A 72,089-nucleotide genomic window follows, 5' to 3' on the forward strand; every position below is an offset into this window, starting at 1 on the left:
TTCTAAGTTCATGACTCTGGTTGTGGAAAAGCAGAACGAACTGGGAGGTCCTGGTGATGGAGCACAGAGCCCAAGGTATCTGAAGGAGATACAGCAGGATGGAAGGTTCTGTTTATCATCAAACAGTGTACAGTGCAGGCTTTCATTCTAGAACTTGTAACAAGATAGGGTTCTTATTAAAAGAAAATATAAACCATTTTCCTCAAGTTTATGCTCTGACACCTTTAAGGACAACATTTCTTGGCCACCAGAGGACAAGTCTATGTCAGCACAGAGTAGGAATGTTGTCAAGTGTAGACTTCTCCCCTCATTGTGACTCCTTCTATGGAGTCTTTGAGGTAGGATGTGAGGTCCTAACAGTATCATTTTTTGGGGGAAAAAATGATGACACTCCATGTTTTTGCCCTGCTTCTAGAACCCTGAAGATAGTCCTGAGGAGATCGAACAAGTCCTCCAATGGAAGCCCTAGATCTGAAAGGCACAGTAGAACTCTTCAATCCTCTCATGAGAGATGGTATTTCTGGAAGATGCACAGAAGACTTCTCCTATGGCATCAAGGAGACTATTAAATGCAGAAAGACTACAAAAGAAAGGGTGTAATTTCTAAGCACTCAAACTTTTAGGACAGTGTTTTTTCATCTGTTTATTGTGTGCATTTACAGGAAAGAAGGCCAAACCCTTCCCGGGATGCCCTCTTGGTCATTTTTGCCAATAGTGGAGGTGGTATTAGGGGAAGGAGACCAGAGCTTCTGTTCCTTTGGTTATATGTGATGTTTGCCCAGGAAATATGAGCAAACATCCTGGAATCCTTATCCTTCTGTATAAACTGGCTTATGGGTTGATTCTACAGAGGCTATCATATTTACAGATATACAATGATACCCCTGTGGAGAGTCTTTCATCATAGGATTTCTTGGCTTAGTCATCTCACCCCTTATTTGCAGAGATGAGTATAAAAACCAAGAGAGGTCACTAGTTGCAGAACAAGCAAAACACGTTGGGAGCCCAGCCTTCTTCAAGCTGGCCATGTAGCCAGACCCTGGGTCCGGCCTGTGGGTCTCCTCTGTACTCCCAGCCCTGGACATGTACCCTTCCTGCAGTAGGCACATGTGGTTAGTGGGCTGGATTCAGCCCAGCTGCTGTTGAGTCAGCTGCAAATTCAAGCTCAGTTAGGTTCCTTCATTAATGCCAATCCTCCAACAACAATATTGTATATCTATGGGTCACACACTGCATTGGACACCAAGGAGAGGAAGCGGGGGCTGCGACATGGCAACATTTCACTGGCACAGAAGAAAGGGCAGACACAGTCTTGTCCCTGTCCTTAGAGAGGGCGTTGCTGAAGCCATTAGAATGAAGCCATTAGAGCACAACTGGCGTATTTGATCAAAACGGCAAAGAAAAGAGCATGAAGGACGCATCCAAGGAATGAGCATCTGTCTCCTAGCGGTGGAGCCAGGCCAAGGCTTGAAGGAAGGAGGGACACAGACTGGTTCAGAGAGAAGGGGAAACCGTATGGGAATGTTACTGTAAAGGCAAAGAGTGAGACTCTTGTCGGTGAATGGGGGACTGGATAAGCTACGAAGTACACTAGAGCCAAAGGTCCACGTTGTACAGTAGCAGGGGTGAGGGGACCGAGGCGGGGGCAGGGGTGGGGAGGTAAGGAGCCATCTACAGGTCTTGAATTAGATATGAAATGGTCTTTGAAGCTGGTGATTCTGAGGAGCTTAGGTGGTATCAATTAACATAAAAAAACACAGAAACCAAAGCAATCCCTAGGAAGACAGACCTAACAGTCTAGCCCTGAGAAGCTTAAAAGATGAACTAGTGTTGATACCTTTGGAATGGAGAAAAAAACCCGGCAAAACAGGAAGTAAGGCAGAGGAATCATTAGCAGGATTCAGCAAAAAAAGGAAAAAAAAGGCTTTGGGATTGGAAGAGTGCTATTGAATGTATTTATTTTTTAACTTTTCATCTAAATTCAATTTAGGTAACATATAGTGTGTGACTAGTTTCAGGGGTAGAATTTAGTGATTCAGCACCCAATACTCCTTCCAGCAAGTGCCCTCCTTAATGCCCATCACCCAACTACCACATTCCCCAACCCCTTCCCCTCGAGCAACCCTCAGTTTGTTTCCTAGAGTTAAGAGTCTCTTATGGTTTGGTTCCCTCTCTGTTTTCATCTTATTTTATTTTGGCTTCCCTTCCATTGGATCTTGAAATTTTTGAGTTGGCAGAGCCCTGAGTTCAATATTCTTACTTTGCAAATGAAGCCAAAGGCCTACTCGGGTCAGTAAAGAAGTTGTTCATGCAGAGAAAACCGTGAACCTGTGAAGTTCCATTAGGCCCGGACATAATTTAGAAAATAACATAAATATATGTCAGGCTTCAGACCCGGAAACTCCTGTAATATAGTTGGGAGCCCAGAGGAAACGGAGTATTGAAGTTTGGGCTCATGACATCTGCATTCTGATTCCAGAAAACTTGACCCCTGGGAAGCCTGGATCCTCAGAGACCTTGGGGGGACAGAGACTTACTTTGCCTTGGGGCTAATATGGGTGGAGAGAATCTGGTTTGGAAAGCAGGCTAGGCAGAGGCCTGGTGGGATCTGGCAGTGATACCCTGCTTCTGGGGCTCCAGGGTCTGGGAGCTCTTCCGGGGTGGACCGTCCCAGTCTGGGTCGCCCGGCTCCCACCCAGACTCTTGTCAGCTTCGCACACTGTGATTACCCGTGACACTTCGGCCAGCACCATCTCGCCACACTATACCACATCCAAAAAAACAAACAAAAAGAATTTTAAGAACTTTCCCAGGGACTAGAGATATGTTTCAGCTTCATTTAAAATCCATCGTTAGAGCTGGGTTCCACAAATCTGTCAAATACTATAAATATGTATGAAGTCGCAGTGGCCTCCCACACCCACGGAGAGGCCGGTTGGTGGATGCATAACAGACAGGGAGAATTTTAAGTACATCCTGTTCCACCGAAGCTGACTTTCCCCCCCATTCTGCTCTCCCTCTTTTCTTTTGCTCTCTCTTGCTCCTCAACACTCTCCTTCCCCAGCAGAAAAAAATAATTGCTATGAAGGCTCAGCCTGGGCAGAGGCAAAGATTTCTTATTTCTCTTCCTTAAAATGTTGCAAAATCTTAAAAACTGCAAGGGAACAATCTTCCCTCCCTTCCCCGCCGCAACACACACACACACACACACAGACACACACACAGAGCTCTCCTCCAGCAAACAGGAAACTATCCCTGGGCTGTGGGACTCCTAAGCCAGGAAACTGGTCTTTGCTGCTCTGGCTACCTTCCCCTCAGGTTCTTCCTGGCCATTCAACGCAGTTCCAAAAATAGTAACCACGAAAACCAGAAGAAAAGATGATTTCATTGTCTAACCACTGCAACTTGTGGCCTGATTTGGGTGGTGGCTGATGGAGCCAATCCTCTGACTGGGCACCTTGAGAATTCTCTCAGGGTCAAAGCTGGTCCCTCCCATGGGAGGATTTCAACACCAGGTGCTCCCCGAGGAGCCGCCCATCTCTGGAGGGCAGAGAATCAGGCAGAGCTGGCTGGGCACACACGTGCCAGGGCACGTGCACATGCGTACACACTGCGAGTGAGACGGCCATGGAAGTCCGTGATCTCCCCCCTCCCCCGGGCACAACCTGGGCATGGGGCAGGCCGCGTACGCCCATCCTGGCTTGTGACAAACCTCTCCACGCTCTGAGACAGTCACTCCTGCGGGGATCTGGGGAATGTGCCTGTAGACCCGGCAGGCACAAAGAATTTGTACAACATGCTGAATTCCGTTCCCAGCACAACGAGCTGTCAGAGTGACAGGTACAGAGAGAACCCAGTTGTCTTCCAGGGCTAGGAGAAGAGGAAACTCGTTGGGGAAGTTGCAAAGGGCTGCCAGCACTTAATCCTGAGTAATAAAGGAGAAATCAAATCTTACCATGAAGTACCTCACCTCCATCCCTGCCGTGTAGATTAAACATCTCCGCACAGAGGTAAATACACAATGACTAAAAAGATCCATGTCCCTCAGTGTTGGGCTTACAGCCCTCAGGTCTGTATAAATTTGCTACCCCATCGGGCAAGTGGATTTTAAAAGAACTTCCATGCTCCTGGAACTTCCCAAAGTGTGTGGGGTTACAGGAGATATACAGGATCTGTGGAGCATCTTTGAGGACTTAATAGTTAATGAAGGAGAATGAACTAATTCAGCCGAAGTAACTGGAAACAAAATGCTCCAAAACGTGCCACTAAGCCCTGAGCACCTACCAGACCCTGCTCGGGGAAAGCAGCCATAAAAGAAAAGTGTGAGCAAATGCCTGCTCTCGGGGGGCTTATGCCCTGATGGGGAAATGAGTAGGATATGAAGAATTTTGGGATAGTAAGGAGATCGCTTAGAAAAACAGCGAAGCGGGGTAGGAAGTGTTGGGGAGGGCTTGCGATTTCAGAGCACGCGACCAGAAGATTCCTTACTAAGAAGGAGACATTTGAGTGAAAATGTGAAAGACTCAAATACGGAATTGCACGGTGCAAGCTGAGTTAAGTACTTAGTAGAGGGAAAAGCCAGTGAGTAAGTAGCCAGAGGGAATTCACTCAAGGAGGTGAGGTCAAGTCGAAACCTTGGAGAGCTGAAAAAGCTTTATCTAATCAGAAGAAAGAATGAAAGGGACCAGACTGGTATCCATATACTGAGATTTGGTACATTGCAATGAACGTTTTCTCTTATCTGTGTCCTGTATGTGACACACTTTAAAGAAAAACAGGCATATTGCTTAAATATCCCCTTTAGGCAGATACATCAACATCCAAAAATTTACCAGGATGTCCGCATGTCCCCATCGCTGCGTCTGGAACTTGGAGGAAGCAAGGTGTGGCACGGGTGTGGGAGCGTCCCTCGCTCTAGCAAGTGTTGGCAGGGGGGAGGTGGCACGGTGTGGGGGGAGGAGCAGGGAGGGCTGGGGTTCAAGTGCTGCTTGGCTACGTCCTAATCTTGTGACTGGGTATGCTACTTCATTCTCTTAGCCTCAGTTTCCTCATCTCCAAATTGGGGATGCTACTTTTTTTTTTTTAAACAAGGCTGTTGGAAGGTTCAGAAGGTACATATAAAGCATTCAGCAGGTCACACCTATTATTGTCATTATCAGGATATCACATAATGCTGCGAAATAAAATGATGGGCACCCTGTTATGGGTCTGAGGGGTACTAATAGCAGTGAAGCCTGGGTTTCACTGTGGAGCTCCCCACCCACTATAGATGACTAAACGGGGGACACGGAGAGGTTAAGTGACATATCCCTGTCACCAGAGGTGGGGGGTGTGCTTGGGTCGCGTCCTTGGACCTGGGGCTGCCAGAGCACGTTGTGGGAGTGGGGGCTGCAGCTGGGACAAGGGAGATGGGAAGAGGCAGGGAGGGTGTCAACAGGGGTGACCCAGGAGTAGGACTAAAGCAGACATCAGCCAAGAGGCCTCTTGTAAGCCGCCCTACAGAAGGGACATGCTCTCTGGCATCATGAAGCTGTGGACTGCCTCCCTGTCCTTCCCTGGGAGTGTCACTCAGAACAGGACCTTCGGAGAGTCAGCTCTGGGACTTCTGCTCTCCCCAGGCACTACCTCTTCCTTTTCTTTTGTTGATCTTGACTGCTCACCCCTGTGAGTGCTCAAAACCTTATGATAAAAACCTCATAAAGCTGACTATGACCCTATGAGAGTTTCAGGCATTTAATACTGGCTTGGATAAGACCTGAGGGAATTAAAAATTAAGTGAGTCAAGAAGGCCAGAAGGTACTTGACGGTTGGGGAAAAAAGCATGGGGTCAAGGGAGCTGAGTGTTTCAGAGCAAATGAAAAGTCCATGGTGGGTGATGGAGGCTGGCTGTCTGGGGGATAGAAGAGCAGGGCCTGCGGCAAATACCACATTCAGCTTCTGGAGTGTTTAAGTTACTTTGCAAGTGGGCATACTCACCCCTGAGCTCAGGCCCATCTCTCAGCATAGAGGGCAAGCTTTTCTGTGACTTTCTATACGTCCTCCCACGTACCATCCAGAGTCTCTTTCATGGGTGACCAGGGCCTCTCTTTGCTTCCCAGGGTCCAATAGGTAGGCATTCAAATCGTTGCTGATTCATTGATCAAAAGGCAGTTACTAGATTTAATTTATTTTAATTTATTTTTAACATTTATTGAACACTTATTATAAGCTAGGCACTCTGTTTTACCTGCATTATCTTGTCTTATTGCCATAAAAACTTTACGAAGCATGTATTCTAATTATATTTGTTTTGTAGGGAAGGAAACAGTGTAAGATAGGTTGCACGGTATGCCTAGGCCTCACAATAAGTAATATGGCCACAGCTGAAACTTGGCCACTGTCTAACACAAATGTCTGTGTGCTTGAACACAATGCTAGAGGCCTCAAATCCACCATCACTTAGGTTCTGACTTCTTTATATCTGTAAAAGTAAGTTCCTAAAGGTAGGAGGTGAGGGATCCAGGGGGGCTCAGTCAGTTGAGTGTCTGACTTCAGGTAGGATCATGATTTCAGGGTTGTGAGACTGAGCCTTGAGTTGGGCTCTGTGCTCAGCAGAGTTTGCTTGGGATTCTTTCCCTCTCTCTGCCCTTCCCCCCAACTTGCAAGCATACATGCTCTCTCTCAGATAAATAAACTAATTCTTTTTTTTTTTTTTTTAAGGAGATGCGTGATTTTGGTAGGGGGGGAGTCAAGAGACTAATGTACTTGGATGACATGAATGTTACAACCAAGACATTTCCACAGTCTTCTGTTCCCTCACAAATATGCTTTGTTCAATAAAAATAACAGAGCGCCAACTATGCTTAGACATGGTTGATAATTGGTGAGGATTCAAACCCCAAAGACCATTCTTGCCTTCCGGGATCTTATCATCTGACAGAAAGGGAGAGCCAGAAAAGTAAATGAATATTGTGTTTCCTTGTGATGAATGTCAAAGACAGGTGCACTCAGAGCCTATGGGAGCTCCCAGGATGGGCACCAACTCCATACTGGGGCAGACAATGTCTTCCTGGAGAAGTTGATGCCCACACTGAGTCCTGGAGGACAGGTCAGTGGGGAAAGGTATTTCATTAAGGCAGGATATTGAAGGCTTGGAGGTATCTAGAACTGTGTGGCTGCGATATGAGGCATGAGGGGTGGTTGATGGGTTGGTGACAGGAGGGACTGGGGAGAGAGGTACAAGCAGACCGTATGATCATCAAGTAGAGGAGTCCATGTCCTGACAACAGTGGGTTGCTATTGAATAGCTTGCCATAGTAGGGAGACATGGTAGTTTGGGAAATGTGCTCTGAGAAGAGGGAGGAAGAACCAGAAATGGAGCCTGGAGTTGGGGGACATACAGGAAGTGGCTGCAGAGATCCAAGTGAGTGATCAAGGAACAAGGCTGTAAGGATCTGAGCAGAGGATTTTAAACACTCGGTTGCCCCATCCCAAATTAGAAAATACATGTTGTGCTTTCATTCTAACGTTATTAGCACCATACTGAAATTCAAATGGGTATTTCTAACTCTCTTATATCTAATGCTGATTGATGATCACTAACAGTCTATGGACATTACTGAGAGCCTCTGTGGCAGGTACTGTTCAAAGTTTCTACAGGCATCATGTCGTTCCTTCTTCTTCTCAACCTTCGGGGATGGATTTTATTTTTTTTTTGTTATAGAGTGAAGATGTTGAGGCTCAAAAAAGTTAGGAACTTGCCCAGAGTCCTTCAAAGTGAAAAGCTGGTTTGCAAATTAAGCCCAGTGTTCTTGGTGAAGTCCCATCATGGATTTTTGGTGTTTTTGCAGGGTGTATGTGTGTGTGTCTAATTCTTCCCTTTCCCACCCACATGCACATTTCATAACTGTGTGTTAGTAATCCAGGTCCTTTAGAAAGTTCATTATTGTACCCTCCAATTCTTGTAATTAAATAAGGGTTGTAGGTTGTACCAGACACTGGAATGAAGATTTGGTAGTATGCAAAACGTTTGCTCCTATGTTATCCTCATTAGGTCCTTGTATATTCCAGCGAGGTAGGAAAGGCAGTATTATCTCCACCATACAGGTAAGAAAACCGAGGGTCAGAGAAGCAAAGTAGCACAATTAAGTGTTGTAGCTTGCCCTTAGTGTTCTGAGTTTATCCCTTTCCTTTTCATTATCCTTCACTGACTGCTTTCTGGTGACAGATGAGTACCCTCTGGGTACTTCTTTTTTTCTTTTTTTTAAGATTTTATTTATTTATTTGAGAGAGAGAGAGAGAGAGAGATAGCAAGAGATAGCAGTAGCAAGGAGTGGGAAGAGGAAGAAGCAAGCTCCCCACTGAGCAGCGAGACCGAAGCAGGTCTTGATCCAAGGACCTTGGGACCATGACCTGAGCTGAAGGCAGACGCTCAACAGACTGAGCCACCCAGGCGTCCCTGTCTGCGGACCTTCTTAAAGGGTAGCTACACCCTACTTGAAGTTATAGACAAGGGTATATTAGCAGTTTTCTTTCTTTCTTTTAAAATTTAATTTATCTATTTATTTATTTGAGAGTGAGGGAGGGAGGGAGAGAGCAGAAAGAGTGAGAGAGAACACAAATGTGGGGGGTGGTGTTCAGAGGGAGAAGGAGAAGCAGAATCCCCACTGAGCAAGAAGCCTGATTGGGGGTCCATGCCAGGACCCTGGGATCATGACCCGACCCGAAGGCAGATGCTTAACCAGCTGAGTCACCCAGGCGCCCCAGCCCTCTGGCTATTTCTATCCTCACATACACCCCAGTTCATTCAAGAAACACTGAGCACCTAGGATCTGGGCATGGGGTGCTAGAAAAAGTCCAACTCGGCCCTTAGGGAGTGAGTACTGCACGTAGGGGATGGACACAGTAGAGCTAAAGGTGAGAGGATGTGGTTAGCACCATCCTAGAGGTCTGTGCAAAATCCTCATTACTCATTGTGTTTAGGGCAGGGTGGGAGGATGAGGAAGGCTTCACCGAGAAGGTGACATTTGAACTGGCTATGGAGGTGGAACAGCATTGCTTCAGGGACAAAAGGGCAGGGCAACAGCAACAACAAGATGGGGATCACCTGTTAAGCCCTTGCTATGTGCCAGGCCCTGTATTAAGAATTTTACTAATATTAATTATTTGCTCCTCCTTATAACCCCATGAAGTATCAGCCAGTATCAACCTCATTTTACAGACAAGGAAGGCTTAGAGAGGATTTGCACCTAAGCAGTCTGATTCCAGCATGTTCTCTCGACCACAATAGCACAGGGCCAGGCACTCAGTCTAGAGAACAGAGCTTGAGCAAAGTCTCAGAGATGGGAAAATGCCCAGCACGTTCAAGGCGTAGGCTGAGAAAAAGGAAGGCATGGGCTTGAAAGGTGGACAGAGCCAGTGGGTGACTCGTGTGGAAGGCATACCATGATTTTATTTTGCCGGCAATGTTAGGTTGCAGTCACGTGATCTGATTTGATGAGATCTGTGTTTCATAGATAACTCTGGTGATAGGACAGAGGGGGCACCACAAGCTTCCATGCCTCCATCCATGCCTACAGGCCAAGGGAAGCAGGCCAAGGGGGAGGGAGGGGACGTCCCTGCCGAAGGTGACAGGCTCCATGCCTCCAGCTCCTTTCAGCTCTTTGTGGCCATGTGGGAATCAAGTGCTTTGTTTCCAGTCCCTCTGACTGTTAAAGAAACTTTGGAAAACCAAAATTGTGTGTGTAATGTCCTGATTTTAAAAAGTAGGAAACCAATTCATGTTATCTTGATAACATTTTCAGGGTTAAACAAGTTATTTAACTTAATGTGTGGGCGGCAAGTTTGCCGACAAAGCTACAGAGGATGGCTTGGGATAGGGAGCGCTCAGAGGACAGTAGACTGATGTCAGGAGGACTCTGTGAGAGTCTAGACAAAAGAAGACCTGAGCAAAGAGGAAGGGTCAGGCCTGACACACATTTTTAGTGGGTTAACTAGGACTCGGTGACTTTGGACATGGAGGGTAAGAGAGGGAGAAGTCTAGGTTGAGAGGGTAGATGATGGAACCATTAATTCATTTAATTTCTGTTCAGTTACTTATTGGTTACTTACTATACATGCAAGATACTGTGTTAGGAGCTGAGATACAGCAAGGAAGGAAGAAGACGCAGTGCCTTGGTGTGAAGGAACTCAGAACTTAGTGAGGAGATCTATTGGAGGGTAAGCCCAGAGAGGTTTAGGGGCACAGAGGGGCACCTCTCCTAATCTTATGAAGCAGAGGGTCAGGGAAGGCTCTGCTGAAAAGGAATACAGGAGGAGAATGTGTGTGAGAGAGAAGATCGTGGATCTGATTTTCGATTTGTTGGGCTGAGCCTTTATCTTCAACTCAGCTATTTTGGTGAACGGATATCCTCTGTGATGCTTTTCATTTTGTGACAGTTTAAAGTCCAGATGGCTTGCTCACTCATATGTCACATTCCTTTCTTGCAGTCATGTTTTCCCTTTGTCCTCTATTAAAATAGTCAGTACAAGCAGGTACATGGTTGGGTGTCTTCCTCAGTTCCCCTCCCATTAGCTGCTCACCTTAGGGTTTGCAATGTTTGTGAAATTAACGTGGGCTTGTGTGTGTGTGTGTGTGTGTGTGTGTTGTTTTTAGCTTACTCATTGCTATTGTGGTGAATGATTTGCTTTCTTTCAGGTATTATTATTTTATTATTATGGTCTGGTGAGTTAATTAAGAGGGCAACACTACATATCGTTAATCACTCTTCCTTCTTCCTGAGAGTAGCCCATATATTTTTTTCAAGCTCAGGCAAGGTTTTGCTTCATTCATTCAACAAAACGTTATTACTATTTTTTAAAGGTTTTATTTATTTATTTGACAGAGACACAGTGAGAGAGGGTACAGAAGCAGGAACAGAGGGAGAGGGAGAAGCAGGCTTCCCGCTGAACAGGGAGCCCGATGTAGGGCTCGATCCCAGGACCCTGGGACCATGACCCAAGCTGAAGGCAGACGCTTAATGACTGAACCACCCAGGCACCCCTCAACAAAAAGTTATTCAACCAGGAACTGTTCTAGCTGCTTGGGATGGCATTTGTGAATAATAAAGGACTCCTACTCTCAGGCAGCCTTACCTTCTGGTAGCCTCAATGGTTTAGCACTTAACTGACTTCTGTGTTGCTCTTCTGGGATAGTCACAGATGGGTGGCTGCCTCCCAGCCAGGAATATGTTCCCTACAGCCTTCTCTCAAGTGGGCCATATTCTCCATCACATGAGCCTCTTCATCCCCCTAGTCTGGATTGACCAGTAGTTGGGACCACCAGTAGTTGGGACCAACCAGTCGGGTCCAACCAGTAGTTGGACCAGACCAGTAGTCTGGATTGACTAGTAGTTGGGACAATGGTGCTCCAATTGCCAGGAGAAGGAGCTGCTGTGCTCAGCTCCTTTCCCTGACAGTTGGAGTGCCACTGTCCCAACTACAAACTTAAGTACTTTGCCCAAGTTCTAGATGGCCTTTTCTCTGACCATAACTTCTTTTTAAATCCCATAGATGGAAGCTCCTCTCTACACTCTGAAAACAATTTTTGTCCTCTTTTTAGAAGGTAATTTAACTGTGTCCTTAAATCCTCCCAATGATCTATTCACCAGATGTATACCTTCTGTCATAAAGTCCTTATAACTTTTAGTACTTTGTCCTCAACTAGGGTCCTTTCTGGGGGAAAGTCTCTGGATATGATCAAAGGGTGCCTGGAGCCCAAGCTTGTGATGGTTCGCTGAATTCTGTGGGGCAAGATCCTTAGGTAAGCTTCCCCAGGGTGGCTGATTCTCACCAGATCTTGGGAGTTGTAAGACTACCCTGGGATGAGGAGCCTGGAGGTCTCTCCACTCAGAGAACATGGATGAAGGGATCTCTTGAGGTCACAAGACTGCTCCATGAAGGACTAGGAAGCTCCAATTTGGATAGCACACAACTAGAATTGTTCAAAACCACCTCACATAGCTGGAAATCCTTGACCTTTTTGGACCATCCTGGATCTTCAGCAGACCCTTAAAGTTTCCATGAGCTAAGGAAAGGTAAGCAACATAGAGGAAAGCGAAAACCTACAGGAAACAAATAATTAAAACAAACAAACAAACAAACAAACAAACAAAAGCTAAGAAAACTAGGTGCTGTTCCTTAATAGTTCTGTGGCCCTGACCAATTAGGCATCTCTGAGCCTCAATTTTACCCTTCCAATAATGTAAAAAAAGAAAAAAAGAGGTTAAAACACAAGGAATGTATGCTCATAAGGTGGCATGCAAATAGGAGGCTTTGCTGTTGTTATTATTTTTTGTTATTGTTATTATTTTAAGATTTTATTTATCTTAGAGAGAGAGAGAGAGCATGCACGAGTGGGGGGGGGTACAAGCAGAGGGAGAGGGAGGTAATCTCAAGTAGATTCCATCCTGAGCATGGAGCCCGATGCAGGGTTCTATCTCACGACCCTGAGATCATGACCTGAGCTAAAATCAAGAGTTGGACACTTCACCAACTGACCCACCCAAGTGGCCCTCTGTTATTATTTTTAGCAAACCTCCCTTCTGGAGTCCATACTACGATGGACCCTAATCCTCAGAATTAGGGTGTGCCAAGAGCTCTTCCTCTCAAGAAGGAGACATCCCAAGAGTCATCCAACAGCCAGTCCTAATGAGCCAGCCCCTGCCCCAACTATCAGGCAGCCAGCACTGGGCTGAGGAATTTGTGCAGCTGTTACTTTCCACCAGCTAGCACGGACCCTGCATTTTATTGTTTCTGAGCTAAGACTGGAAATTCCTGGGCAAAGGAATCACCACAGGCTTGTTTGTTTCACTGTACCTAGTTTGCTGGGGGCACCCCATGGGACCAGGAGCTCATTAGGGACGGGTCACAGGCACACCTCCTACGGCCCCTCTAAGTGCTTTGTGACTCTAGCCTGTGCAGCTGACGAGGGTCACATCCTGAGCCATGAGATGAAGGCATAAAATGAGGGTGAAATGATGCCATGAGCCTGGAATTTTGGGAAATGGGTGTGTTCGAGTTGAGAACACTAAGGGGGCAGTCCATGGAGATTTAGCTAGAACTAAAGAATCTTTTGAATCTCAAATTCCTGGCAATCACCCAGCCCTATATCTGTAGGGTTGGGCCGTCCGAGTTGGCTCCATGTTCTCAGATGAAAGATCAAGGACAACAATTGTCAATTACTGTTCATGAGATAAAAAGAGAAGGAAGAGATCAGAGACGGCTGGTTGGCATCCATTTATACATGCTCTGCATGAGTTTTTAGAACTGAGGAAGTGACCAAAAATATATTATTACTAGATGGGACCCTCAAGATCATGAGGAATAGGATCCAGAGTGCTTAAGTAAGCTTTCTAAGACTGTACACGATTGAGAGATGAAATCAGTACTACGTGCCAGTGTGGTAAATGAGGGTGACAATATTTAAAAAGATGACAAATATAGTATTATGTGTACAGATGTGTTATATATCAAGAGTTACACCATAGTATTATTTATGGTGACAAAAAAGTCAAAGCAACAGAAATATCCATTATGATAGATGTACATGATGGGATAGTTTGTAGCCATTACAAGTAATAGAGTATCTTCATTATTGACATGGGAAGCTATGGGATGGAGCTACAGGGACCCTGGAGACTTTCTTTTGTGTGATAATAGCACACATCAATGCTGAGCCATCTGGGGTAAAATTTTATATATGTATAAATATACATATATATGTATTATGTGTGTATATATATATATATATATATATATAAATTAAAGAATGTTTACAATAATGATCTCAGAGGTGAGGTTTTGGGTTATTTTAATGTTCTTACTCACATTTTCAGGCACTGTTGGAGTTTCGTTCAAAGATCACATATCATTTTTTTAATGATCTGAACTCAAACAGTAAAAGGACATCCTCTTTTTTGGTCATGGATATCTGTGTGCTGTGGGAGTGAATTTCCCTACATCTGGTTCACTCATAGTGGCTTTCCCTTCACTGACTGGCAAGTGTTGCCCAGCCCACGATCTAGAAGGAAGAGCATTCTGGAGCGCGTGATGTCTTGGATCTTCAAATAGAAGTTGTTAGGACAATGGTGGATTAAGATAGCTGCCAAACATCAAGGAGAAGTCTTTGTTCAAGAGTAAGAATTAGGAAGAACAGAGTGGTTGATTATGAGCCTCTGTGGATGTGACTGTCTTGAACAAATGGATGGTCGTGGTTAGGGAGCCCCAACTCTAATTAAGGTGCTTGGGTGTAGTCACAGGTAAGGATAACTAAAGCAAAAATATAACAAGCAAGAGGAAGCTGAATTAGTGGCATTGGATAGAGATATCATTTGGCTGAAGGCACAGTGTGCTAACCAAGGAGGAAAAACCAGTAAAGGGTCTGAAAAAGGACCCTCTTTTTTATGTATTTTATATAAAATACCCTTTGCGTATTTGTCAGCATTTACCCAGCCCTGCTAGGGAAGAACGGTCGGGAATCCTGTGGCCACAGTCTCTGCCAAGTTCCAGAGCCTTGAGAGAACTTCCTACATACCACCCACAAAGAGTGGAGTGGACCTGGCATCCGTGTGTTTGGAATGGCAAAGGCCATCTTGTGTGCGCGCACACACATGGTGCGAGTCTTAGGGATTTGAAAGACGTCTATTTAGTCCTGCAAGACTTAGAAAATATTCAATCAATTAACCTAAAATTTAACTGGAAAGAATACTCCATTTTCCAATGAGGCTGAATAATGGAGGCACTTTACTAGTGTTTGCTTGTTTGTTTCCACCAGGAAACTATTCATGTCCTTGAAAGTGTTAACTTGGTATCAAGATCATCTCTAGAGTGTCACTGTGTCTCGTATGCTCTGCTGACCACACGGTCCCAGTGGAGTCCTGGGCTGGGCTGCCTAGCTTTGTGCCTTCTTTCCTGGCAATTTTCCCCGGGCAAATGTCAACCTATGTGCTAACTGCTTTCTCATATCTCTGGAAGCCTAGCCATAGGGGTGCTCAGTTCAGTCTCTGAGTTGGACGGGAAAATTTTGGAGGAATGAGATTTCTTTATCTGGGATTGGACACTTTGTTAATTAAATGTACTAGGTTTTAATTGAGTAATTGCTCTGTACCCAGCATCTACTTACTGAACCTGCTGCCCACTACTGTAGGGAAAGGGAGGGAGAGTCATTCTTTAATTATAAATATTCAGTGCTTTCCCTGAAATGGTCAGTGAAGCAGGAGGAATAATGCATTCAGTAACATGAGGGGCAACGCGAAGAAGGCAATATACCTTTAATAACCCCCCCCGCCTCCCCAGTATTGCCATTGACATTAGCTGGAGAAGGAGCTTTTCACTTTTTATTTTGATCATCATTTATTTGTTTTCTGGCTTCTCTGGCTTTGAAGATGTCGCCTTGTGGACACGGCTCGGGCGTTCCGTTCCTTCAGCCATTTCCAGCATCCATACACATCCCAGCTACCTAAGAACTTAAAGACGGTCATTAGTTATCAATCTGGTAACTGTCCAAGGTGGCAGGGTTGGCTCCTTTCCCCTGCCAAGTTCAGATGCCTTCGACAGCCCTTCCTCTTCGACGCCATCACACCGCTGGGTCGGTGAGACTTTCCACTCAGCTGCAAGTGCCAGGCCGAGGGCCCGCATTCTTGGAACGCTCTCAGAGTTTCATGAATTTTATCTTTCAAAAGCAGTTTCGGGACAAGCTCGCTGAGACAAGAAAGGGGGAGACTGAGAGGGCTTGAGAGCCTTCCCATTTTGTGGAATTCTATTCAGAGGACGTGTCACTGAGAGGGATTTAGAGAAAGGAAACGATGCAGGCAGGAAGAAAACAGTCTGAGGGAGAAATAAGGACAGGAGCACGGCAGGAGGGAAAAGAGGGAAGAATATGAAATTTCTGGTAAATTCTCAAGTTTCAAAGAGGAGTGGCAAGGAACACTCATTTGGTTTTGGAAGATGCTAGGTAACTTCCTTTCAACTTAGCTACCTCTCAAGCAGTGTTTGCTAATACTAGCATTGACATCCTCTGCACGTATAATGGCTTTGGGGAACATGTCTGAGATTCCTGTTGGCTAACCGAGTTTGTGCAAGAACAAATTGAAGCTATATTAGTTCTCTTTTCTGGGAGCCATCAGGGGTCAGACCTACCTTCGCAGATTTCTCCTGGTATCTCGTCATGAGAAGCCCTTGATTTGTACATTCATTAAAAGTGTGTACGCCAGTTCAAACTTGAAAATCAGCCCCACATGGCATCGTGCCAAATGCCGATGCTCATTGCTTCAGAAGGAGGGAAAAATATTCTCGTACTTGAGGGTAACACTGTGGCACTGGGCAAGAGGGGACATTCCTTCCTGAGAATATGTGACTTTATGGAGGTCACATGAAACTTTGCCTGGTTCTTTATCCATGTGGAAAATGAAAGTGTCTAACCTACCCTCCCGATGAGGGGCACGGGAGCATAGAGCAGAAAGGCAGATGACCCCGTAGAGTTGGCAAAGACCCATGCAGAGGGCAGAGAGAGTTTCGTTCTCCGGCCCCATGTGGTGTTAGACCCCTGAATTCTTTCCTATCCACAGTCTGAAGCTCGTGGCCATGGAACGAATAGGACTTCACATTCGAATCACAACCAGAGGCACGGTAAGCTGGAGCTGCAGCCCGAACAGACCTGATTTCCTTCCCAGACTGGATGACTTTGTTGTATAAAATAAGTTCAGTGACATTTCAAGGGTTAATCATGAGCCTTAGAGCTCCTGGACTGGCCTTTATTTTTAAAAAATACTTAGCTTTATATGACACCACTATGTGTATGTGTGTGTGTGTTTTAAGAGCTCAAAGCATTTGAGATTTTCTCTCCAAACCCTCAACATCAGCAAAGGGCCCAGGCAGGTGAGATTTTATTAGGTCCATTTGGAAGGAGAGGACATGGACTCACTTTGAAGTGGAAATGCAGGAGACCAGCTCATTTGCCAGCCCACTGCCAGGCAGAGGGAGAAGAAAAATGGATGATGCCCCCCCCCCCACCGCCTGTTAATGCACTGCCTCTTCCTTTCAAACCCAGTGCAGGAATCCAGCCGGACCAAATGTCTCCTCTGTTTCAGTACCTGAAGAGAAGTTTCTGCCTTTCTCCTTTGTTAGCTTGAGAAGGGAGCAAGGGAGAAAGCGTTTCCCCTCCAGTGTTTCTTGGCTCCAGATTTCTTTTCTTTTTTTTAAGATTTTATTTATTTATTTGACAGACTGAGATCACATGTAGACAGAGAGGCAGGCAGAGAGAGAGGAGGAAGCAGGCTCCCCGCTGAGCAGAGAGCCTGATGCAGGACTAGATCCCAGGACCCTGGAATTACAACCTGAGCCGAAGGCAGAGGCTTTAACCCACTGAGCCACCCAGGACCCCTGCATCAGATTTCTTAATAAAAAAATGCAACCAGACCACATACTTCTCAGCATCCCAGGACTTTACCCCCTCAGAGCCCAGTCTCCTTCACGTGCTGCAGGGGTGGGGTGGTGGGGAGAGGGAGTTTGAAGCTGGCAGAAGACCTTGGAGGGGAAGGCTGGAGGCTGTAGCTGGGAGAGGATGTGCTTGTCATTCTGTCCTTCTGTTGTTCTGCCCCGAAAGCCAGCGAGGGTTCCTGGGCCTCACTGTCCTCCCCTCCCTGAGGGTTAGGCTACTCAGAGATCACAGGGCCTCCTAACCCACTCCTGGGAGTGGCTTTTCTCAAACAGGCACTTTTATTATCAAATGAGTGATGGAGGAGGAGGAGGTGAGGAAAGATATGAGAAACTGATGCGATCTTGTGTCAAATCACTTTTTTTTTTTTTTAAGTTTTTAATGAAAAACCTACACTGTCTCAGCCTTCCAGGGACAGACTTCAGTTCTCCAGGATTTGGGAAGATGTGGTATCAAATCGGGGTGTGTGTGTGACGTGTGTGTACATGTGTGTGTGATGTTTTTCCCAGCATCCACTTCAGAAAATATTCTCTCCTTTCCACTTTAAAATATTCTTCCTAAAAACCAAAGTAATGTAGGTTCATTGCAGAAGATTTGGAAAATGTAGAAATGTGACCCAGAGGAGACTGAAATTCACCTGCAATTTTACCATCCAATTTTATCAAAATTTTGGTGAATAGCCACAGCCCACCCTCAATTATGGAGAAGAAGTTCCAAGAGGACAGGGATCTTGCTCACATCTGTGACCCAGTGCTCTGAACTGGGCCTCATGCAACATGCAGGTGTGTTGGTTGAATAAATGCATAACTGCAGAAGAATAATTTGAATTAAAATAGGTCGTCCCTATGCAGCAGAGAACAGAAACAGTTGAATGAATGTGGCAGACTGGGATCCAAGCTGCCTCTGCTAATTGACGATGCCTCACTCCCAGCTGAGCAGGGAGTCCCATGCAAGACTCGATCCCAGGACCCCGGGATCAGGACCTGAGCCAAAGGCAGATGTTTAACTGACTGAGCCACCCAGGACCCCCTCTCTCGGTGTATTTCTAACCACAGCTCTGTGAGATGGGTACCTTCTGCCCCCATTGGATGCACAAGGAGACTGGCCTAGGGAGGTCCGTTTGTCCACAGCCACATAGCCAGTAAGTGGAGAGTGGGCTTGACCAGCATCTGAGCTCTCATCTCCAGGGACTGCTGCCGGGGCTGTGGGGTTAGGTGACTTCCAGGGCCCCTCCTGCTGGAGCTCAACTATGGAGCAAGGTCCAGATGATTATTACATGGAGATGAGAGAGCAAAGTCCTTCAGCAGGGGACTAGCTCCCGAATGTGAGGAGTCCACAGGGGCATTCAGAGTATAATTAAAGGCCAGCCTGGGGTTTAGCCTGCGCTCCATCAGTCAGAGCCTGGGTTACAAGAGCTCTCCGTGTGTGCTCTCCTGGTTCCCAGGCTTCGAGTTACGGCTGCCCATAGGAGAGTGCACAGGGGTGAGGCGGGGAAGCAAAGAAAAAATCAATCTGCTCGTTCTTGACAGTGGGCAGCCACGGATGCCTTAGGTGGGGGAGGACGGATGGGGATCTCCTTGGATGATTAGCTAGGATTTCAGGGGGCAGGGCCGTGTCCCTTTGTCTCCCCCTCCCCAGATGAACCTTCGGACAGAGAACTTGTGTTTTGGCTCTGCCCATGGTAACCAAGTCTCTTTTTCGGTGAGGAGGAATGGGCTTCGGTAAACAGATCTATTTGTGTGACTTCTATTACTCATTTGAAGCAATGTCACTCCTTTTTCCACTGTGGTCTGTATGTGTGAGTCAGAGAGAGCCTAAACAGGCTTCTTTGAATTGATGGCTCACTCCCAGCCTCTCTTGACCAGCTGCCAACCTAGCAGGGCGTAACTTACCAACAAATCTTTTTTTTTTTTTTTTTTTAGTCAGACTGATTCATAGAAACTCCTTTAAAACAGAGTGAAAAGAAACCGCCCATCACACACCCCAGCACACCAGCGCTGGAAACTTATAACCCCGGGAAGCAGGTCCCTCCCCTCACTGCGGTCACATACCTCCAGAAGAGCGGACAGGGCAGCCACCAGCTCCTGCTACTCAGGGTGCTTCAGTGCCCGGAATCCTCAGGTAGGACACCTTCCAGGGCCGCTGGGAAGCTCAGTGAACTTTCTCTTTCCTTCTCTGCTCTCCTTCTCCCGACCTTGTCATCTAAGTCTTGCTTTTTAATTTTTTTCTTGTGCTTTTTCTTCCTGTAATCCTCTGGATTGAATTCTTGAAACTTCTGGCTACAAGTGGATACCCAGACCACTTTTTCTGTGAGTTTCGGGAAAATGCCTTTTGACAGGGGGAGTTGGGAGCCCCGGGGGAATTCAGCGGGCCTGGGCCGTGATCACGTTTTGCAGGAACTGGTTTCTTGCTTGGGAGCAGGGAGCAAGGACTTTGGAACACACCGGGATAAGGGATTCTTTACGGAGGAAACACTGCATACCTTTGAAAGGACTTGCCAGATGTTTTCCAGGTTGGCCGTTTTGATTCAAATGCATTCAGGGTTTGAGTTGTCTCTCTTGTCCATCGTTTGCTGATCTTTTTTGGATGATGGATCAATAGGTGCTTTTTAGTTCACTTTTGCTGTTGCTTAGACAAAGGGGTCTTTCAGCTTTTTCATTCACTTTTGTTTAAATATCAGTTTTACTTCTCCCTTCAAGGTGGGAGGAGGGGATGGGGCTTTTTAAAGAAAACAGAGAGGTGGGGGGGGGGGTTTCAACTGGTGTTTCAAGTAATATGTGGGAGAGTTTCATTTGGTGCAAATCAGCCTGATGGGGAATCCAGACCAGAGCTCCTTCTCTCCTTGCCAGATGTAGAGGATGGGAAGAGACAGGAGGGAAACAGGGAGGAGAGGGTGGGGTAGGGGAACTTCATCTGTTCCTGCTTTAAAAAAAAAAGTTGAATGGCTTTGTGCTTCCACCCTAGAAATTTTAGAGCTGAGTGAAAAGATGCCATCTTAGCAATAATAAACTGATTTTTTTGGTTGATGTGAGATTTTTCCTCATGGAAGTCAGTGATTGTCTTGGACCATTTATCTTCTCACTCTTCCAAAATGCAGTTGTGCAAATGCAAACACTCATGCTAATCATAACGTGAATCTAGAGAAAGGAGGAAGGGTGATTTCTATTTGCTTTTTGTTTTGTTTTGTTTTGTTTTGTTTTGGGTTAGCGTTTTGGTTGAGGTGTGGCCTATTTCAACATAGAGGCTGGTTTTATTTTCTCCCTACATAAACAAGCCGAGGAAAATGACAGGATTCAGCTTGTCTGATGAAATTAGGCTTTTCCTTCAGAAATGCCGTTGGTTGGAAGAGAAGATTTAAATATAATCAGCCCGTGTACATTGCACAGACGCCTCGTAAAACCGCCCTCGAGGGGATGATTAACTAAGTGCAAGGGAAACTTTTCAAGATGCAGGGAACTCCCACATTTGCTTAAAATGTTTATTATTTCCAGATTACATGGCTGTGGATTAAGGGAAGCCATTATTAGAGTCGATAGTAATGCTGTTCCATGAATCTAGTACAAATCTTCTTGTAGTTCTTGTTCAAGTTTAAACTATAGGCGATACTTCAGCGGTCAGCAGACAGAAAACACTGAGAAATCTGCGGGTGTAGACCATCCTGAATTGCATTTTTTGTGCAGCATTTCCCATTATGCTATAGTTCTAGAAGTGAGAAAATACACTATGATAAATGGTATTTCCTGGAGCTTGAGGACAATTTTGAAAATGCCATTCTAATTCCTGCTTTCCCCGATGCCTCCAAAAAGAAAGTGAGGGAGGGGCGCCTGGGTGGCTCAGTGGGTTAAAGCCTCTGCCTTCGGCTCAGGTCATGATCCCAGGGTCCTGGGATTGAGCCCCACATCGGGCTCTCTGCTCTGCAGGGAGCCTGCTTCCTTCTCTCTCTCTGCCTGCCTCTCTGCCAACTTGTGATCTCTGTCTGTCAAGTAAATAAATAAAACCTTTAAAAAAAAAAAGAAAAAAAGAAAGAGTGAGGGAGCTCCTTAGAGGCAGGAGTTTTTCTGGATTTCAGCTGCAAGTCTTTGAAAATCCTGAAATGTGAGGGTTATTTTTTCCCTCCCACCCTCAGAGGCCCACTGGATTCTGCCACAGACTGAAGAATGGGGCGGGGGTGGAGTGCTGTCTGGAGGGCGGCAGGCCATCCGGTCTGGCGTCCTGGTCAGAGGACCCCCCAGATTTTACATTGTTTAAGGGCACTATATTGTCCTGGGAGTTGGCAGAAGGCCATCAAGGGCCAGCCCAGAGCAGGCTACATCCCAGAACGGAGGCTGGCTACCTCCTAGGAGGACAGGGCACATCTCTGAGGGAGCGGAGGGCACATCCCTTCCACTGACCAGGAAGACTGTGACTTTCCCAACTCTTCCTGCTTCCCCTCCGGGGACCCGCTTGGGCCCATCCTCATCCAGTTCCAGGCGACCATCCAGACCTGGGGGCGCCCGTGGGAGTGGGCTCCATAAAGACCACCTGGGGTTGCAGAGCCCCTTGGCTTGGTCTGGAGGGGCGGGGGCTCTGGGGCCTTTCATTTAGGCCAGATGCTCTGGGGTCAATGGAGAGAGCGCAGTCAGAGCCCTAGAAGGCTTTCAGATGAAGCAAAATGCTACTCTGTAGACTCCTCAGAGCCTGACTGGGGAGCAGATCTGAAAAATGGTCCCAGAAAAGGGCACAAGGCAGGGGCGCCTGGGTGGCTCAGTGGGTTAAGGCCTCTGCCTTCGGCTCAGGTCATGATCTCAGGTCCTGAGATGGAGCCCCACATCGGGCTCTCTGCTCAGTGGGGAGCCTGCTTCCTCCTCTCTCTCTCTCTCTCTCTCTCTCTGCCTGCCTCTCTGCCTGATTGTGATCTCTGTCTGTCAAATAAATAAATAATAAACTCTTAAAAAAAAAAAAAGAAAAGGGCACAAGGCATATTTAGTTATGTTCTATTTTTAATTTTGTACACCAAATTCTCAGTTTGAGAGGGATTCTCAGTTTGAAAGATCAATTCATTCATTCTCCCACCATATGCAGAAATCCTATTTTAACACCACCTTGGACAGATGGCCATTTTGCATGTCCTTAAAATATGCAGAGTAGGGGGGCTTCCTACCTCAGAGTGCGCCTCCATGCTCCCCACCTCCATGCTGCGCCCCCCCCCCGCCCCACGTTGCTGGACAGCTCTAATTATTAGAAAATCTTAAATCCAGCCCAGTTGGCTTCTCTGTAACTTCTATACTTTGTTCTTAGGTCTGCAGTCCTCGGTACACAGAAATTCTCTATTCCGATTTCGTTGTTGCTCTTCGCAGTTCCCTTTATCCTCTAAACACCTAACCCTTAATTAATATTTAATGGGTGAAACTTGTTGGATCAGTATGGTTATTATGACCTAAGACTCAAAAAGAACAGGAAGCATTTTTAAAGCTTTCAAACTATATATCTAGTCAGCTATACCCACATGATGGGATTCTGAGATATTTCATTTTCTAAACACATGAATATGGTTTCTTCTTTAACTTACCGGATGCCTGACACAAAAGCTTGGAGATGTCTGGGACTCTTGGATGTCCATACTCAGAAGGACACACCCAGTTGCTACCCACGAGGTCATGGTTAAATGAGTCCAAAACCAGAGGCACAGGCATCTAACCCAGCCCTGTTCCGGTGATCCCATAACTTGGTTTATAGTTCTTGTAGCTCACACCTTCACATTGTTAACCACCTGTCATGAGAACTACAGGAACAAGTTGCCAATCCATTGTAACCCCGGACTAATTGCTGGCTTGCAAGATGGATGTCAGCCCTGGGGAAGAGCTCATCAGCTTCAGCCAGGGTAGATCTGAAACTTTCTGACCATAAATTTCTCCTTTCCAATACTCTTTCTGGTTCTGCTTAGATGATCCCGAATTGTTATTTAGTAATCAAGGAAGCCCAAGTAGGGTTCCAATTAGTTGTCTTGAATTCACAGTACCCCACCTCCCAAACACAGACATTGTGAGACCACTCTTATAACACTTCAGTCCCAGGTGCCCTGACTGGGTAAAAATAATTCTCTTAATTTAACTGGGAGATCCACTGACACAGAAGCACAAAGATAAAAGTACAAGCCCTTGTGAAGTTTGCTGTTTTCTCTCTTCCTTTTTAAAAATCTCTGGGTCAGCTTTTTCTTCCCTGTTTTGGATATGGGCATTTCCTTGGAACTAAAATGGACTCCTCTGCTCTTGGTGCCTTTGGTTTTATAGGGATATGGCAGCTTTTGTAGTTCCAGAGTCTGTTTATGAATTCTCTGAGGTTCAAATGAGGTCCTTCAAATGAGGTTCAAATGAGGTCCTTAAAATTGAAAACGTAGGCACAGTGGTTGAAAGTGGGGGCAAGAATCTTGGGGCCGATGTGGAGTGACTGAACAGAGAGCTGGAGGGCTGTGGTCTCAGCCCGACTCTGCCCTAGAACCATGGGCAAGTTACCTGTCTTCTTGACTGAGGGAACTGAACTTGATGGTCTCCAAGGCCCCTTGTGGCTCTGAAATTCTAGCGTTCTAAGATGTTATAGTCCTGTTTTGGAAATCCCTAGGCTCGTGCTAATGGTGTAATCCATAAAAATTGGTAGAAATTTAAACGAGGCATCGTGTTGCATTGAAGGGCATTTTAGGGAAGATTGAGGGTCCAGGCAGCCTCCTCTGCTTACCCACTCTGAGATTCCTTAGGCCTTATCATCAGATAGCAATGAGCATTCACCCAGCTTGGGAAGACAGGGAAGGGGTTTGAGTAATGAAGCATCAAGGGTACTAGCTCTGGTGAGAAGAGGCAGGCTCTGGAAGCCTGTTAAGACACTGACCACAGCAAGGGATTCACCGGTAACCAAACCCGGTTCAGGGAAAAATAGAGCTGGTCCTGGGAAAGGAACTCCACCCTCTTATCTGGGAGCCTGCAGCTCAGTGGGAGGGTGTGGTTGTGAAGGTGTGGATGGGCAAGAATAGGAGTAGAGGAGAGGGAGGGAGCAAGTGCAAAGGCCCGCATTTCCTTAGGCCTCTGTGTTGAGGGAGAGGAAAGGTGCCACTGGAAAGCTTTAGAAAGAGGGAGAAAGAGTGAAGTGGAAAGAGAAAGACAGGGAGAAGGCCAAAGAGCAAGGGAGAAGTGTGAGGAGGATTTCATTCCAATTTCCTTCCTCCTTTTCTTTCATGCCCACTGTGGAGCCCAGCATGGGACTTGAACTCAGGACCCTGAGATCAAGACCTGAGCTGAGATCAAGAGGCGGAAACTTAAATTAACCACCCAGGTGCCCCTTATTTCCTTCCCTTCTTGTCTGGGGACTACCCACCCCCACTGTTTCAGAACAGTCCTTAGGGCCAAATATTCTGTTCTTTATCCCCTCAAAGGGGGGGGGGGGTGTCAAGCAACAAATACGGGTCAATACAGGCTTGGTGTCATTTGAATTTCCACTGAGTGTTTATGCCAACGGGGCAGCGATCGCCCCTGACGTTTTCCCTCTTTTCAGAAGGGTCAGATCAGAGCTAAGAGCAAAATGAGGTCCTTGGTCCTTTGGCTTCATTCAAATAATCAAAGACCCCTCCCTAGGGGGCTGGGGCTGGGGAGCTGGAAAGAGGTTTTCAACCCCAGAAACCGTGAGTTGGGCTGGTGGGTGTGTTCCCGCTTCCCTTTGCCGGATGTGGCTGTGGTGGGGAAGGGACCCGGGCGAGCGGGGCGGGGAGCAGGATGGAATGTTGGAAGCCTCTCTCAGGGCTCGCAGTGTGCGGATCTGGTGTGGGCGTTCCGGGGGGACTCGCAGAGCTGACTCTGCTGGTGGGCCTCCTCAGCGGTAGGACAGGAAGCAGGAGACCCCCCTCCGCACCGTTTGGAGAGGCCCGGCTGACCTTCTGATTAACTAGGAGCGGGGGTGGAGGGTTGAGGCGGTGGGGGGAAGGAACAGAGCGAAGGGGAGCTCTGGAAGAAGTTCTAGAACGTCTGCCGAACCCTGAGACGAATCCGGGAGAGAGAAGATGCTGGAGGGGGAGAGAGTGGGCTTCTGTTCGGATTCTGGCTGAGCTCTGGGGAAACTGCATTTCCGCCTTTGTTCAGGGATCGGAGTAAAGCACCTCGATGCGTCTCGACCCCTAAAGAACCCAGCGCCCTCCCATCCCCCAAGACTGAGATCCCCGGCGGCCCACCCCGCGCCCTGGCCGGCCTCGGGGCAGGCGGCGTCGCTCGCGGCTCGGCGGGCGCTCCAGGCTGGGCCGGGGACGGCGTGTTGCCGCCACCTACTGGCGACCCGCCCAAGCGCCGCGGGGCCCGGGCCACACCTTGATTTTCGTCCCAAACCCGAGTTACGAGTTACCGTCTGGGCAACCCCGCCCTTGAAGACGTTCTGGTCGCCAAAACACTCCTCTTTTGTCAGAAGCAGAAGACAGCTGCAGCTTCTGTCCGCACCGGGGGACATCGCCCAGGGGCCCGGCCAGCTGCGGTCTGGGGGCGTGGGCTGGCCCCGGCAACGCGGCCCGGGCTGGCCTGAGCCTTTGCAGATGTTGCCAGATCCACCCCCTCCTTGACGGGAAGGAGGACAAGGGGAAATGAGAGAGAGAGAGAGAGAGAGAGAGAGAGAGAGAGAGAGAGAGGTTACTCTCCTTGGGAGCGTTTGCGAAAACAAGATTCATGCTCCTCGTTTGCCTTCGGCAGTAGCTGGTCCTCAGATTCGGCCAGAGAAGCTTACAGCCCACTCTGCCTCCCGAGCCTCATTGTACATCAAGTACCACAAAGAAAACCGACAACCCTATAGCCTTTGCGTCAGGCACGAGTCCTCACACTAGCCCTCTGAGGTCTATAGATCCCAATTAAGAAGTGTCGTAGTCAATCAACAAATCACCTCAGTGTGCACGTTAAATATCTGGCAATTTTAATATGTCCAGTATACCTCAACAACACTGAAACTTTAAAAAAAAAAAAAGTTGTGGCATCGGGATTTGAACCCGGAACCCATGCTCTACCACTGTATACTCCTATCTCTGTAGAAGGCCACCAGCTGGAGGTAGAGGGATTTTCCCAGAGTCAGCAGTTACTCAGAGGCAAAGTTTGTTTGAGATTTTGTCTAATAGGTGCTCCCCTCCTTCCCTTCCTCCCTCTTCTCTTTTTTCTTCTCTTCTCTTTTCTATTCTTTCTCCCCCCTTCCTCCCTCCCTCCTTACATCCTCCCTTCCTTCCTTCCTTTTTTTTTTTTTTTTTTTAATTGCATGCTTGCTACCCCACCCTGTCCCCTGGTTCTTCATCCCTAACTATGCAAGAGTCTGTGCCCCTTTACACTAGTGTCAGACACACCCTACTCTTTCTATAAGAACCCTCACTTATTATGGTCAGACCACATTTGGGAAATGGAACTCCCTTTCCCCCCAAGACCATGAAAACATAGAGCATGTAGTTACTTTTGTGGATCGATTCCTGATGTTTCTCCTGGTCATACAACCTGCCTTGCACGTGAAAACATCAGGCCCCAGCATAACGTGGGTATATTGAGGGACAACCTGAAATTCTTTCCTCCACACCAAACATCAGATATCCAGAGGCAGAGGAAATGGTCCTTTGGGATCCTTTCTCTCCCCGTGTTTCCCACGGAGAAATTAACATTCCCCTCTCCCACCCCTACGTAAAAACAATATTTAGAATGGAAAGTACGCCTGACATAAAACAACAATAACAATGGCCAGAAGAGCTCATCCAAGGTCTCATCCACTCAACCTGCTTTTAATCCCAGCCTTTTCCTCCTCCGGATACATCCTCTCTGACTGCTCCCAAAAGAGAGTGTTTCCTTTTCTGCTTTTGTGTTAAATGGACGTCCACTTTGCCAACCCAAATCATCCTCCATGGGACACAAACACATCAAAACAAACTGACCAAAGCAGAATGATACTGGTGCGTAGAGAGTAGAAAGGAGAAGTGGCAGCCACTGGCCGTCCGGCTGGGGAGTCGACACGGAGGTGGGGGCTGACTCCCGGAGATCATGTGACCAGGGGCAGCTTTGTCTTCCATCTTCTCTGTGCCTTGCAGGAAACACCACGTCGTTGGTCAGAGGGCGTGAGGCAGCTTTCTTCAAGGTTTGCAGTTTACAGAAAGAGATGGAGATTTCCTAATTGGGAAAACATAAATCAACGAAAACACAGAATCATGTTTACAGTTGAATAAAATGAGGACTGTGTTATGACGTGATTGAGTTTTGGGGATCTTAGGTGGTGTCCTTTGGCCAGTTCTCTGGTAGCCTGAGAGCTCTGCTACAAAGGTGGCCATTCTAGAAGAGGTCTGAAGAGGCCGTTTTAGATTAAGGATAGAACTAAGATCAGGGGTCATAGTTGCCAAGAGCAGATTCTGAGGTGTTGTCAGAAGGGCTTCCTAATGGGAGCGTCTTGGCAAGTAGTGAGCTCCCTGCCACGGGAGGAGTTTAAGCATGGCTCAGATAGTTCTGTGATTTAGGTTTGTATTTGAGGTTCATATATTGGGGAGGAATTTTAAGGCCCCTCTTCTCAGTCCAGAGATTCTATAACTTAAAGAGAAAAGTTAAACCCGTGGACAAATTAGTGTTTAGAAATGTAAGATATTTTCTTTGTATCTACTTATTTCCTCTTAAATAAAAGGCAGCAAACACATATATACTCTTGCAAATTCAAATGTCAAAGTTACTCAGGAAATTCATATGTTTACAAAGATATTTATATAGCAATATGTAACACAGAATTTGCATGTGATAAGATGCTCAATACATAGCTATAGTAGTGTATAAGTAATTTCTAAAAATTACAAAGGACTAAAATTCATGTATGTAAGAAAAAAAATTGCCTTCCTAATAACGTTTATTTGCTCACTGAATGGAAGTTTACCTGGTACCTGTCGTAGATAAGACTCTTCCTTCAGAAACGTAGAACTTTAGGAGATGGGGAGCCAAATAATTCTGTAAGTAATTCTGTTACCAGACAGGCTGCCTCTAGGGATTTTAATAAAAGGCTATGTAAGGACTATAGCGTGGTGGGGAAAATGAGTACTTCTGAACTGTGTAGGTTGGGAAGGCTTCCTAGAGGAGGCAGAATTTGAGCTTTTTTGAAAAATGTTCGATAGGTAGTTCCTGGAAGAAGGGCATTTTAAAAACAGGGCTTTTTCTTTGGAAACCATATTCTGAGGATTTCCAGGACCAGAGTAAGGTGTTTGGAGCCTCTTTCTCAGTGATGAATGGGAGGGGTGGTGAGGTGTTTGGAGGATTTTGAGCAGAGGAGTAATAAGGTCGGATAATGCAGTGATGCGGGGGATATGTCAGAGAGGGAGGAGCTCGGAAGGAGGATCATGCCAGGGGCTGACGCTGTGGTGCTGGCTAGGATCTGAACGAGGCAAGGACAACATGAGCAGGAAGTAAGGAATAGATGTGGGGTAAATAATGGAGGAAGAACTCATGACCTGACTTGCTTTGGGCAATAAAATTGGGATGAGAGGAAGGAGAGATGGGGGATTTGGCAGCTGACCATTATTACTGTCTTCTCCCCAGAGAAGACGGGGTTATCCAAGGCGGTCAGGAAAATGACTGAACCGTCTTCTAGCTAGCCAGCCGATTCACATGCTCTCAGAAAGCATTCTTGCACCATCTGGTAGAGGATGCCTCCACCGTGCCTTTGTCTGGGAGAATCTCACCCACTCGCAAATGATTCATGGACATTTGAGCTCTGCGAGACTCCCCTCTGCTCAAGCAGCCCCTGCCCTCCCCACCCTCCACCCCCGTTTCTGATTATGTTACACACCCAGGTTCAGGCTAGTTCTTCAGTGAGTCAAGCCCAGGATTTCCACCACTTCCTTTGCTGGAGAAGTGGGTTTTTGATTGTTCTGTTCTGTTGTATTGTTCCCAATTACTGTGACTTAGACCACCCTTAAAGAACTGTTTCCCCCAGACTCTGAGGCCAGGGGTTGAATAAATACACATACTCCATAGCAGGAAGAAGTTATCTGACCCTAGCTTAATAACCATGGATCCAAATTACGAATATCTAAACTCCCCTACTGCGTCTTTAGAAGTCAATTATCCTCAAAGTCTCTGCAGTATTAGGTACTCATCAGAAAAGGAAAGGTGTTCACAGGGGCCTGATTGATTTCTCGTGGCCAGAGCACCCTAAAAGCAAAGGCAAAGAGGCAATGCAAAGTAGTTTCAGAGCTATGTTCCTTTGATTCTTTCATATTTTAGGGGAGTAGGAAGGCATAAGAGGAAGGTAAGAAACCAATAAAGATTTAAGTGAATTGAGACAACTGGAGAGGACAGTAATCTCCCCGACCCTCACCCCACATTAATTAGTCATTTATTCCTCCAATCACCAGCAGTTGTAATTCTCAAGGTCATTTCCACTCACTGTAATAATTTTCTTTTGGCAAAGAACTTAATCCAAATCTAGAATAGTTAGTGGTTGTGAGGTTTGCATCAGGACTAGGAGCTTAAAGAGACTGCAGCTCCTCTGTGGGCTGGGCAGTGGAGAAGAAAAGGGGAAGAATGGTCAACAGAAAAAGATGGTGGTGGTGGAAGGAAACTGGCTGGCCTGCACGTTTGGAAGAAAGAACAACAGAAAAGGGATATTAGAGAGCTGATGTGTGGCTCTAAATCTCTAACTTCCTTTTCTCTTAACACTCAACTTCTCTCTAGAGTCAACATTCATGCTTCCCATACTTTTCTCAGCTTTGCACTCAATGCCATGATAGCCCTGAGTACCCCAGTCCCCAGAAGTCCTACTCTGCTTACAGTGATGGGTGGAGAAATGTGTTCCTGGCACCTCACATAGAACAGTCAGTGGATGTCCTATCCTTTGAGAACACTGTGATTGGCCTAGCTCTGTGGGCTTGGGTCTGAGAGTTAAGGTACCATATGTAATGTTATGGGAGTTCCCAGCAACCAGCTGACAAACTTTGGGACTGCCCAGTGCACCAAATGCTCTGAGGGGCAGGCATGGCACCTAATTGTCCAGGATTGCAATGCTGTTATTTTGTACTCTCCGGTGTGAGCTGCCCAGCTGGGACTAAGGGTTTGCTTTCCACTGGAGGGTGCTCTCCAGAACATTTTAGAGCGATGTGAGGAAGAAGCCAGTTCCTGTTTTAGTGAAACAAATTGCCAAGAAAGAAAGTTGTAGCAGCCAATACCTCCAATGATATGGATGTTCAGAAACGGTCTCTTTTCAGTGCTTTTTTATGACACAAGATACACACCAGGGTAAGGAATCAGTCTCCCTGCAAGCTACACTGCAAGTAGTGGGTGGGTGGAAGTTTCAAGAGCCTGAGACCTTCTGTTATTATTCCCATTATGCTCTGCTATTGGATAGATCTCCAGACATTCACCCACTGGGTGGCTCTCATGGTTTGTCTGTAAGGATATCAAGATCTGCCCTTCTACCCTACCTTTGGCTGAGGGTTTCTCTGCTGGGGGCTCTCTAGCATAGGGACTGGGTAACGGGGGATAATCCAGGTCAGAAATTGAAGAAAATAGTTTGTTCTGTTTCCAGATGTGTTGGGGGGCCACTGAAAACAATGGAAGCCCGTCTAAGCTGACAATGGATGACACTAATGGAACCTGACAAATGAGGGGCAGTGAAAAGATGGAGAAAGTAGATGCATTATGAGCTAACTCCAGTTAAACAGCCCTTACTTCTAGTGGGATGCAGCGGCCAAAGGCAGAGGGAATTATGCGTTCTGTACACTAAGAGCTCCAGCTAATCGAAGACATTCTGCTCCTTTCCTTGGTGGACAGATGTGTCCCAATCACAGGAATCTGAGATGAAAGAGAGTCAACTTCTTTGCTTGATAACCTCACCCACTCCTCCAGCCTGCCCCAGGCAGGGGAATAATGATCCGGTGGGGCTTTGGCTTAGATCAGGAGTGAGATCCCGCCTTGGTTCCTGTGGCAGCGGCAGTGGGTCTCATTTCATAAGCAGACCGGAGCACACTTAGTTAAAATGCACCGTGTTCAGGCCAGGGACCAAACACTGCTCATGTCAGGCAAAGAGAGCCTCTGCAGACAACTGGTTGGAAGGATAAGTGGCCAGGACATAATAGCAATACACATGGGGAAGCGCCAGGCCCTGAAAAACAGGGGACACTACACAGCAGGGCACTATAGGACCTCTCATTCCTAAGGCCATTACCCTCTAGGTCAAGAGTGAGATCCAGAGGCAGGGGGTGCCATGGATGGCCCAAAGTGAGGTCCAGTAGGAAGATGGTGTGTGGAAGGCAATAATGATCAAGTCATCAAAATGGAGAGGGTGAGAAGGGACAAAAGCAATGTGAGACTTCCTCTGCAGGGTTACATAGCAACCCAAGGAGACAGAAAGTGCTGCTGAATTCCCAGCAGCAGGTAAGGCAGGGAACTCACAGCATTTTCCTCACCTCATTTAAAAGGCCTCACTTTGCGTATTGTATTCTATTCTGGGCCCCTCAATCACTTCCCTCTGTTAGGAGGATGTTTGTCAGTTAGAAGCCAAAGGAATAAAAACGACATTTATAGAGCCCAAGTTGGATTAAACGTATGACTTGTTATGCAATATTTGTAACTCCCTACAGTCAGCCTCTTCCTTTCCCCAGGAAGGGCAGGATCAGGATCTAGTGATGGTGTGAATGTTGGGGGTGCTGGGAAGACAGCCAGGACAGGGATGAAAAGAGTGAGCTTTCTCCTTCTCATTCCCCAGGGTGTGTTCTTAGAAGTCTCCCCAGTCACGGGGCAGGTATTAGGCATAATGGCAATTTGTAGGAGATCCAAAATGGTTTATATACACTGCCCGGTGAAGTGTATATAAGTGTATATATATATAGCAGATATCCCACTACTTGTACTTAACATGGGGTAGCCCGGTGACTAACTGACTTGCTATGTTGGTAACAGCTACTCTCAGTTTCACGGAATACTAATAGTAATGCTGATAACCACAGCCAAAGCAGCCCCATTAGTACCTGCCATGTGGTGGACATTTCCAGTTTCATAAACAGGGTTCATAACCCTCTTATTTTCCTATGTGATGGGCATTATGGCCCCCTTTTTATATAGGAGGACACGGAGAACAGAAGGACATGACTAGGTGATTCTAACTCAACCTGTTCAATTCATAAACCTCTTTTCCCAGTGCATTAAAGTCAAGCAGAAAATTGTGGAGGTATGCGTGAACCCTCGGAAAACAAAAATGAATTTGAATGTGTGGGGAGATTATTCACAGCAGGCATGAAATCTCCAAGCTCTCTCCTGAGGCAGCAGGATAAACTCCATGATTTTTGTCATTCACAGTGAAATTGGACAAATCCCTACAAAGCAGCCTGGGTTGGAGGGAAACGCTGGGACTGGGAAAGAAGGCAGGGGTTGTTGGAGCAGGTTGGGATGGACGGTGGAAGCCGCAGTGTGCCTGTTATTCCTGACCTGTAAAGAGCAAGGCCCCTTTGTGTACATTAGAACATTCTAGATAATTTTTTTGAAGATTTTATTTATTTATTTAACACACACACACACACACACACACACACACACACAGAGAGAGAGAGAGAGAGAGAGAGAGAGAGATCGCAAGTAGGCAGAGAGGCAGGCAGAAGGGGAGAGGAAAGCAGTCTCTCCGCTGAGCAGAGAGCCTGATGCGGGGCTCGATCCGAGGACCCTGAGATCATGACCTGAGCCAAAGGCAGAGGCTTAACCCACTGAGCCACCCAGGTGCCACTAGATATTTTTTTTTAAAAAGAACATTCTAGATTTTGAGTACCTGATGTGGAAAGTGAGAGGAGATAAAAGGCACTTGAAGTGTTGAGACCATAGCATCAGTGCTGGCCACTAAGTACCGGGGACAATAGGAAAGTAGCTTGAGCAGGCTCAAAGCTTCAATTAAATTAGGTAGAGTGTGAGAGAGAAGGGGGACAATTGCAGGATGTGCCCAGCCATCTCCTCCCTAGGTGGGGACATCCACACATCCACCCTGGTGTGAATAACCTCCAGCTCTTTCCTTTTGAAGTCCCTTGAGACTGCATTGCATCATAGCTATCTTGAGCATGAGAATGGAGCCCTCCCTCTGCAGCTACATAAATCAGAATACCCACTCCCATGTGCATCCTTCACACTTTCTTTATGATCAATGAACTCCCTTCTCTATGATTTCTTGCATGATCAATGGGCTCCCTTCTCCTCTGCTGAGATGATGGCTGAACAGTGTGGTTTACCTATGCCCATTTTTAATCTGTATTCATTCCCAATCCTCCCACCACGTGATCTGTGCATTTGCCCATCTTCTCCACCGCGTCCTGCAGGGTTGAATGGTGTGTCAATGTCATGCACAAATAGAAGGCTCATTTAGTGATGTTTCCGTCTGCATACTTCTAAAGCCCCAGAACCGACATACTGCATCAAAGGAAATACAGCATCATGCCCTAGACCAATAGCAGAGTCCATACTATGAGGCAGACGCAGCCCAAAGGCTCAGGTACAACAATAAAAACCTGAAATATTCAGTCAGTAGGTGATCAGACCATTACACTGTAATTAGGTTGTTATAATTATTGACTGCCAAGCAGCATTATAATAACAGAAGTTGTGGCTTTTACATTTTGTATCTCATCCGGGAGCAAATTAGGAGCCTATTCAGTCCATGGGCCTCGAGTAAAAGCGGCTGTTGGGCAGAAGGGATCCACTTCTATTAATATCTCTGGGCGAACAGTTTGATAGAGCCATGGACACTTCCCTAGTGGAAAACGGAAATTTATATGACATCGTTGCACAGAGACTTGGAAAGGATAGCTGTGAAAAGGCCTTTAAAAAAAAAAAAATCAAAGTCTTATTTTGGTTCTTAAAACACAAACAAAATAAAACATTGACGGTGATAAAGTGTTTTTTTTTTTTTTTTTTTCTAGAAACAGGCTTTATTAGAGAGGTGAGTATATAGATATTTGAGAAGCAGAATCATGTTTATATTTAGGTATATGTAAATCGACGAATAGGCATTTAGGAAACTAGGTTAACAACATGTTTTCAGGAAATTATAATGAAATTGTGATGGTTTTTATTGCAGCTCCTCCTAATTTTAGCAGACAGTCCACACGTGTGGGAACGCTGAATGGTCTGATTGAATCTGACAGTAACCTCGCCCCCCATCCCCCCTCCCCCATCTTTTTTCTTTTCAGAACTCTCGTTGCTCTTCGAGGCATCAAGAAGCCAAGATGTTGGTATTACTGGCTGGTATCTTTGTGGTCCACATCGCCACTTGCATCATGTTATTTGTCGGTACCATTGCCAACGTGAGTAATACGTTCTTCTGTTCATTCATTCACCCAGAAGTTATCTGAATATTTACATAAGTTACTACAAAAGAAGTTTGAGCCACAATCCCTCCCCCTCGGGGAATATGCAGTTTAGTCGTGGGGAAAAAAAAAAACAACAACCCAAAACCAAAAACCAAAAAAAGAACCCCAACACCCACTGGCACTTCAAACAATGAAATAGCAGGAGGAGAAAAGCCGGTGTCTACCAAAGGGATCCCGCCAGGGCTGGAGGTGGTAAGGGGCTGGAGAAGACAATGAGGCTTCTTCAGTCTCTGGCAGAACCTTCTCCGAGGTGGAGCTGAGGGGGGATGGGTAGATGGGCGGGTTTCTTGGCGGAGGATGAGTCGCGGAAGGAGCAGAGGGGTGCATTCCAAGCAGGGGTGCTAGCCAGGATGCCTCCGTGAGAGGGAGAGGCTTTGTTCTGGCCAAACGGTGGTCAGCACCACCCCACCACCCTCCCCCTGCGCGAGAGCAGAGCTTCCTTTCCTTCTGGGAACCCTGGTTAGAAAAGGATGAGACGAGAAGCTTTGGTTGCCAGACCGACACGCTCGAATTCTGAGCCGATAGGAGCGTGTGAAGGTGGAATTGTGCCAGATTAACCTGGTTCCACGGAATTCACTCACTCTAGCAAAACAATGCAAAAATATTTTTCTCTGAGGCTTGGGCTGCTCTGACCTCTAGCGGCCCTTTGTAGCATCAGAGTGGCTTTTATTGTGCTTTTCTCGGAAAGAGACAAGACGGATCCTGGCCCGTAAAAATCAAGGCCACCCATCATAGGGCGGCAAACGGTGGCTCCAGAATCTGTTTGCGTCCTTGTTACAGCTACAGGACAAATGGGTTTTGAAGTTCAGATAAAAGCGTTTTGCTACCGTTGGTGGATGTGGTCAGCACGAGCAAGGCTGCCCGTGAGCCCTCCTCCAGAGTGCAGGTCAGCCATTCGGTGCCCCAACCCCCAGGGCTCTCAGGGTAACAAGCCTGGTCAGTGACTTCACACTGCATCAGTGGTTCCCAGAGGGCTGAGTATCTGAATTATCAGCCCCCTAGTACTGGGCTTGGCATACCATTGTTTATTGAATCAAGAGCAGGTGATCACACATCCTGGGCCCTGTCCTTCCAGCAGTGCTCATTCTAACGGGTGTTCTGGGTGCTTGTCTTCCAGAAGAGTAAGTATTTTTGTTGGACAGGGTGGGAAGGGACATTGGCATCACAGCAAGCCTTGGGGAATACATGTTGGTCACTATTCTACTTTCAGGGGCCCCCACGTCCTTCCGTTTAGATGGAAGTGGCTTCTTTTTTTTTTTTTTTTTTTTTAAGATTTTATTTATTTATTTGACAGAGATCACAAGGAGGCAGAGAGGCAGGCAGAGAGAGAGGGGGAAGCAGGCTCCCTGCTGAGCAGAGAGCCTGATGTGGGGCTCGATCCCAGGACCCTGGGACCATGACCTGAGCCGAAGGCAGAGGCTTTAACCCACTGAGCCACCCAGGTGCCCCGAGATGGAAATGGCTTCTTGACACCAAGACTCATTGCTGTTTCCTTCGTTGTCCACGTTTCCTAGTTGCCTCCAGTTGAGCGGTTTTTTCCTTCTTCTTTTTTTCTAACCCCCTTAGGCTGTTACATGAAACGGTCTTTTTAAAAAGATTTTATTTATTTATTTGAGAGAGAGACAGAGTGAGTGAACATGAGCAGGGGGGAGGGGCAGAAGGAGAGAGAGGAGCAGACTCCCCGCTGAGCAGAGAGCCCCCTGTGGGGCTGGATCCCAGGACCCCTAGATCATGACCTGAGCAGAAGGCTGACGCTTAACCAACTGGGCCACCCAGGTGCCCCTAAAACGGTCTTGAGAGAGCGAATGGATGGTACATACTTAACACCAATTGCTCATTCTGTGTTTCTGCTTTTTAGAACCTCAGAATTTTAAACCACTACGATTTAATTACTTCCTTTTTGTTGTTGTTAAGTAAGGAGGAATGTGAAGCCCAGAGAAACTGTGTGATTTTTCTTCAGTCACACAATCTTTCACCTTTTCTCTTGGGACCTCTGTGGCTTTTGTTTTTGTCAGACCTCATTTCCACAAAGAGGTGGGGGTGCTTAGCCTTATTTGAGGCTCAATGTGGGGTGTTGCTGAAGATTCGATCCTGACCCAAATCTGAGTTGCTATTTCTTTTCCTTTCAAAGCAAAGGGTCAACTTTTCAACCATTGCTTGTTTCCTTTTGGTTTCAGGTCTGGGTGGTTTCCGATGATAGACAAGGATCAGTTGGTCTTTGGAAAAACTGTACCATTGGTGGCTGTGATTACGTGCTGTCATATGCCAGCGAAGGTATGTCTTAGGGAACTGTGTTCAGTACTGACATTCGGGTGGTCAGGGAAACATGCACCCTGCCAGGGACCACTTAGCCTAATACCCTTCTTCTCCTCTTCCTGTGTCCACAGATGCCCTCAAGGCGGTGCAGGCATTCATGATCCTCTCCATCATCTTCTCCGTCATCTCCCTCGTGGTCTTTGTGTTCCAGCTCTTCACCATGGAGAAGGGAAACCGCTTCTTCCTTTCCGGGGCCACCATGCTGGTGTGCTGTGAGTATCCTAGGGGTGGGCTCCTCTGTATGGCGGCCTTACCATGGGCAATCATGGCACTTTGGACAGAGGAGCACCCGGCTCAGTGAAGCTGCATTGGACAATTTTCTCCTCTGCTTGTTTGTTCTCTTTTTGAGAACCTCTGCTGGAGCTTGGAATTAGTACTGTCCTGTGCTTTAAACACGCTGCCCTATTTAAACCTAATGCTCCCGGGGGTGGGGGTGGGGCGACCAAGTGGCCAGGCGACCAAGTGGCCGGGCCCATTGCATGCCCTTGTACAGGAGACTCTTGAGGGCAGGGAGGTGGGTGTCCTTAGACAAAGCCACTGCCATAGTGCACGCCCGAGTTCCTGTTCTCATCCTTCTGTTGGTCTTCCCCAACACCCATAACTGGGTGAAAGGCTATGTCGTTTTACATCCTGGGCAGCCCGCCTACATAGGCTGGGGTCTTGAAGGAAAAGCCAGGTGGTGGATGTGAAGTTCTCTGTTTTACTTCGCACTTGTAGCTACACAAACCGGTGTGGGTATGGGAGCCCAAACACCTCAGGTTTTATCAACACAACCATCAAGGTTGGTTCAAGGCCAATCAACAGAGCTATCCTATGGGGCTAAACAGTCAGATTTTATTTTCCCAGTAAAATTTCCTTTTACTATGAGGGAAATTGAATCTTTTAAAAGTTACACAATTTTTTTCTTGGTTTTAATAGAAAAAAACCCAAAACCAAAAAATGAGGTCTTTTTTTTTTCCCCCTTGTAGGGTTGTGTATTATGGTCGGAGTGTCCATCTATACTCATCATTATGCCAGTGGTTATGGGACCAGCTACTCCAAAAGTCACCATGGCTACTCCTTCATCCTGACCTGGATCTGCTTCTGCTTTAGCTTCATCATTGGCGTGCTCTATCTAGTCCTGAGAAAGAAATAAGGCCAAAGGAGTTCATGGGGATCCTGGGGCAGGGGGTGGGGAGAAGAAAGCCGTTGAATCTGGGAGGGAAGTGGAAGATACCACGCAGGAAAACCCAAGGGGGGGCGGGGAGGGGAAGGAGGGTGGGAGAGGCTGGAAATCCAAACCATTCCTGGGAAGGTTCTCTACCATGGAGCTCCTGCCCTAGGGAGGGAGTAGTTGGCTACTCTCTGCTACTCTCTCAGCTGGAGAGCCTCTCTCCAGCCACCAGACTTGGCCTCCAGCTGTTCTTAGTTACACACACTGCCTGGGGACCCACCAGCTGCCGCACCACTGGCTCCACTCCTGAGGCTGAACTCTGGGTCTCGCACTGCGGTCCTCAGACCTATTGCATCAAGTTAAAATAGCGGTACAAGTTCCAGCAAGCACAGATCTTGTTTTTGTGTTGATTGTGCCAAGCCTGGAAGCCATCCCGCCTTTCTGACCCAAAGCAGAACATCACATTCCAGTCTGAAGGGCCTGTAGGAGGGGGCTTTGGCCTGTGAGCCATTAGCCCTCTTTAGAACAGATATTTAACTCTGTGGAACTCAGTGGTATTTGTGATGAAATGGGAGAAAGACATAAAGTCCTAAGGCCAAATTGGTGGGTGAGTTAAACCAAGAAAGAGGATCCCAGGGGAAAGCCTGGGGGCTGGTCAGAACCCAGACTGGACCTCACGCAGTTGTCCCTCACAGAGAACTCATGTTGTGGACTTTGCTAGGCCTCTTGCTTAAAGCCAAAGCAGCTCTTTTGGCATTTCTGTAGCCACTCATGACCAGTTCTGTGGTGAAAGCACCACACAAATGATGAGACCAAGGGGCAGTCTCGTGACAGTGCTACAGTAGGGTTGTTTTTAGGATCCCCTGTTCATGCGATCAGTGTTTCTTTTAAGCACATACTGGGAGAGAGATGGACATGACTTCTTGTAACATGATTTATTACTCTCCCTCTAAATTATAACTTTGGAGGACGTTTTTCCTAAAAAAAAAAAAAATTATCTGCATTGGGGATCAGAACTTCTAGTCTCAGTGGTAGCTCTCTCTCTGACATGGGCTGGAGCCATTGCCTTTCAGAGGCCCTGTCTATCCTGCAAGTGAGGCAGGGCAATTCTGGAAGCTTAGTAAAACACACACAAACCAAAACCAAATAGATCCTTGGGGGAAAGGTGCTATATAATTGTAAAGTATTAAGCATACTAGATTTCAGTCATGATTAGAACAGAGTGCCTGCATTCCCAGGAAAATTAGAAAATTCCCATGAGACAAATAAAAACATAGGTGATAGACACATATTTTCTTTAAGAGAAAAAATAAAAAGCAAAAACTCCTGTGGTTCCCAGTCAGTTGGCAATTGGGCTGTGTGTTGCCATAGGAGCATTTCTATATAGGACTTAGTAGATGTATGTTATTCCTGGGGAAGCAGCATTGCTCTGGCCTGGAGCAGCTATTTCAAGCCATCTCAGATTCTGTCTAAAGGGGTCATTTTGGGAAGATACTTCCTTTATTACCAGAGAAGATCTACCCCAGGGGGAATGTGAGACATCTTGCCTACTTTTCCTTCTCCCAGCTCTCTCCTTATCCCATTTCTTACACACTTTTCCTTTCTGGGGAGTTGTCATGCCATGATTGCTGGTATTTATGTAAAAGGACTATGACTAAATATATTGCTCTATGTTCATTCTGGTTAAGGGAATATTGAGGACAGGCCACCAGATTACACGGGCTGGGGGTAGAGAGATGGCAAGCAAGAACTGTGGAATGATGAACTTTTTTATATGATTTAATTATCACATGATTATAGAAGGCTGTCTTATGTGCAGAAGCATACTTACATATCAGATATACTCAAAAGAGATACTCGCATTATGTTGAAAAGTCAAACTATGACTGGAGTGAACCATGTATTCCCTTGTCTTTTACTTTATTTCTGTGACATTTATGTCTCATGTAATTTGCATTACATTGGTGGGTTGTTCTAGTACTGTATCTGGCTTCTCCTTTAATAGATTGATATTTCATATTCTATAAATGTAAATATTTTGATACAAATGTTTATAACTCTAGGGACATAAAAGTAGATTCTGATTCCCTTCACCGTGTGAATGTTTTCTTCCTAAAAAAATGCAGGACAGTAGAGATAATAGTGACATTTATACTTAACGAAGTTGTCGATCAGTGCGATTTGAACAACTTGGCATTTATTTGAGACGTTAAACTACTTTCTGGTAATACATTAGGCATTCTACAAAAACTCTTTCAGGCAAATGAATGTTATTAGGTATAGTTTTATCTTAACATTAATTAAACCTCTAAAGCAAAAAATAGAACTTCATAAGCTACATCAGGGAGATGTCATGGGTCTTGAATCAGCATGACTTATGACATTAAGAAATGAGATACTTGAAAAGTTTCTTTGAAATAGCCAATTCCTCTAATGTGTCTTCAAAATATAAAGCAATTTACAAAGGTATGCATCACATACATACCTTTGCAAAAACCCATTCATTGCATAAACTGGGCATATCTCTATGGGACAGATGAGAAAAGGAAAACTTTAATGCTTTCTGTGAGCAATAAGGACTGGAATTAACAATAGAAAAGCAGAGTAGACACTGTATACCCTAGCACTATGTCAACACTAATATCATACAAATGGTTTTAATGTGGTTTGGTGCTATGTCAGACCCCTGTGGTTTTGGATGAAATAACTGCACAGAGTAATACACAAAAAATACACAACGGAACCTGAGAATAAAACTTTAACATATTTTAATGTCAATTAATCAAATTGTATTGATTATTGATACCCTCTCAGAGACCTATGTAATTTCTTAGATCGTTTCTGGCATACTATCACAAGAAGCTACTTCTCTCCTTTAGTTCTTCCTGGGATTCATTCTCCCATGTCATTTGCCTGGTAGTGGATCAGACCTCCAGAGGATCCTTTCTTTCTTTCCTTCTATAGATCTTTAATCAGACTCTCCAACAACTCTCCTCTGCCAGGATGAAATCTTCTATCTCAAAGACCTGGATAGTGAACGAGGGTGTATTACTTAGGATTCTCCACAGAAACACAACCATTAGGAGGTGTAAATTATATACAGAAAGACATTTACTTTTTTAAAATTGGCTCACATAATTATGGAGGCAGGCAAGTTCAAAATCTTCTGGAAGGATAGGGCTGGCAGGCTGGGACCTAGGGAAGAGCCATTGCTGCCATTCAAGTCCAAAGAATGTCTGCTGGCAGAATTGTCCCTTGTTTACGGGGAGGAGGTGGTCACTCTTTTGTTTTATTCAACTGATTGAATGAAGCCCACACACATAGAGGGCAAAGTACTTTACTCCAAGTCCACTGATCTAAATGTTAATCTCATCCAAAACACCCTCACAGAAACATCCAGAATAATGTTTGGTCACATGTCTGGTCACCATAGCCTGCCAACATGACAAATGAAATTAGTCGTCATGGGGGAAGCATTCCAATTATGAATAAGGCACTGGCTTACCAAACATTTCCAGAAATAATTTAAAAGAAGCTTAAACAGTGGAAATCTTTATGTTTACAATTGATACTTAGCTTTAATAATGAAATAGTTAAGACATGGGTGTTAACCTGAAAGATGATCTTGAATATCTATGAAAAGACAGGAAGTTGTCAGAGTCTCTTATAGGGGAGCTTCTTAGGTAGAGTTAAGTTGAATTAAGGTGTTTAAGAAAATACTCTTCGGTGAAACCGGTCCAAGTTTATGAAGATAGGAAAGATGAGCTACAGAGCTCTCCATTACCACTTAAGAATGGGATTTGCAGGCAAATGAAACTTATTTATTCGTCAAAGTGATAAACGTGAGGTGCCAAATGGTTAACAGGCAGCTACACACCCTGTGTTGGACTCAGCCATTATAGTCTCTGTGCGAAACCCCACTGGCTTTGAGGCACAGAAGAGTATTTCAGCAGGGCCTTGAAGGAAGGCGTATGAAAACTAAGAGGATATTGTGCAGGATTCCACCCTTAAAAAAAGACACTCTCTCTCATGTTTACTAATAGTCAGAATATACCAGAATAGAGATAAAATTCCCTAGAAAAAATGTGTACATGAGTTTTAAAAAAAGACTAGATTTTAGAGACTAGAGAGGAATGAGGTAGAGTGGTGGGAGGCAGGATGAAAAGAAGAAAACTTGGTGGAAATTTTGGAGGAGATTCTGAAGAGGATTGATTCATTTTATTTTTATTTTTTTAAATTTTTATTTATTTTTATTTTTTAAAAGATTTTATTTATTTATTTGACAGGGACAGATCCAAGTAGGCAGAGAGGCAGGCAGAGAGAGAGAGAGAGAGGGAAGCAGGCTCCCTGCTGAGCAGAGCTCCTGATGCGGGACTCGATCCCAGGACCCTGAGATCATGACCTGAGCATAAGGCAGCGGCTTAACCCACTGAGCCACCCAGGCGCCCCGGATTGATTCATTTTAGAGAGGTACTTGCGGTCCAGGAAAGCAAGCAGCTCTTGACCACAAAGCTGGTAGAGAAGGAGGTACGCTGATTAGGAGGAGCCCAAGGAAAGGTGTATTTTGGAGTTCTCCTTATTCTTGTTTCTGAAAGGGAGACATGTGGGCCTCCTCATGAGGTAGGAGGGTGGTACATTAAAACTTGTAATGATAAACTACTGGGTGCTAGCTACTGCACCTAGAGGCTAGGGAATGAAAGATCAAGCAGACATGTTTCCTGTCTTCATCTAATTTATAGTCTAGCCTGGGTGTAAGACTCATACCTAGAGAAAATGGAAGAAGACCCTGTGGGAGCACAGAGGAGATGGGAGGACCGGCACATGGGGGAGGATAGAAGATTTTCAGGTCTTCATCCCTTCTTCATGGTCCTTATCCCACTCCATGAGTAATTAGCTGACAACCTTTATGGATTTTACCTCTGCTGCTTCTCTTACCTACCCAAATCTCCCTGCCCCAAAGGCCATTGCTTTTTTCCAGGCTCTCTTTGCCTTCCATAACTGCAGGAGAGAAACATCCCAATGTCCTCCATGTCTTCACCTACTCTCTCCAACCTCTTCCTTCTCCATCACAGGAAGCCAATCCAGGGCCTGGAGGGTCAGAATTCCCATGTAGGATGCCAATGTTTATGGGAGGTTCATACTCAATCTTCAGTTAACTGATGACGATCAACAAGGGCTATAGAGTGAGTCCCAAATCAAGAATGACTGTCTTCATATGGCAAATGAAGGACTTTATTATATTAAGAGATAAACTGAATAAGGGGTGGGGGGTGGGGAAACAAGAACAAACTATTGAGCCCTTCCAATATAGGAATGTGTCAGGTTCCAAAAGCCATTTTCCTGAGCTGGTTATTGGTTAAACTCAGAGTATATTTTTCCATAGATGCCATTCAGAATCATTTTGCTTATGATATGGCTAAAAGACTTTTGTAATCTAGCCTGGAAATAAGTTCAATAATTATTGAACTATTATTATTTGCAATGGAAATGAGTTAGTTTAAATTCTGGAACATAGAGCCTTCTGTTACCTTTTTAAAAAATTAATTAACTAGGGACGCCTGGGTGGCTCAGTTGGTTAAGCAGCTGCCTTTGGCTCAGGTCATGATCCCAGCGTCCTGGGATCGAGTCCCACATCGGGCTCCTTGTTTGGCGGGGAGCCTGCTTCTCCCTCTGCCTCTGCCTTCCATTCTGTCTGCCTGTGCTCGCTCTCTCTCCCTCTCTCTCTGACAAATAAAAAAAAAATTAATTAACTATATTTTATTTAAACAAAAATTTTAAATTAACATATAATGTATTGTTTGCTTCAGGGGTACAGGTCTGTGAATCATCAGTCTTACACAATTCACAGCACTCACCATAGCACATACCCTCCCCAATGTTTATAACGCGGCCACCCCATCCCTTCCCTCCCTTCCCCCTCCAGCAACCCTCAGTTTGTTTCCTGAGATTAAGAGTCTCTTATGGTTTGTCTCCCTCCCAGATCCCATCTTATTTCATTTTTTCCCTCCCTGTCCCCCACAACCCCTTGCCCTGTCTCTCAAATTCCTCATATCAGAGAGATCATAATAATTGTCTTTCTCTGATTGACTTCTTTTGCTTAGCATAATACCCTCTACTTCTATCCACCTTGTTTCAAATGGCAAGATTTCAGTTTTTCTGATGGCTGCATAGTATTCCATTGTGTATATATATATATACCACATCTTCTTTATCCATTCATCAGTTGATGGACATCTAGGTTCTTTCCATAGTTTGGCTATTGTGGACATTGCTGCTATAAACATTCGGGTGCACGGGCCCCTTCGGATCACTACATTTGTATCTTTAGGGTAAATACCCAGTAGTGCAATTGCTGGGTCGTATGGTCGCTCTATTTTCAATTTTTTGAAAAATCTCCATACTGTTTCCCAGTGTGGCTTCCCCAGCTTGCATCCCCACCAACAGTGTAGGAGGGTTCTCCTTTCTCTGCATTCTCGTCAACATCTGTTGTTTCCTGACTTTTTAATTTTAGCCATTTGACTGGTGTGAAGTGGTATTTCATTGTGGTTTTGATTTGTATTTTTCTGATGCCGAGTGATGTTAAGCAGTTTTACATGTGTCTGTTGGCCATTTGGCTGTCTTCTTTGCAGAAATGTCTGTTCATGTCTTCTGCCCATTTCTTGATTGGATTATTTGTTCTTTGGGTGTTGAGTATGATAACTTCTTTATAGATTTTGGGTACTAGCCCTTTATCTGATATGCCATTTGCAAATATCATCTCCCATTCTGTTGGTTGTCTTTTTTTTTTTACTATTTCCTTTGCTGTGCAAAAGCTTTTGATCTTGATGAAATCCCAATAGTTCATTTTTGCTCTTGCTTCTCTTGCCTTTGGCAATGTTTCTAGGAAGAAGTTGCTGTGACCGAGGTTGAAGAGGTTGCTGCCTGTGTTCTCCTCAAAGATTTTGAAGGATTCCTGTCTCACATTGAGGTCTTTCATCCATTTTGAGTCTATTTTGGTATGTGGTGTAAGGAAATGGTCCAGTTTCATTCTTCTGCATGTGGCTGTCCAATTTTCCCAACACCATTTATTGAAGAGACTTTTTTCCATTGGACATTCTTTCCTCTTTTGTCAAAGATTAATTGACCATGGGGTTGAGGGCCCATTTCTGGGCTTTCTGTTCTTTTCCATTGATCTATGCATCGGTTCTTGTGCCAGTACCATACTGTCTTGATGATTACAGCTTTGTAAGACAGCTTGAAGCCTGGAATTGTGGTGCCGCCAACTTTGGTTTTCTTTTTCAACATTCCTCTGGCTATTCAGGGTCTTTTCTGGTTCCATATAACTTTTAGGATTATTGGTTCCATTTCTTTGAAAAAAAATGATGGCATTTTCATAGGGATTGCTTTAAATGTGTAGATTGCTTTAGGTAGCATAGACATTTTCACAATATTTGTTCTTCAAATCCATGAACATGGAACATTTTTCCATTTCTTTGTGTCTTCCTCAATTTCTTTCATGAGTACTTTATAGTTTTCTGAGTACAGATTCTTTGCCTCTTTGGTTAGGTTTATTCCTAGGTATCTTACGGTTTTGGGTGCAATTGTAAGTGGGATCGACTCCTTAATTTCTCTTTCTTCTGTCTTGCTTTTGGTATATAGAGATGCAAATGATTTTTGTGCATTGATTTTATATCCTGACACTTTACTGAATTCCTGTATGAGTTCTAACAGTTTTGGAGTGGAGTCTTTTGAGTTTTTCACATAAAGTGTCATATCATCTGCAAAGAGTGAGAGTTTGACTTCTTTGCTGATTCAGATGCCTTTTATTTCTTTTTGTTTTCTGATTGCTGAAGCTAGGACTTCTGGTACTATGTTGAATAGCAGTGGAGATAGTGGACAGCTCTGCTGTGTTCCTGTTCTTAGGGGAAAGGCTCTCAGTTTTTTCCCATTGAGGATAATATTTGCTGCGGGCTTTTCATAGATGGCTTTTATGATGTTTAGGTATGTACCCTCTATCCCAACACTGTGAAGAGTTTTAATTAAAAAAGGATGTTGTGGGGCACCTGGGTGGCTCAGTGGGTTAAGCCTCTCCCTTTAACTCAGGTCATGATCTCAGGGTCCTGGGATCAAGCCCCATGTCGGGCTTCCTGCTCAGTGGGGAGCCTGCTCCCCCTGCCGCCCCGCCTGCTTCTCTGCCTACTTGTGATCTCTGTCTGTCAAATAAATAAGTAAAATCTTTTCTTTTAAAAAAAAAGGATGTTGTACTTTGTCAAATACTTTTCCAGCATCTATAGAGTATCATATGGTTCTTCTTCTTTCTTTTATTAATGTATTATACCACATTGATTGATTTGCGGATGTCAAACCAACCTTGCAGCCCAGGAATAAATCCCACTTGGTGGTGGTGGATAATCCTTTTCATGTACTGTTGGATCCTATTGGCTAGTATTTTGGTGGGAATTTTTGCATCCATGTTCATCAAGGATATTGGTCTGTAATTTTTGTTTTTCATGGGTCTTTGTCTGGTGTTGGGATCAAAGGAATGTTGGCCTCATAAAATGAGTTTGGAAGTCTTCCTTCCACTTATATTTTTTGGAACAGTTTCAGGAGAATAGGTATTAATTCTTCTTTAAATGGTTGATAGCATTCCCCCGGGAAGCCATCTGGCTCTGGGCACTGGTTTGTTGGGAAATTTTTGATGACTGCTTCTATCTCCTTACTGGTTATGGGTCTGTTCAGGTTTTCTATTTCTTCCTGGTTCAATTTTGATAATTTATATGTATCTAGGAATGCATCCATTTCTTCCAGATTGTCAAATTTGTTGGTGTATAGTTGCTTATAATATGTTCTTATAATTGTTTGTATTTCTTTGGTATTGGTTGTGATCTCTCTTCTTTCATTCATGACTTTATTAATTTGGGCCCTTTCTCTTTTCTTTTTGGTAAGTCTGGCCAGGGTTTATCAATCTTATTAATTCTTTCCAAGAACCAGTTCCTCGTTTCTTTGATTTGTTCTACTGTGTTATTGGTTTCTGTTGCATTAATTTCTGCTCTGATATTTATTATTTCTCTTCTCTTTCTGGGTTTAGGCTTTCTTTGCAGTTCTTCCTCCAGATCCTTTAGGTGTAGGGTTAGGTTGTGTACTTGAGACCTTTCTTGTTTCTTGAGAAAGTCTTGTATTGCTATATACTTTCCTCTCAGGACAGCCTTTGCTGTGTTCCAAAGTTTTTGAACAGGTGTGTTTTCATTTTCATTTGTTTTCAGGAATTTTTAAAGTTCTTCTCTAATTTCCTGGTTGACCCATTCATTCTTTAGTAGTATGCTCTTTAGCCTGCATGTATTTGAGTGCTTTCCAACTTTCCTCTTGTGGTTGAGTTCTAGTTTCAAAGCATTGTGGTCTGAAAATATGCAGGAAATGATCCCAATCTTTTGGTACTGGTTGAAAACTGGTTTATGACCCAGGATGTGATCTATTCTGAAGAGTGTTCTATGTGCACTAGAAAAGAATGTGTATTCTGTTGCTTTGGGATGGAATGTTCTGAATATATCTGTGATGTCCATCTGTCCATCTGATCCAGTGTGTCATTTAAAGCCTTTACTTCTGGGCGCCTGGGTGGCTCAGTGGGTTAAAGCCTCTGCCTTCAGCTCAGGTCATGGTCCCAGGGTCCTGGGATCGAGGCCCGCATCGTGCTCTCTGCTCAGCAGGGAGCCTGCTTCCTCCTCTCTCTCTGACTGCCTCTCTGCCTACTTGTGATCTCTCTCTCTGTCAAATAAATAAATAAAATCTTTAAAAAAAATAAATAAAGCCTTTACTTCCTTGCTGATCTTTTGCTTAGATGATCTGTCCATTTCAGAGAGGGAGGTGTTAAATTCCCCTACAATTATTGTATTAGTGTCAATGTGTTTCTTTGATTTTGTTATTAATTGGTTTATATAATTGGCTGTTCCTACATTAGAGGCATAGATATTTAAAATTGTTAGATTTTCTTGTTGGACAGACCCTTTAAGTATGATATAGTGTCCTTCCTCATCTCTTGTAGTCTTTGGCTTAAAATCTAATTTGTCTGATATAAGAATTGCCACTTCACCTTTCTTTGGTTGTCCATTAGCATGGTAAATTGTTTTCCACCCTGTCACTTTAAATCTGGAGGTGTCTTGGGATCTAAAATGAGTTTCTTGAAGGCAGCATATCGGTGGGTTTTGTTTTTTTATTCATTCTGATACCCTGTGTCTTTTGACTGGGACTTTGAGTCCATTTACATTCAGGGTAACTATTGAAAGATATGAATTTAGGGACATTGAATTGCCTGTAAGGTGACTTTTACTTTATATTGTCTCTGTTCCTTTCTGGTCTGTTACTTTTAGGCTCTCTCTTTACTTAGATGACCGCTTTCAATATTTCCTATAGGGCTCGTTTGGTGTTTGCAAATTCTTTTAGTTTTTGTTTGTCCTGGAAGCTTTTTATCTCTCCTATTTTCAATGACAGCCTAGCTGGACATAGTATTCTTGGTTGCATATTTTTCTCATTTAGTGCTCTGAATTTATCATGCCAGTCCTTTCTGGCCTGCCAGGTGTCTGTGAATAGGTCTGCTGCCAACCTAATATTTCTACCATTGTGTGTTACAGACCTCTTGTCCTGAGCCACTTTCAGGATTTCTCTTTGTCACTGAGACTTGTAAGTTTTACTATTAGATGATGGGGTGTTGACCTATTTTTATTGATTTTGAGGGGGGTTCTCTGTGGCTCCTGGATTTTGATGCTTTTTCCCTTCACCAAATTATGGAAATTCTTGCTATAATTTGCTCCAGTATACTTTTACCCCTTTCTCTCTTTCTTCTTCTTCTAGGATCTCAGTTATTTTAATTTTCTTTTGTCTTATGGTATCATTTATCTCTCCAATTCTCCCCTCATGGTCCAGTAGTTGTTCATCTCTCTTTTTCTCTGCTTCTTTATTATCCATCATTTGGTCTTCTATATCACTAATTCTCTCTTCTGCCTCACTTATCCTAGCAGTAATAGCCTCCATTTTTTGTTGCACCTCATTAATAGTGGTTTTGATTTCAACTTGGTTAGATTTTAGTTCTTTTATTTCTCCAGAAAGGGATTCTCTAGTATCTTCTGTGCTATTTTTGAGCCCAGCTATCACCTTGATAATCGTCATTCTGAACTCTAGATCTGACATCTTGACATCTTACTAATGTCCGTATTGATTTGGTCCCTAGCCATCAGTACTGCCTCTTGTTCTTTTTTTTTTTTTTTTTGAGGTGAGTTTTTCCACCTTGTCATTTTATCCAGATAAGAATAGATGAATGAGAGAACAAAACACTAAAAGGGTAACAATGACTCCAGAAAAATATACACTAACAAAATTTGACCCAAAACTGGGGTGGAGGGGAGAAGAAAGGAGAAAAAAAAATATATATATATGATTGGTGAATAGAATAGAGCCACAAACTTGAATTTGGGTCTATTTTGGTTTGTTAGAAGAAACTGGCCCAAAATTTTAAAGAAAAAAAAACCTTATATATATATATATAAATAAAATAAGGGTAAACACGATGAAGAGATGGAATATGACAATATTAAGATAAAATTTAAAAACATTCTAAAAAATGAATTGATAAGAAGTTGGTCAAAAAAAGGGGGAAAAAAAAAAAGGAAAGAATGTGATCAGGCTGGAGACTAGAATAAAGCCTGCACTAGATTTAGGGTATATTTTGATCTGTTAGAAGAAACTGTAGCCCAAAATTTTAAAGAAAGAAAAACCTATATGTATACAAAAAATAAGGCTAAATACAATGAAGGGATAGAATATGACTACAAGAAAAAGAATTAAAAAAGATTTTTAAAAAAGGTATTGATAAGATACAATAGTTAAAAAGCATTAATATAGGAAAGAGGAAACATTTAAAAATATAAGAAAAAACAAAATTTAAAAAATTTAACTTTGAAAGACTAAAGAATCATGGGAAAAAAGCCATCAGTTCTATATGTTGCATTCCTCTATCTCTGCAGTTCTCATTGATTGGTGAACTTGGTCTCAGCTGGATGTTCTTGCTAATCTTCTGGGGGAGGGGTCTGTTGCAGTGATTCTCAAATGTCTTTGCCCATGGCAGAATTGTACTGCCCTTGCCAGGGGCCAGGCTAAGCAATATGCTCGGATTTGCTCTTGGGAGGTTTTGTTCCCTGATCGCTTTCCATACTGCTTTGGAGGACGGGAATGAAGATGGCTGCCTCCCAATCTCCCAGAGGAGGTGAAAGCTCAGAGCCCTGCTCCTCAGTGAGTCCTCAAGGAAAAGCAGTCAATCCCTCCCATCTCCCTCATCTCTGGCTGCACTCCATGCTTGCTCAACCTGTGATGGAGTGTTTCTGTCTCTGGCGCATAGCCTCATTTGGAGTCTCCAAACCCAGCCAATTCCTGCACCAGAAGAGAAAGGTGAGTCTCCCCGGATCTGCCACTTGTGGAGTCCCTGCTCAAAGAGCAGTGACCCAACTATGCCTCGGATCATGGTTTAGGGTAACCGCGAGCTGAGAGCTCACTCCTTGGATCTGTCTCTGTAGCCGGCTTCCCTGCTCTGATATCTGGGGGCTCTGTCACCCTCAGACACCCCTCTTTTTGTGACCCTGCGGGTTCTGAGACTACATTGTCCCCATGAGGGCTACACCCCCCGCTTAACCTCTGGAACAACGTCCCTCAGTGGCATAGACTTCTAAAAGTTCTGATTTTGTGCTCTTCTGCTTTACTGTTTGCCAGGAATCGACCCTTCCCCCCACGGTCTATCTTCCCATATATCACCTCAGATTCACTTCACACGTTCTACCTTCCAGAAAGTGGTTGCTCAATTTTCTGTTCCTAGAATTGCTGCTCTTCTTCTCTTCCATCTCCTGTTGAGTTTGTAAGTGTTCAGAATGGTTTGATAACTATCTAGCTGAACTCCTGGGACACAAAGATATTAGGTCTCCTACTCCTCTGCCATCTTGCTCCTACCTCCTCTGTTATCCTTCTAAACCTTTCATGGTAAGAGGAGTGTATCTGATGGAGAGTGGGATGGAGAGTAGATATGGGTCCATATTCAGAAGCAAGGCAACCTGTGGGCCAGCGAATCACTTTAACCTGAGTGGGGTATGGCATGTTCAGTTTGTCATTGAGTATAGGAGAACATGGTGTTTAGCATGACTCTGTCTGGCTGTAAATGTACAGTATATAGTTTTTTTATACTGTATATAGTTTTTTATATTGGTATATAGTTTTTTAAATTGGATGTTAAGCTGGAATGGCTTGCTCCACTCTTTTGGTCTCATGGCTCAAAATCAATCTTAATTTTCTAAATTATCATATCAATGGCTTTAATCCAGTCTATCCAGGGACTTTAGAATGATTCTAACGCCTTAGTATAGTAGTCGACATGCTCTTGGGCATTATGACATCTTACTATTTTAGTTTGATTTTATGACTTCTCCTCCCTCTTACAAAATGTTGACATAGGGCATATATATTTATAAGTTTTAAGGTGAATCAAGATCCAACCTGTTTTGAGTATTTGAGTACAATTTTGCAATTGCTCTTGAGGTAACTAGGCATTGCAAAATCAAGTTTGAGAGTTATAGTACTGGATTTATGAGGGAAGTAGATTATACTAATTAATTTGACATTTAGTCATGCTGTTTTTTAAAAAAGTTAGAATCTTTCTGGCAGTAATATTTAAATCCAGATTTCTTTCCATAAACCAAATTACCAACTTCACTTCAATATGGCATACTTGCACTGACTGCTAATTTCTTTGTCCAGAGTAATTCACATTCTTTACCTCTCATTGTATTTAATACTTCTCAGAGCTCCTGGAAGGACAGATAAAAGGTAAATTCAGACAACTCTGAAATGTTCAATTTAAGTTCATTTCATTTCAGGTTCATATGACCTTCCCCTGCACATCCCCATTCCAAGAGTTGTTCTTCCTGATTTAGAGAAAGGAACTCTCCTTTCTGTGGCTAATGTCCACCACCACCATTTTGTGAATTTCATATTCTTTTATTTCCTCAGGGATGCTTTACAGATACCTCTTTTCTCCTTGTATCTCCAACTTCTCTCTCTACTAGAAATTTTCTCTCATGGGTAAAATAAGCATAAATTTATCTCATTGTAATAAAACCAAACCAAACCAAACAAAACAGTTCTTCCTATCCTAATAGTTTACTGCTTGCTGTCTCTTCACAGGTGTGCTTATTGAAAGTGTTGTTTATTGTCTATGTCTCCACTGGGTCCCAACTTGACATTTGTGGGGTCTCAGGCAAGAGCACAAATGGAGGGCTGCAAACTGGATGTCTAAATATTTAAAACTTCGATATCAAGTTAATGAGTTGTTAAGTAAATGTATCCTATTGTTCTACCTTGATGAATATATGTAGAAGGTTAAGACCAAACTTAGAATTCTCAGAGTTCTTAGAGTTCTGGGATAGAGCTTGGTTTCACAGGGGAGAGTTGGTACCGGGCCTCCCACTCATAGCCTACTTTCCTTACTGGTCACTTCTGCCTCCATCCCTCATCATGAGGGACCCAGAGTGCATAGATATGGAGACCCCAGCCCACATACCTAAGACCAGTCCTCATTCCTTCCTCATCCTGCAAATGGCTACCCCTCAGCCACTTCACCCTAGAAGTGTGTACACCTGTGGTATGTTTTGACCTCTAAATAGATTTGACTAGGCCCAGAGGAAGGAAGCCTAAAAGTGGTCATGGGGACTTTCCAGGGAATCTGGGGTCCTGGATAATCAGAATAGAATCTTGAAGGAGAGTATGGGCTCTAGTAGGTATGTTCCTTGGCCCCAAGCCCAAGGGTTTTTAGTTGATGGGAGGTTGTAGTTGGAGGAGGGTTAGAGCCAAGCCTTGAAGACACAGGCCTAGTGAAGACCCCCCTCACCTGGTCTGTAAGGCCACTGGCCTGTCATTTCACTTTTCCCTCCTTCTTTCATGGCCGATTCAATCTACTTCTACCCTCACCAGTTTGCTGCTCTTCTATAGTATCTTTAGATTCCACAGCACAGTAAATACTCTTAATCTGTATCTTCTTCTTCCTCTCCTCCTCCTCCTCCTGATTCTTCTTTTCTTGACCCTCTAGTCATTTTATCTCTGTATTCCACACGATGACTTAATTAAAACTCATATAATTAATCACCATTTATCTTGTAATGAATCTAAAATTTGCATCTTGACTCACCAATTTTCTGGATTCAGGCCCATAAAAACTACAAATTCAACTGAACCCATTAGGTCCTGCCCCTTTCTTTTGTATTCCCAGTCTCAGAAAATAACCACCTATCACTTAGATGCACAGGCCAGAAACCCAAGTGTCATTCAGATTCCTCCTACTTCATTCTTCATATCTAATTAGTAACTGTATCTTGTTGATCTAACGCCTAAATATTTCTAGACTTTCCCCCTACCTTTCCATCTCCTTTGCTGTGATACCAGTTCAGACCTTTAATAGCATTTTAAAAAAATAGCTGAATAGTCTCTTAAAAATTCACTGCTATAACTCATTTTCTACTCTGTTGTAAAAATTATTGTCCTAAAATGCAAATACGATCATGCCTGTCCCCTCCTTTTAATCTTTCATTGGCCCTATTATGTTGTTCATGATAAAATTCAGAGTCCTAAACCTTTCTATTACAGACTTTTCTCCCCATGCCATTCTATCCTTGAGTGGAAACATACTACTTACATCATATTTTTGGAAGTGTTTTGCACACACTATTTCTTTTCCCTGAAAATCTTTCCTTCCTCTGGTATCTGGCTACCCCCTTCTGATTCCTCAATACTCAGCACATTCCTCATCTCAGAAAAGGTAGTACTATATGACTACCCAAGGCCCTACTGGGACGCCTTCTATCAATGCTTACATAACACTATGTGCATGTTCCATCAGAGTATTTTTCACAAGATATTTTAATTGTGGCTTTAACTGAATGGTACCATCACTAGACTGAACTCCACTGGAGCAGGGAATTCATCTTTCATATTCTTTCAGCATTTAGCATTATGCCTGGCAATTAACAGATATTCAATATAATTGTGTGAAAAGTGCCAGGGAAGGTGGTGGGGTTATCACGATGGGTCACAGAGCCCATCCCCGAGGTGCTTACTGGTTAGAAGGTAATTAGACAAGGGACTCCAGTGCAGGTGGAGTGTTGCTGATGCTGAGAAAGAGGGAGGAAGGATACCTCTAGGTAGGTGTCCCTAAGGCCTTTAGGGTCATTAAATTTGATAAAAGCTATCTCTGCAAAAATGTATATGTATACATTATATAATACACATGTATATATATATATATATTTTTTTTTTCATAAAATTTAGTGTACATACAAATTCCCCTGGAGCCATCCTTGGATTTCCTAAGTGGTACACCCCTTATGTCTGGGCAAGAGTAGCCTCTGCCTTATAGCAACCCGCTCTGACCCTTATACAGCTGTGTTCCATGGGCACATGTATTCAGGAACATTTGAGATGACTTGAAGGGTGGATACAATTTTGGAAGTTTTACACATGGGAGAAAGAGGGAAATTAGTTCAGATGGATGAGCCAAAAAAAAAAAAAAAGAAATAAACCCCAACAAAAAACAACCAAAACCCCCCAACATTTAGGGATGGAGAAGCTAGCTGGGTCCAGTGATATATTTGGAGGAGTAGATTAGGATCTGCAGAGAGAAGGTCCTGACCCTCTGAGTCAGGAGTTTTAAACTGACTTGGTGGGACCATGAGGGAGTCAGGAGGGAGTCATGCCCATGTTTTTCTGAGGTGGGCATCATATAATTTGACAGATTATAGAGTGGGATCTAGGGGAGGAAAAGGAAGGCGGGGAGAGGGCTGGGAAGCTGTTTCAGTACTTGAGGAAAGAAGCAAAATGGAAGTAACTGCACAAAGTGGTTGGGATGGGAACAGAAGAGCGGAATACAAAAGACTAGACTTACATGCCATGTGATTCAGCAAAAATTTGAGGAGAAGACCTCAGAGAGTATTCCGATTTATAGGACTGGATGACGGGAAACTGGTCATGCTGTTAATGAAATAGGGAAGCTGGAGAAGAATTAATTTGAGGCGGAAGAGGATGAGCTCAGATCTGGATATGCTAAGTGTAAAGAGTCAGCTGGCCACGGAGGTAGCTCTCTCCTCCAAGTCTAAAAGGTTCTAGGATAATCTTGAGGGTTCTGTTCCAGAGTGCTCCTGGAGGTCCCCGAAGCACCCCCAAACAGAAGTCCTTAGGATGCTGCATATTTCTTATGTTTAAACTCTAGAGAGTTAAACTTCTCTGGGCACACCCATCATACTGCGTCAGCTTGCTTGGGAGTGACCCTTCTTATATTTGTTTCAATTCAGCTCTCTTCCCATTTAAAATTTTGCTTTTAAATTGTTTTATTGCCAAGGTTAGCTTCCTCAAATTAGCATTCTATTTTTTCTTTATGTTAGTTCTGATGCAGATCCTATAGGCCCATGGAGAACAAGGCTTGGGGCGGGGTGGGCATGGAGAGATGACAAAAGGACAGGACATGGATTTAGGTCACACTTGGAGTTTTAATTTGGTATTCCGTGAAACTTCTTGTTAAAGCCCGATTTGCTTAAATTTGATTTTCAAAAGTGTTGCCTTTTACTGAATCTTCCTTTTGAACATTTTTAACATCTGCTTTTACTTTAAAAATGGTTGTCTTTCTTTGTTTTTAAAGGCATCTTTTACTTTTACCCAAACTTTCTTATCCCCCAGATAGAGACTTCTTCTGGGCAAATTATTTTGATGCTAAGCCTGTGAACATCACTCTCACCAATGAGATCTGGAATGATATCTGGGTACAGGTAACAGTGACCTGGCATGGACATTAGTCAGATGATTATGACAAAGCCCCTGTGATACCAGGATGTATGAAGAAATAAAAAAAAATGAGGGGCAATAATTTCTTCATATTCCGAATTAGTCAGATTATAGTCTGAATTAGAGAACTACTCAGCGTTGGTCACCACTGTTCAAAGGGATGTGAAGAAATTGGAGTGACTGTAGAAACAAGCAACAAAGATGATTAAAGGTTAGAAAATATGTTTCAGGTTGAAAGATGAAAAGGTTTTTGATGTCTTAGGAATGGAAGACAAAGGTGGGACATGATTCTGAAAGGTGTTTTACAAGGGGATGTTTAATGGAGAGATAGGACACTAGAACGTATGATAAAGAAAGCTTGTGAACAAACCTAAGAGAAGGAAAAAAAATTCACTCTCTTAGTTTAGGCCAGAGTCAACCTTTTACCCTTTCCTGTACCCTTGACAGACATTAATAATTAATCACAACACTTTTCTGCAGTGTAGGTCAACCCTCACAAATCTCCAACCCAGAATTCCAAGCAGCCTCTACCAGTCCTTTGAAACTTTCACAGAGGAAGAAATCCATCTGCCACTCTAGCTGTAGGTATTTCACTTTCTGAGGACTAGAGGTTTTAACAGCTGGTTTCTCAAAGATTTTTGCAGAACCATGGCTCGACGATATAGTTTGCTTCATGAGTTTCATGAGAAATAGAGTTAATTTATAAACAATAATAGATCTTGACCCTTTGAGCAAACTGGGACATCTCTGGAATGCTTTTAGTGAAGGAGTGGGGGAATTTTGCTACTAATTTAACAGATAGTTTAGTTGTCTTCTCAAGCAAGATCTTCACAGACAGCCTTTAAGATCTCATAATGCTGATAAGCTTGAACAAAAAGAAATATATGTGGATGCACCATAATGCCTTCTTCAGCCAATCAGTGTTGCGGGTCAACCTAGAGCCCAGTTTTTCTCCACTGGGTCAAATAGTACATTTTAAAGATAAGGTCTTAGTAGAAACTATTATAAGGGAATAATTTCTACTAAGACCTTGTCTTTAAAATGTACTATTTGACCTAGTGGAGAAAAACTGGGCTCTAGGTTGACCCGCAACGCTGATTGGCTGAAGAAGGTGTTATGGTGCACTAATGAAGCTAATTGAAGTCTCTGCTTTTTCTGTAGTTCTTTATGTGTTACTATGAAAAAAAAACCCTGATCAACAGTGGTATTCTGACAGCGAGTCTCTGGGAGGTAAACAGTGATAAATGGCAGATCAGGAAGCTGAAGGGCAGAAATCAATACTCACTCTTTCTAGGTAGTAAATTATGAGAAGCTTTGGATGAGAGGGACAGATGTTGTTTTTCAAATCACACTGTTTGAACTTCAGTTGTTTATAAATTTCTTCTTTCCCTGTGGGTCTAAATTTCTATCTTTGCCATATATACCCTAAGCATATGGTGACCTATAGCAGGTCAATTAAAAAGATGGCAGGTAACTCAACCTGTTAATATTTGAATTTTATTCTCTACCATCTAAAATTTCTCCAACTTTTTGGATGATGCCTATCAGAGTTGTTTTGTTAAGAAAGCTTTTGGATCACAAAAATGGATGAAAATAAAAAAGAACTAATTGTGCTTTAAAAAAACAAACAAACAAGAAACCCTTAAGTATTTCCTAATGCTAAGTTTCAAGGGCAGCATCTTTCTTGGTGCCATTTGGCTCAGAAACACACATTCTGGAGTCACTAAGTTTGAAATACAAAAATGAGAGAGATTTAAAAAGAGCCATTTCTTCCAATGAGGTCAGCAACAATTTTTACCATATTTTAGACAAATTCACCACGTTCCTCCAAGTCACACATTTACATATACCAACTTGAAATTTCATCGCTGAAACATAATAAAGAAAAAAAAATCAGTCTTCAAAGATGTTTTTGCTGCTTTTTTTCCCTGTGACAGTTGTTGACCTTTAGCGTTTATTGATTTTCCTATCTTTTCCTTATTTATAATCCCCCCCCCACCCTTTTTAAGAAGAGCAGAGTAGCTTCTTGAAATCTGGGCTTATAAAGCTGCTGTCAGGAAATTCACTATTTTATAGTCGCCGATGAGGCTGATGGGCTGAAGAAATGTATGTGACCTCATTGGAGATGTCTTGCAGCCTGTCACTCGGGTATAGGGTGTTTTTATTGCTGTTCACCTGAGGTAGCTACCAGGTGCTTTCCAGGACAAGCGTAGGTGTGGTCTCCAGAGTCGAGATTACAGATAGAATATAACCACCACAGCGCCCCCTTTCACCCAGGAGCACTGCACCTACAGAGGGAGGGGTTGACTCTTTTTTGCCCCCATGTCCTGTGGGCCTATGGTCTGCAGGCTTACCTGACTAACCTTAGACCAGAGCTCAGAAGGAAGTGAAGCCTCCTGCCAGACTTGATAATGATTATTTTGAAAAAGAGAGAGAGAGAGCGTGGGAGAGAAAGAGCAAGCAACCAAGAGAGCCTTACAGACCTTGGTGTTGTAAGGCAGAGAAACGAAACAATGGTTTGAGGGGTTCTGACTTAAGGCCAGATCATAAATACTGCCGAGACACGATCTAATTAACACCAAGTGTATCACCTTTGACCGTAAGTACCTTGAGGGCTTGTTCCAGGAATTTTTCCTCCATTATTTTCCCAGACCCAACATACTGCCTGGTTCATAGTAGACATTGAGGAAACATGCGGTCAACAAGTCAAAGAAGAGGATTAAAAAAAAGATCTTAACTTAAAATGAGGAAGAAATGGACTTCCATTAAAGCATCAGGGATATAGAGAATCCCTGCAGGGGGATTTCTTGGCAGGGAATATTGTTGAATTCTGTCATTGGTCATGGAGGAAGTTTCATATAATCAAAGGACATGCATGGTCACAATAGAATTTTAACAATTCTGGGATGAGTTCAGTGTGTTGTTTGGAGGAGGGCATGGATTAACTATTCACAGGCTCTCATGCTTCCCTTGACTTTGATGGTTCTGGCCCTTAGGAAGGTACCTCTTTCTCTGCTCCCTCAACTGGCTGTGTCTATTTTCTTGGATACTTCTAATTTGCTTACATAGTTCTAATTTCCTTACAGTCACTGAATTACAGAAACCACTCCTTTTGAGGCATTTTTGAGAATATGATATCGGTAAATGCATTTTCAGAGCAAAGATAATACGTTCTCCAACAATTAATGGTGCTATCTACTGAGGTACATGAAGGCCTAAAATGTGAGATGGCCCAATGACCTCTCTGCTAAAAAATAAAGTATAACATTATGTCCTGGTGTTAGCTAGCAAGTGTTAAAAAACAGAAGTCAGAAGCTACTTCCACCTTTTATTATTTATTTATTTTTTTGCATTGGCATCTGTTGACCTATATTGTGCATTCTGTGTAAATTCCATATGCCAGAGAAATTCAAAAGTAAAAAGGTCGTGTGAAAGTAGAGTGTGGGTTGGAGAGGGCCCAGAACAAAAGGATCCGGAATAAGAAGATGGTTTATCAAGATATAAGCAACGATTTCTGATTTTTTCCAACCAGAAAATAAATAAGCCCAGAAGATGCTTTGTCAGTGTTGGATCAGTAAGACATTTTACAGTAAGAAAAACGATGCATTTCCATCTTCTGGGTACTTCTTTGCTCCTTCTATCTTGGGGCTACCTGTGAGTTGGCAAAACCTGCCTGCAGCTTACTGATGGAAACTTTAGGGCTTTGAGGTCAAGAACCAACCCTTGAGGGGTGCTGCTTGTCAACCCAGTTAACAAATAAGATTGACATCCTTGTCCTAATGAGTGGCTGGTTTCCATTCTGTTATTTCACGCTTTGACACTAGATGTCAGAGGAAGACTTAGCCTTCTAATTTGTGGGTCTCCCACTGCTTTAACAGAAAGAAAAGGCTGCCTCGTGAGAGAAATCAGGTATTGAAAATTGGCAGATTTCCCACTGTAAGCCACTGGGGACATCAGTGTTCTTATGCCAAAACATCACTACCACACTCATGCCCTGTTAGATGTACTTTCGATGCTATTAAATCCCATGTACAGAAGGGTTAGATCAAGGTCACTTCTTAGAAATAGATTTTTGATGGGGGATGGGGAAATGAGAAGCACCGATTTACTCTTCCAATTTTATGATAAAACATATTCAATTTTACTTGGAAATAAAAGACAGATATAACACGGTCATGTTCTTATAATCCTTTTTATTAGTGAGTTAGGAAATAGCCAAACCAATTAGAAATTGCATGAAAGTCTCATAAGATCATTCCAATATTCTGCAGCGGTTCCTTTCATTTTGTAAAATGGCATTTTGTTTTAAATGCTATTAAGTAAAAATGCAGTTTTATTAGAGTTATTATTTTAGTTATATTGCCAGATTCCCAAGGCTTTTAGCCCCTTAGCAGGCTTTCTGATGTCATTAAAAAAAAAAAAAAAGCATGCTTTTTCATTACTAAGGGATGGTGCATTCAAAAATTTTTCCTTTTCTCTGTTTGGTTTGGTTTGGTTTGACCTGAAAGAAGGCAATGTGAACAAACTGGAATCAGGCAGGACAGTGGTTAAGGACAAGGCCAGAAAAGGATATGTGGTTTTCCTCATCATGCACATTCCCCCCACCCTTCAATTCTGAAGGGTCATGGCCATCGTGTTCTCAACCATCTTTTGGAAATAACTAGTCATCTACCCGACCAAGGTTAAAAATAGCACTCTTACAGTGAAAGGAGGGTTCACTCGGACATGGAGTAGCAGCCCCACCTGTGGAAGATATTCCAGGATTTCTCTTGGTGATTCTAGAAGCCATTATGTCATCTTCAAAAATAGCATTATTAATATTGCATGGGTGTGCCCTTTATTTGTGAGCTGGATGTTGTGGAAGGCACAGGGAACATGAAAAGGAAGAGACAGAACTTCTCTGAAGGCTCATGATGGAGACAGGAGAGAAAAATGCCAACCAATCATTCTAACACCCGTGACATTACTTACAATGATCTCTGGTTGTCATGGTCAGCAACCTTGATAGGCTGGGGCCATCCAAGAGGCTGGGGCCTCTTGGAACTTTAAGACAGAAGTTGATGTGGACAAATAATAAAAACAATTTCCCTGTGGAACTTAGAGGATTACTCAGACAGGCTCAAAATATGGAGGGCTGTCAGTACCATTAATTCTTGATTTATTGACTGATTTATTGATTTATTTATTTAAAAAAATCACTCAGATGGTGCATACTGTGTGCCAGGCATCGTTCTAAAAATTTTGTGACTAATCAAGCCATTTCATCCTTAAAATAACCCTACTAAATAGATACCAGTATTAGTCCCATGTTACAGATAAGAAAACTGAGGCACAAAGAAGTTAACTAGCTTGCCCAAGTATTGATAGATAGGGCCAGAATCCCGCAGGGCCTGTCTCACTTATCTTTTCTTATACCCAACCTGAACTCCTACCTCACAACCTGTGCTTTTCCTCTTCTACCCAGAAAGAGCACAGTAGAGTTTAACAGATTATGATTTTGGAGTCAGTCATACTTGTGTGTGACTCTTATCTCTGCTACTTAATAAATGTGAGTTTGGGACAATTTTTAACTTCTTTGAGCCTAACCTTTCTTATAGGGAATAATGGTAACCATTTCCTACAGTTGTTGGGAGAATAAAAGGAAATATCATAGTAAGATTACATAGATTCAATACATGCTCTGGCTTCCCACGGGAAAGCCAGCTCCAGTCACCCCCACTGATTCTGGCCTGATGATAATGCCCAGTGGGTTTCCTCTTACTTTGCAGAGGCCTGACCTATTTAACCAGTAGGACATTGCAGAAATGTCAGAGTGACTTCTGAAGCCAGGTCGTAAAGGACATAGCAGCTTTTGCCCGGCTTCCTCCTTGATCAGCCAGTCTGGGGAGAGCCAGCTATCACATTCGAGACCCCTCAGGCAGCCCCAGTGGAAAACTCCATATGGTGCCAGAAAGCCTCCATCCAACAGCTTCTGCTTGCCAGGCTGTGTGAGGGAGACATTTTAGAAGCAGACTCTCAGCCCCAGTCGAGGCTTCAGGTAATAGCAGTCCTGACCAAGATCTCGCTTACAACCTCCAAAATTCCCTGAGCCAGAACCTCCCAGTCGAGCCCCTTCCAGATTCCTGATCCACAGAAATTGTGAGATAGTGAGAATTTATTGCTATTCTAGACCACTAGGTTTGGGATAGTCTGTAAGGTAGCCATGAGCAACTAATATACTTTCCCTCACCTATTCTTTCTCCAGTATGTCAAGTGAGACCCTTTTCTTATCTCCATTTCTCAGAGAACATTCTGCTTCAGACATTAATTTAGTAGATGGAGTTTGTCCTGAGAACCCCTCTATAGTTCATTTCACTTTTTTTTTTCTCTTCTCCTGTCAACGACCAGTGTCTCCTCCCTGCTAATAGCTGGAGGGTTCTTGGTATTCTCATGTGGTCAACCAGTCTTCACTGGTATTCAGTTGCCCACTAGGCATTAGTGGGTGTGAGCTTTTGAGCTTTCTTGTGTCTCTTTATGGGGATAGCAGGACTGTAAGAGTAGATATGGATGACAAAATCCTTAACAGCATGGTGAGTATCTGTCTTAGGGTGAAGTTCTAGAGATAGAAGTGGCAGAGCTGATAGTTCAGAGGAAACCCCTACTAGGTAGGTCACATTAGGAAGATGATTCCTGAAAGTATTAAGTTGTATGGATGACTGTAGGTGTACAATGTGGGATATAAAAGGGACTTGCCTGGAAGTTTGAAAAGCCTATAAAACTGAAAGTTTTCAGCACTTTGGGGGAGGGTATCTGTGTTCCTACATAAATTTTCTTTGGCCAGCTTTCAGTTTAAGCCTGGAGCTTATAATGACCTAAGTGTTGGCCCAGAATATCCAGCCTATCACGATTCAACTCCCTGTGCTTATGGAGTATCCAGACATGCTAGATTTGGTGAAACCAAGTCCCTGAAGAGATACCACTAACTGGAACAAATGTGTTTGGTGGAAAGAGGCAGGAATTTGAAGTCAGACAGACCTGGACAGTAACCCTTTAGACCTGAACAATCAGGGCCTCTGTCCTGGGCCCAGAAACTCAAGAGGGTTCTGCACTCAGGAAAGTCCAAGGGGCCTAGAGGCCATTCTTGCCTGGTGCCCTGACTCCTCCTAGACCACACTTTGGGTCTTAGGGACCTAGGATTTCCTGCCCAAAGATATAAAACATCCTTCTGAGATTCTCCCCAATGGTGGACCACTTAGCTTCCTTGGCTTGAAGAGTGAGCAAGGGACGGTTGTTTGGGTTAAGGAAGGTAGGGGCGGGGAGGGCGGACAGAGCTTAGACCTAAGGGCTAGGTTGTCCACACACATGAGTATGAAGTTCTTTGTGGGACAGGATGGAGCAGAGTGGGAAGAGAAATGTGGCTTGAGGCTTCCCTTTAAACTCTTGCCCTGGGCCCTCTAAATGGGAGGTGTAGGTCTGGACCCAGGTTTGAGTAATTCCTTGTAAGTTAAAATAAAATAGAAATTCCTGTAGTAGCCTAGGGATCTGGCTCCACCGATGTCTCCAGCTCATCTTTACCAGTCCTTCCTTCTCTCTGCAACCAGCCCAATCAGGCCTTTCTATCCTGAGAGAAAGTCAGGGCTAGTCCCCTCTTGGGGTTCTTGCATCTGCTTGTTCTCTCTGCCTGGAATCTTCTTTCCATAGATCTTCATGATTGGTTCAGTCTCATCATTGAGATTTCAACTCAATGGCAACTACTTGAAGAGGCTTTCATTTATCAAACAGTTTAAGTGAAAATCTTCCCACCCACCTACCCTGTTGTACTTGATGATACCTGCATGCTGTTATCTTAATAGCATTTATCACTATCTGAATTGTCTCACTCATTTCTTTGTTCACTTGTTTTTTGACATCCCACCCACCTTGCATGTTACATATGTTTCAGGAGAGCAGGATTATCTTGCTCACTTGTTGTATCCCAACTGCTTTGAAGAGTACTTGGCATAGTAGTCGCTTAAGAAATATCTTAGTGCATGAACTTCTCAGACTTTGTTTTGTTGGCTATAAATGAGACTATGCATAGTTACCATGTACAAATTAGGTCCAGATTTGAAACAATAGACAAGGACCCAGCCCACGTTCCTGGTATGTATTAGGAATCCAGGAAATGTTTTTCCCATTCTCTCTTGCCCATACTGCAAATTCATCTTAAGTTTGCTAAAACGATGAGAATTCCATGCCTCTACCCCCGTTCCCCCTCTGGAACACTCTACTATCCTCCACCTCTTCCCGTTCCTATTCTGCTCTAATTTCTGGCGTCAACCCCCATACCTGGCCTGCTGCTTTTCTGGTCTTAACAGTTGTTAGTGTAAGTGTGTCCCCTGGTGGCCACATCAGATGCAGCACATTGTGGAGAACGGGAGGGCGCTCATGAAGGAGAGACCCATACATGAGCCATTCTCAAGCAGTTTCAAGAACCCCTGGTTCAGATGAAAGTCAGGGCCATAGAAACTACGGTCTCCACATATATTCACTGTAAAATTCACATCCACCTCTGTGATCTCACTGCCTGCCTCAGTTCAAGATCTAGAATCTTATCTGGATCATTATCTCCTTTCAGGTGAGAAATCAGCCTCTGACTCCCTTTCCACATAGTCTCCTTTTTCAAGTGGACCATCGTTTTCCTCAAGTTCAGATTTTCTCAGATCATTTTACTCTGCTCATTAACATTCAATGGCTCTCGATTATTTGAAGAATAAAATCCCATCTCCTCAGCCTGGCATCCTAGACATTTCAACATCTACGTTCAACTCGGCTTTGAAGTGCCATCTCTCCACTCTTCCCCTGCCTCCTTCCCCTCCACCTGCTCTTGTTTATGCATCTTGACTACTTCTTAGAAATATGCTTCTGCTTCACCAATGTCATGTTGACTTCATGCTGTTACCCCTGTCTGAAATGTTGTCCTCTCACTTTTCCCCATCAGTTTACTCTCATGTTTCTGAAAGCCAGCTCAAGGATCTGACTTCCATGAACTGCTTCCTACTCTCATACCCCTCTTGAGATCCACTGTTCCCACAAACCATGGCTCATGTTTCTGCCATGACAATTATGCAGGTCTTATCATCGGTTTGATTTTTTACAGGCTTGCCCTTACCAGGTTTATAAGTTTCTGTAGGGCAAGGATGGTGTTTCATCTGCTTTAACAGTGTCACGTATGTGGTAGGTCCATAAGAGTTGCTGAATGGGTAAATGAATATGAAGGCTCTGGCTGCAGTCTATGTTTTCAGGAGTCTAGTCAAACTGGCCCGAGAAGTAAAAGACCACATATGATGATGCTGGGGCAGAATCTTTGAAATTGGGACTGCCTTGGGAAATCTTGGATGCGTAGTTACTCTAACCCGGGAGCAGGGTGTCCACGGCAGTTCCGTGAGCTGAGCTTCCTTAGGGGAATGATACACACGGTCATTCCTGAATCTCTTTCTTTATATTGAGAAGATGAGGGTGAGGATCTTGGGATAATGTCTCCTTTACTCTGATGTGTCAACATAAAAGGCAAAGTGTAAAAGTTAATATTAGAATATTAATCCCGTATATATAGGAAACTGAATTCCTGCAACATTATATCTTTCCCAAAATTTAACTGAGTTTTATTTTTCTTTGGTAATTATATTTTATAAGTAGGTAACCATATTTTATAGTTAATAGTTACTATAACTATAGTAAGTTATAGGAGGTAACTATATTTTATAAGTAGTTGGGATGAGCAAGGCTGATGCTATGATATAATCTCTTAACTAATTTTGAGATAAAGGACTTAGTAAAACCTAATGGACACAACACAGTTCTAGAGCTTCAGTAACTAGATACATAAATTTATCTTTTTTCTGAGTCACTTCATTGTGTGTGTTAATGATCTTTTGTCTCAGTTTTCTCATCTGAAATTTGGAAATATCTGATTTTTAATATTACCAAGAAGTTAGGTGTCTAATAAACACTAACTGAATCATACCCATGACATTGAATATTTTCCAGAAAAATGCCCATTGCCTTAGAAAAAGTTAAATTTGAAGTTACATACTTGGGACCTGTCCTTTTGCTCAAAGACCTATACCCTGAGCCCAGCATTCTAGAGTGCATTGTCTTTTGCTGTTCTTCTTGGTTGCTGGGAAGGTTGTGTGCCTGGTTCAGAGAATAACCTTCCTACATTCTTTGATTGATTAGATACCTAATTTTTACACACTAGATCCCCTTTTTGTTCAGAAGAGAGCAATAGGTAGCTAACTTTGCAATATCTACTGTCAGGTTCTATACAGGGCCCACATCAGGCCAAGTCCCAACAACCCAACCTCAAAAGGAAGCGAAACCAGCTAAAGAGACTTGTGGGAGCAAGTGAGCCAGTCTTTGGGTTTCTGTCTCCATTTCTGGATGGAAGAACATATATATATATATATATATATATATTTTTTTTTTTTTAAAGGCACCAACTATGCTATATATTATCACTTACATGATGTAGTTTAATAAGACATACTATAAATATTTAACTCTATGACTTATAGCAATGTAAATTAAATGCCTGAGTATGAGTTTTAGAGTAATTGGAGTCTGGTGGGTCTGAAGCAGGTGTCCATGTCCCCAGCGTTTTTTGAATAATCCTAGGCCAATCTTGGATCTTAAGTACTCTAAAGACCAGTTAAATGGAGCTTGTCCTTGACTGTTCAGAACAACCTTTCATTTGGCACTGATTTGTCAGAGACCTTCAAAGTCATCCTGGGGCCACGGTTCAGAGATTTCTTTCTTCCTTCCTTTCTTTCTTCCTTTCTTTCTTTCTCTTATTGTTTTTTAATTAACATATAATGTATTATGTGCTTCAGGGGTACAGGTCTGTGATTCATCAGTCTTACACAATTCACAGCACTCAACATAGCACAAACCCTCCCCAATGTCCATCACCCAGCCATCCCATCCCTCCCACCCTCCTCCCCTCCAGCAGGACTCAATTTGTTTCCTGAGATTAAGAGTCTCTTATGGTTTGTCTCCCTCTCTGATTTCATCTTGTTTCATTTTTCTCTCCCTTTCCCTATTATCTGGTTCAGAGATTTCTTAAGGACACTAGCTAGAACTTGGTGTTCTAAGGCCCATCATGAGAAGAAATTGTTCCTGAAAGCCCACCATGGATCAAATCTTTCATGTTTATGTCAACTTGTAGAATTAATCCAACTGTCTCAGCCACTACTCAGAAGACAGTAAATAAATAAAATAAATAACATGTTCTTGCAAACATACACCCCTCTGTACGGCTCTGCATTGTAGACTACCACCCGTAAAAATAAAGCCAAAGTCTGCATCAACAGCATTGTGTATGTTCCCTGGAAAAGAGTTCATTTCTCACTACAGTCTTCTCACAACCAGGTCAAGTCCGTGAGATAAACAGTCAGTTGCATGTTGTATGTTTTTTGTTTTATTTGAAAGTGTTTCTCAAACACGCTACCCACCAATACTACTACAGGTCCTAGAGTAACTGGGGAGTACTCACACCTAAGCTATCTATGAACCAAATTCAATAGCTTTCATGACTCCCCCCAAGTTCAGGGAAGAGGTTGCCCACCAGGGTACTTGCTGCCACGAGGTAAGCAAAGAAACAAATTTAACAATTGAGGCTGGGAATGTGGGCACTAGTGTCCTCCATCCTGAAAGCAAACAATGTCTTCCATAATATAGAGGCAGTCGAGGCCAAATGTATATTTAGCAGTGTGTGTCTCTCAACCCTGTTCGAAGGAGATAACAGATAATGCTATTCCACCAGTTGCGTGAAGTGGGAGAGGGTCAAGAAAGCATTTGCAGCTTAGAGCACAGGCTGTGAGATGCACCCAATCTTAATACAATCCTAAATCCCTGGGCGGCAGCCACGTGAACAGAATTTGTAACCGGCAAAGACATTTTTTATTATAAGTTAATGTCTATGTGAGATGGAGCTTGTGTGAATGAGTTAGAGAGAGGTAGAGAAGAGAGGAGGGAGGCGGGAGAGAGAGAAAAGTGGGAAAGACAAAGTGAAAGATGAATGAGAACCAGTAATGGCAGGTAGAGATAAAAGAAAAGCAGTGTAAAACAAAGGGCGGTATAAACAAACTAATAACTTCTGGTGATTGCGGAGATACGTCACAAATAGAAGTGGGGAGACATGGGATTAGGACAGCTCACTGAAAGTTCAGAGTGTGGCTGTGGACAGAAGAAAGAGAGATGAGATGAATAACAGGAAAACCAAAGGAAAAGGCAAAGGTAAACCACTTCAAGAAATAGGTAGGAAACAAGATGTGCATTTGGAATTTAAACGAATTATTTTTGTCTCCCCAGTTTTTCACTTATAATGTGTTCTGCCAAAGACAGTCTAATTCCCAATTAAGATATGCTAATAAGGCTGACCATATACCATAGACTCACCAGGCCTGATAAGCAGCTTATTTTCTTTTTGGGTTAGGGGGAAGGCAGTTATCTTGTCTTTCCACACCTAAGTTTCTCATTGGCATTCCTCCTCCAAAGAAACAAAATCACCACGTATTGTTCTAACAAATGTTTATTTTAGTCTAATATACTTTCATCTCGGGTGAATTGACTACTAACCGCTCATATAAACTTTGTATTCCCCCATCGGCTTTCAGTTACTTTGATCAAGAATAGTATTCACATAAACCTCTTTTATTAATGGGGAAAATTGATTTCATTCTGGTCTATTTATCTGTGGATAAGTATAATTATTTTTCAAGATGGAATGCAACTTAGGAGGCTGCCTTAGAAGTCACATGGAGGGAGAAGGGGGGAAGTCATGCCATAGAGTCTGCCTCCCGTCCCACAAATAACAGACAGTGAGTATGAGCCACATCATGGTAATGGAATGAGAATCTGGATGGCCTTTCCAGGGATGTCAGCAGGAGCATTAGAAACAGACAGCAAGGCTTAACATACGCAGGAATGGGTTGCCGAGTGTCCAAGCATTATGAAAGGCACTGTCCACACATCGTCATGTTTCTCAGAGGTGGAACTCGCCCTTTCCACGTGCCTGTTTCTCTAGTGACAGTCCCTGCCCTGTGGTTCTGCAGGAACTCCGGGGTCCTTCCTGAAGGATGCTAGCATTCCCAGGAATTGCTTATATTCTCCAAATGTTACTGCCAAGCTCTTGCTACAGGGTTCTCCCAGATTTCCTCTGCTGGGCTCACTCTCACCTCTGTGGTGCACCAGCATCTCCGGTCCACGCCAAGCTGTCATCACAGAACCTTCCTTTATTTCCCAAGCTGACACCAACATTCATAAAGATACAGAGATGAGAGGTGGTTAAGATTATGAGCTCTGTGGTCAGACTTCATGAGGCCAAGTTCAGGTTCTGACCCTTACGGGTTGCATGACCTCAAGCAAGTTACATAACCTGCCTGTACCTCGGTTTCTCCATCTGTGAAGTGGGGGTGATAATAATAATTCCTTCTCAGAGTAGCTCTGAGACTCGACGAATTAAGGATAGGTGGGGTGCCCAGAAGTTCGCCAGGCACACGGTGAGCCCTCGGTGTTCGTTATGACTAGTGAGAGGTTGTAGCAGTTTAGAAACTTTACCCAAAGACTTCAGATTATAAGAAAAATTATAAGTTGGGGAAAACAGTATGAAACTGGCTACGAGTTATTGCTGCTACTGTAGACACTGTCTCAGAGCCTCTGATGGGTTGCTTTCCTCCCTGTCCTCAGCCTGTGCTGCTGCTCTCCTGCTGGAGTCACTCTATTGCAGCTCGCATTCCTCCCTCATCTCCCCCACCCCTCCAGTCCCAGACCAGAGTCCCTAATCTCTGAGTCCTGAGGAAGCCCCAGATCAATAAACAGCACAACAGTGTCTGCACTCTTGCTGGACAACACTTTCACCTATATTATTTGTAACTCTTAGGTCTTCAAAGGCTTAATCCCTTCTGGGATTGGACATGGAGCCTTGCATGTGCAATAACTACAAATCCCATTCAAGAATTCCTCTGCATCCCCCTGCCCCCCAAAAATCAACAACAATCTCTTACTGAAGATGAATTCTCCTGGCATTGCCGGGATGGGGACAGGCCTGGGAGAAGTGGGAGCCCATCCCGCGGCTCAGGATTCACCCATCGGCATTGAAAATGTTAAATATGACCCTTTGACTAAGACAGCTTGTTTCGAGCCCTTGAAACATGTTCGGTGCTGCTGATGATCGTCTGCTGGAGGAAAAATCCAAGATACTTCAAGACATGGTACGGAAACAGGATGAGTGAAGAGTTAAAGTTGGCAGCAATGACTCTGAGAACCATCCCTTGGAAATAAGGTGATGAAGCTGGAAAGGGAAAGCAAAGATCACATATTCATTCCCCACGCTTCTCCTCACTGCAAAACATACCGGTTTTATGCTGTAATCACCTTGACCTCTATTTCCATCCCTCTGCCAAATAGTTTTCTTGAAAACCGTTTCTGTGCTCCACGTTGCTGCATCCGATGGCTTTTCTTAATCTAGGTCTTCCTCCTCAACTCTTGAGAGCATTTGACATGATTGAAATTCTTCTCTCTATTGGACCTTCTGGTCCTTCATCTCCTGATTTGCCCTGAGCCTCTGATTCTGTCTCTCACAGTTTTGTGGTCTTTTCTTCCCACTCCTTTCCCCAAAGGTTAGAACCTAAGGCTTTCTCCTTGACATTTTCCCCCGTTTCTTATACTTTCCCCTCTAGTAACCTTATTCACTGCTGTCGTTTCAATGGTAATTTCTCTGCAGATGAGTCCCAAATTCCTGTCTTTAGCATTGACACTTCCCCGTCTACACTTACTTTTTAAACTGCCTTCGTGTTAGATATTCAGCTGTAACCTTAAACTCAAACTCAAAATCTTCATCGTCAAAACTATTGGCATTTGTTAATCTCTCTCTCTCTCTTTTTAAACTAATGGTTCTACTGTCTTCTATTGATGTAGATTAAAAACTTCCGAGTCAATGTTTTCAATTTTTGTTTTTTGTAACCATGATCCACGGTAGGAGCTACTTTTTCCACCTTACTGCTAAATATACAGATATAGACACACAAACACACATAACTAGAAGTTTCACAAAATGGCACTTACCTCACCACGTGTGATGTCCTCTGTTTTATTCTGATTTATTCCATTCCACTAAGAACACCTGGTTGTGACCCATTAAATTGGGTTCATGACCCATTAAGGAGATATAAATTGCAGTTATAACAATATCGCTTTTAGGGTCACCTGAGTGGCTCAGTCAGTTAAATGTGGATCTTGGCCTCGGCTCTGGTCTTGATCTCGGGTTGGTGAGATCAAGCTCCTGCACAGAGTTCCACACTGTGCGTGGAGCCTACTTAAAAGAAAATACGGTTTCTATTTATTTATTTATTTAGAAAATACTGCTTTTAAATAGTCTTTGATTTGTCTTTCTCTTTAAACTCCCAAACCTAATCAGTCATTAATAAATGGCCTTATTTTGGGGCACCAGGGTGGCTTGGTCTATTAAGAGTCTGCCTTCCACTTAGGTCATAATCCTGGGGTCCTGGGATCCAGCCCCTGTTTCCCTGTTTAGTGGGGAACCTGCTTCTCCCTCCACCTCTGCCTCTCCCCTAGCTCATGCTCTCTGTCTCTCTCTTTCAGATAAATAAATAATATCTTAAGAGAGAGAGAGAGAGAGAGAGAGAAAGAGACGGGCTTGTTTTCAAAGTGACTTGCATATTAAGTCTCGTTTTTCTATTTGCTCTCTGACTTATCCAAATGTCACCTCCATTGGGAAGTCTTCCCAGGTTTCCTTACCTGGGGCCCATCTCACTCTCCTCTAAGCAACTCTGTTTCTTTGGTTACACCTCCCTTAATTTGCTTCGCCATCTAAAGTATCACACCCCATAACTTTCTGTTTTCTTATTTTGCTTTATGTTTTTCTTCTTAGACCTGTCCCTTGACAATAAACAATGTATTTCTATGCTTTTTTATGAAGACTTGGTATCCCTAGCACTTAGAACTGAACT

The 72,089-nt window shown here is 43.9% G+C and overlaps 1 protein-coding gene across 1 annotated transcript; it reads left to right on the forward strand.

Moving 5' to 3' along the window:
* Positions 1-19,348: 19,348 nt before the first annotated feature.
* LOC111142109 (epithelial membrane protein 1) lies at positions 19,349-40,495 on the forward strand. The gene is made up of 5 exons (XM_022495076.1): positions 19,349-19,573; positions 34,617-34,730; positions 36,974-37,070; positions 37,184-37,324; positions 38,081-40,495. The coding sequence occupies exons 2-5, from the start codon at positions 34,653-34,655 to the stop codon at positions 38,245-38,247; spliced, it is 483 nt and encodes a 160-aa protein (XP_022350784.1). The 5' UTR covers positions 19,349-19,573; positions 34,617-34,652; the 3' UTR covers positions 38,248-40,495.
* The last annotated feature ends 31,594 nt before the right edge of the window (positions 40,496-72,089 follow it).

This window comes from Enhydra lutris, unplaced genomic scaffold (assembly GCF_002288905.1).
Source record: "Enhydra lutris kenyoni isolate GAN:26980312 unplaced genomic scaffold, ASM228890v2 scaffoldscaffold7, whole genome shotgun sequence".
NCBI lineage: Eukaryota > Metazoa > Chordata > Mammalia > Carnivora > Mustelidae > Enhydra > Enhydra lutris.

Bases quoted from the DNA above. Each gene is read 5' to 3' on its own strand.
- LOC111142109 (XM_022495076.1), top strand. From the start codon at position 34,653: ATGTTGGTATTACTGGCTGGTATCTTTGTGGTCCACATCGCCACTTGC. The intron at 37,071-37,183 runs GTATGTCTTAGG...CTGTGTCCACAG, and splicing joins GCTGTCATATGCCAGCGAAG to ATGCCCTCAAGGCGGTGCAG. The intron at 37,325-38,080 runs GTGAGTATCCTA...TCCCCCTTGTAG, and splicing joins GGCCACCATGCTGGTGTGCT to GGTTGTGTATTATGGTCGGA.